Genomic DNA, 65,872 nt, shown 5'->3' on the forward strand with positions numbered 1-65,872 from the left:
ATGTGAGCCCCCGCTCTATGTGAGCCCCTGCTCTGTGTGAGCCCCTGCCCTATGTGAGCCCCTGCTCTATGTGAGCCCCTGCTCTATGTGAGCCCCTGCTCTGTGTGAGCCCCTGCTCTATGTGAGCCCCCGCTCTATGTGAGCCCCTGCTCTGTGTGAGCCCCTGCCCTGTGTGAGCCCCTGCTCTATGTGAGCCCCTGCTCTATGTGAGCCCCCGCTCTATGTGAGCCCCTGCTCTGTGTGAGCCCCTGCCCTGTGTGAGCCCCTGCTCTATGTGAGCCCCTGCCCTGTGTGAGCCCCTGCTCTATGTGAGCCCCTGCCCTGTGTGAGCCCCTGCTCTATGTGAGCCCCTGCCCTATGTGAGCCCCTGCTCTGTGTGAGCCCCTGCCCTGTGTGAGCCCCTGCTCTGTGTGAGCCCCTGCCCTATGTGAGCCCCTGCTCTATGTGAGCCCCTGCCCTGTGTGAGCCCCTGCCCTCTGTGAGCCCCTCCCCTGTGTGAGCCCCTGCTCTGTGTGAGCCCCTGCCCTGTGTGAGCCCCTGCCCTATGTGAGCCCCTGCTCTATGTGAGCCCCTGCCCTGTGTGAGCCCCTGCCCTCTGTGAGCCCCTCCCCTGTGTGAGCCCCTGCTCTATGTGAGCCCCTGCTCTATGTGAGCCCCCGCTCTATGTGAGCCCCTGCTCTGTGTGAGCCCCTGCCCTGTGTGAGCCCCTGCTCTATGTGAGCCCCTGCCCTGTGTGAGCCCCTGCTCTATGTGAGCCCCTGCCCTGTGTGAGCCCCTGCTCTATGTGAGCCCCTGCCCTATGTGAGCCCCTGCTCTGTGTGAGCCCCTGCCCTGTGTGAGCCCCTGCTCTGTGTGAGCCCCTGCCCTATGTGAGCCCCTGCTCTATGTGAGCCCCTGCCCTGTGTGAGCCCCTGCCCTCTGTGAGCCCCTCCCCTGTGTGAGCCCCTGCTCTGTGTGAGCCCCTGCCCTGTGTGAGCCCCTGCCCTATGTGAGCCCCTGCTCTATGTGAGCCCCTGCCCTGTGTGAGCCCCTGCCCTCTGTGAGCCCCTCCCCTGTGTGAGCCCCTGCTCTGTGTGAGCCCCTGCTCTGTGTGAGCCCCTGCCCTGTGTGAGCCCCTGCTCTATGTGAGCCCCTGCTCTGTGTGAGCCCCTGCCCTATGTGAGCCCCTGCTCTATGTGAGCCCCTGCCCTATGTGAGCCCCTGCCCTATGTGAGCCCCTGCCCTGTGTGAGCCCCTGCCCTATGTGAGCCCCTGCCCTGTGTGAGCCCCTGCCCTATGTGAGCCCCTGCTCTATGTGAGCCCCTGCTCTGTGTGAGCCCCTGCTCTGTGTGAGCCCCTGCTCTGTGTGAGCCCCTGCCCTATGTGAGCCCCTGCTCTATGTGAGCCCCTCCCCTGTGTGAGCCCCTGCTCTGTGTGAGCCCCTGCCCTATGTGAGCCCCTGCCCTGTGTGAGCCCCTGCTCTGTGTGAGCCCCTGCCCTATGTGAGCCCCTGCTCTGTGTGAGCCCCTGCCCTGTGTGAGCCCCTGCTCTATGTGAGCGCCCGCTCTATGTGAGCCCCTGCTCTGTGTGAGCCCCTGCTCTATGTGAGCCCCTGCTCTGTGTGAGCCCCTCCCCTGTGTGAGCCCCTGCTCTATGTGAGCCCCCGCTCTATGTGAGCCCCTGCTCTGTGTGAGCCCCTGCTCTATGTGAGCCCCTACTCTATGTGAGCCCCTGCCCTGTGTGAGCCCCTGCTCTATGTGAGCCCCTGCTCTATGTGAGCCCCTGCTCTGTGTGAGCCCCTGCTCTATGTGAGCCCCTCCCCTGTGTGAGCCCCTGCTCTATGTGAGCCCCTGCTCTGTGTGAGCCCCTGCTCTATGTGAGCCCCTGCTCTGTGTGAGCCACTGCTCTATGTGAGCCCCTGCTCTGTGTGAGCCCCTGCTCTATGTGAGCCCCCGCTCTATGTGAGCCCCTGCTCTGTGTGAGCCCCTGCCCTGTGTGAGCCCCTGCTCTATGTGAGCCCCTGCTCTATGTGAGCCCCTGCCCTGTGTGAGCCCCTGCTCTATGTGAGCCCCCGCTCTATGTGAGCCCCTGCTCTGTGTGAGCCCCTGCCCTGTGTGAGCCCCTGCTCTATGTGAGCCCCTGCCCTGTGTGAGCCCCTGCTCTATGTGAGCCCCTGCCCTGTGTGAGCCCCTGCCCAATGTGAGCCCCTGCTCTATGTGAGCCCCTGCCCTGTGTGAGCCCCTGCTCTATGTGAGCCCCTGCCCTATGTGAGCCCCTGCTCTATGTGAGCCCCTGCCCTGTGTGAGCCCCTGCTCTATGTGAGCCCCTGCCCTGTGTGAGCCCCTGCCCTATGTGAGCCCCTGCCCTGTGTGAGCCCCTGCTCTGTGTGAGCCCCTGCCCTATGTGAGCCCCTGCTCTATGTGAGCCCCCGCTCTATGTGAGCCCCTGCTCTGTGTGAGCCCCTGCTCTGTGTGAGCCCCTGCCCTATGTGAGCCCCCGCTCTATGTGAGCCCCTGCTCTGTGTGAGCCCCTGCTCTATGTGAGCCCCCGCTCTATGTGAGCCCCTGCTCTGTGTGAGCCCCTGCTCTGTGTGAGCCCCTGCCCTATGTGAGCCCCCGCTCTATGTGAGCCCCTGCTCTGTGTGAGCCCCTGCTCTATGTGAGCCCCCGCTCTATGTGAGCCCCTGCTCTGTGTGAGCCCCTGCTCTGTGTGAGCCCCTGCCCTATGTGAGCCCCTGCTCTGTGTGAGTCCCTGCTCTGTGTGAGTCCCTGCTCTGTGTGAGCCCCTGCTCTATGTGAGCCCCTGCTCTATGTGAGCCCCTGCTCTATGTGAGCCCCTGCCCTGTGTGAGCCCCTGCTCTATGTGAGCCCCTGCTCTATGTGAGCCCCTGCCCTGTGTGAGCCCCTGCTCTATGTGAGCCCCTGCCCTATGTGAGCCCCTGCCCTATGTGAGCCCCTGCCCTGTGTGAGCCCCTGCCCTATGTGAGCCCCTGCTCTATGTGAGCCCCTGCCCTGTGTGAGCCCCTGCCCTCTGTGAGCCCCTCCCCTGTGTGAGCCCCTGCTCTGTGTGAGCCCCTGCCCTGTGTGAGCCCCTGCCCTATGTGAGCCCCTGCTCTATGTGAGCCCCTGCCCTGTGTGAGCCCCTGCCCTCTGTGAGCCCCTCCCCTGTGTGAGCCCCTGCTCTGTGTGAGCCCCTGCTCTGTGTGAGCCCCTGCCCTGTGTGAGCCCCTGCTCTATGTGAGCCCCTGCTCTGTGTGAGCCCCTGCCCTATGTGAGCCCCTGCTCTATGTGAGCCCCTGCCCTATGTGAGCCCCTGCCCTATGTGAGCCCCTGCCCTGTGTGAGCCCCTGCCCTATGTGAGCCCCTGCCCTGTGTGAGCCCCTGCCCTATGTGAGCCCCTGCTCTATGTGAGCCCCTGCCCTATGTGAGCCCCTGCCCTGTGTGAGCCCCTGCCCTATGTGAGCCCCTGCTCTTTGTGAGCCCCTGCTCTGTGTGAGCCCCTGCTCTGTGTGAGCCCCTGCCCTGTGTGAGCCCCTGCCCTGTGTGATCTCCTGCTCTATGTGAGCCCCTCCCCTGTGTGAGCCCCTGCTCTATGTGAGCCCCTGCTCTGTGTGAGCCCCTGCTCTATGTGAGCCCCCGCTCTATGTGAGCCCCTCCCCTGTGTGAGCCCCTGCTCTGTGTGAGCCCCTGCTCTTTGTGAGCCCCTGCCCTGTGTGAGCCCCTGCCCTGTGTGAGCCCCTGCTCTATGTGAGCCCCTGCCCTGTGTGAGCCCCTGCTCTATGTGAGCCCCTGCCCTGTGTGAGCCCCTGCCCTATGTGAGCCCCTCCCCTGTGTGAGCCCCTGCTCTGTGTGAGCCCCTGCTCTATGTGAGCCCCTGCCCTGTGTGAGCCCCTGCTCTATGTGAGCCCCTGCCCTGTGTGAGCCCCTGCTCTATGTGAGCCCCTGCTCTATGTGAGCCCCTGCTCTTTGTGAGCCCCTGCCCTGTGTGAGCCCCTGCTCTATGTGAGCCCCTGCCCTGTGTGAGCCCCTGCCCTGTGTGAGCCCCTGCTCTATGTGAGCCCCTGCCCTGTGTGAGCCCCTGCTCTGTGTGAGCCCCTGCTCTATGTGAGCCCCTGCTCTATGTGAGCCCCTGCTCTTTGTGAGCCCCTGCCCTGTGTGAGCCCCTGCTCTATGTGAGCCCCTGCCCTGTGTGAGCCCCTGCCCTATATGAGCCCCTCCCCTGTGTGAGCCCCTGCTCTGTGTGAGCCCCTGCTCTGTGTGAGCCCCTGCTCTATGTGAGCCCCTGCTCTGTGTGAGCCCCTGCTCTATGTGAGCCCCTGCTCTGTGTGAGCCCCTGCTCTATGTGAGCCCCTCCCCTGTGTGAGCCCCTGCTCTATGTGAGCCCCTCCTCTGTGTGAGCCCCTGCTCTATGTGAGCCCCTGCCCTATGTGAGCCCCTGCCCTGTGTGAGCCCCTGCCCTGTGTGAGCCCCTGCTCTGTGTGAGCCCCTGCTCTGTGTGAGCCCCTGCCCTATGTGAGCCCCTGCTCTATGTGAGCCCCTGCTCTATGTGAGCCCCTGCTCTGTGTGAGCCCCTGCTCTATGTGAGCCCCCGCTCTATGTGAGCCCCTGCTCTGTGTGAGCCCCTGCCCTATGTGAGCCCCTGCTCTATGTGAGCCCCTGCCCTATGTGAGCCCCTGCCCTGTGTGAGCCCCTGCCCTGTGTGAGCCCCTGCTCTGTGTGAGCCCCTGCTCTGTGTGAGCCCCTGCCCTATGTGAGCCCCTGCTCTATGTGAGCCCCTGCTCTATGTGAGCCCCTGCTCTGTGTGAGCCCCTGCTCTATGTGAGCCCCCGCTCTATGTGAGCCCCTGCTCTGTGTGAGCCCCTGCCCTATATGAGCCCCTGCTCTGTGTGAGCCCCTGCTCTGTGTGAGCCCCTGCTCTATGTGAGCCCCCGCTCTATGTGAGCCCCTGCTCTGTGTGAGCCCCTGCCCTGTGTGAGCCCCTGCTCTATGTGAGCCCCTGCTCTGTGTGAGCCCCTGCTCTATGTGAGCCCCCGCTCTATGTGAGCCCCTGCTCTGTGTGAGCCCCTGCCCTGTGTGAGCCCCTGCCCTATGTGAGCCAATGCTCTATGTGAGCCCCTGCCCTGTGTGAGCCCCTGCCCTGTGTGAGCCCCTGCCCTGTGTGAGCCCCTGCTCTATGTGAGCCCCTGCTCTGTGTGAGCCCCTGCCCTATGTGAGCCCCTGCCCTATGTGAGCCCCTGCTCTATGTGAGCCCCTGCTCTGTGTGAGCCCCTGCCCTATGTGAGCCCCTGCTCTGTGTGAGCCCCTGCTCTATGTGAGCCCCTGCTCTGTGTGAGCCCCTGCTCTGTGTGAGCCCCTGCTCTATGTGAGCCCCTGCCCTGTGTGAGCCCCTGCCCTGTGTGAGCCCCTGCCCTATGTGAGCCCCTGCCCTGTGTGAGCCCCTGCCCTGTGTGAGCCCCTGCTCTGTGTGAGCCCCTGCCCTATGTGAGCCCCTGCTCTATGTGAGCCCCTGCCCTGTGTGAGCCCCTGCTCTGTGTGAGCCCCTGCCCTGTGTGAGCCCCTGCTCTGTGTGAGCCCCTGCCCTATGTGAGCCCCTGCTCTATGTGAGCCCCTGCCCTGTGTGAGCCCCTGCCCTGTGTGAGCCCCTGCTCTGTGTGAGCCCCTGCCCTATGTGAGCCCCTGCTCTATGTGAGCCCCTGCCCTGTGTGAGCCCCTGCCCTGTGTGAGCCCCTGCCCTATGTGAGCCCCTGCCCTGTGTGAGCTCCTGCTCTGTGTGAGCTCCTGCTCTGTGTGAGCCCCTGCCCTGTGTGAGCTCCTGCTCTGTGTGAGCCCCTGCACTATGTGAGCCCCTGCTCTGTGTGAGCCCCTGCTCTATGTGAGCCCCTCCCCTGTGTGAGCCCCCGCTCTATGTGAGCCCCTGCTCTGTGTGAGCCCCTGCCCTGTGTGAGCCCCTGCTCTATGTGAGCCCCTGCTCTGTGTGAGCCCCTGCTCTATGTGAGCCCCCGCTCTATGTGAGCCCCTGCTCTGTGTGAGCCCCTGCCCTGTGTGAGCCCCTGCTCTGTGTGAGCCCCTCCCCTGTGTGAGCCCCTGCTCTATGTGAGCCCCTGCTCTATGTGAGCCCCTGCTCTGTGTGAGCCCCTGTCCTGTGTGAGCCCCTGCTCTGTGTGAGCCCCTCCCCTGTGTGAGCCCCTGCTCTATGTGAGCTCCTGCTCTATGTGAGCCCCTCCCCTGTGTGAGCCCCTGCTCTGTGTGAGCTCCTGCTCTATGTGAGCCCCTCCCCTGTGTGAGCCCCTGCTCTATGTGAGCCCCTGCTCTGTGTGAGCCCCTGCTCTATGTGAGCCCCCGCTCTATGTGAGCCCCTGCTCTTTGTGAGCCCCTGCCCTGTGTGAGCCCCTGCCCTGTGTGAGCCCCTGCCCTATGTGAGCCCCTCCCCTGTGTGAGCCCCTGCTCTGTGTGAGCCCCTGCTCTATGTGAGCCCCTCCCCTGTGTGAGCCCCTGCTCTATGTGAGCCCCTGCTCTGTGTGAGCCCCTCCCCTGTGTGAGCCCCTGCTCTATGTGAGCCCCTGCCCTGTGTGAGCCCCTGCTCTGTGTGAGCCCCTGCTCTGTGTGAGCCCCTGCTCTGTGTGAGCCCCTGCCCTGTGTGAGCCCCTGCTCTATGTGAGCCCCTGCTCTATGTGAGCCCCTGCTCTGTGTGAGCCCCTGCCCTATGTGAGCCCCTGCTCTATGTGAGCCCCTGCCCTGTGTGAGCCCCTTCTCTATGTGAGCCCCTGCCCTGTGTGAGCCCCTGCCCTATGTGAGCCCCTACTCTATGTGAGCCCCTGCTCTATGTGAGCCCCTGCCCTGTGTGAGCCCCTGCTCTATGTGAGCCCCTGCCCTATGTGAGCCCCTGCTCTATGTGAGCCCCTGCCCTGTGTGAGCCCCTGCCCTGTGTGAGCCCCTGCCCTATGTGAGCCCCTGCCCTGTGTGAGCCCCTGCCCTGTGTGAGCCCCTGCTCTGTGTGAGCCCCTGCCCTATGTGAGCCCCTGCTCTATGTGAGCCCCTGCCCTGTGTGAGCCCCTGCTCTGTGTGAGCCCCTGCCCTGTGTGAGCCCCTGCTCTGTGTGAGCCCCTGCCCTATGTGAGCCCCTGCTCTATGTGAGCCCCTGCCCTGTGTGAGCCCCTGCCCTGTGTGAGCCCCTGCTCTGTGTGAGCCCCTGCCCTATGTGAGCCCCTGCTCTATGTGAGCCCCTGCCCTGTGTGAGCCCCTGCCCTGTGTGAGCCCCTGCCCTATGTGAGCCCCTGCCCTGTGTGAGCTCCTGCTCTGTGTGAGCTCCTGCTCTGTGTGAGCCCCTGCCCTGTGTGAGCTCCTGCTCTGTGTGAGCCCCTGCCCTGTGTGAGCCCCTGCTCTATGTGAGCCCCTGCCCTGTGTGAGCCCCTGCTCTGTGTGAGCTCCTGCTCTATGTGAGCCCCTGCCCTGTGTGAGCCCCTCCCCTGTGTGAGCCCCTGCTCTATGTGAGCCCCTGCTCTGTGTGAGCCCCTGCTCTATGTGAGCCCCCGCTCTATGTGAGCCCCTGCTCTGTGTGAGCCCCTGCCCTGTGTGAGCCCCTGCTCTTTGTGAGCCCCTGCCCTGTGTGAGCCCCTGCCCTGTGTGAGCCCCTGCCCTATGTGAGCCCCTCCCCTGTGTGAGCCCCTGCCCTATGTGAGCCCCTGCCCTGTGTGAGCCCCTGCCCTGTGTGAGCCCCTGCTCTATGTGAGCTCCTGCTCTATGTGAGCCCCTCCCCTGTGTGAGCCCCTGCTCTATGTGAGCCCCTGCTCTGTGTGAGCCCCTGCTCTATGTGAGCCCCTGCTCTGTGTGAGCCCCTGCTCTATGTGAGCCCCCGCTCTATGTGAGCCCCTGCTCTGTGTGAGCCCCTGCCCTGTGTGAGCCCCTGCTCTTTGTGAGCCCCTGCCCTGTGTGAGCCCCTGCCCTGTGTGAGCCCCTGCCCTATGTGAGCCCCTGCTCTTTGTGAGCCCCTGCTCTGTGTGAGCCCCTGCTCTATGTGAGCCCCCGGTCTATGTGAGCCCCTGCTCTTTGTGAGCCCCTGCTCTATGTGAGCCCCTGCTCTGTGTGAGCCCCTGCTCTGTGTGAGCCCCTGCTCTATGTGAGCCCCTGCTCTATGTGAGCCCCTCCCCTGTGTGAGCCCCTGCTCTATGTGAGCCCCTGCTCTGTGTGAGCCCCTGCTCTATGTGAGCCCCCGCTCTATGTGAGCCCCTGCTCTGTGTGAGCCCCTGCCCTGTGTGAGCTCCTGCTCTGTGTGAGCCCCTGCCCTGTGTGAGCCCCTGCTCTATGTGAGCTCCTGCTCTATGTGAGCCCCTGCTCTTTGTGAGCCCCTGCCCTGTGTGAGCCCCTGCTCTGTGTGAGACCCTGCCCTGTGTGAGCCCCTGCTCTATGTGAGCCCCTGCTCTGTGTGAGCCCCTGCTCTATGTGAGCCCCTGCCCTGTGTGAGACCCTGCCCTGTGTGAGCCCCTGCTCTATGTGAGCCCCTGCTCTGTGTGAGCCCCTGCTCTATGTGAGCCCCTGCCCTGTGTGAGCCCCTGCTCTGTGTGAGCCCCTGCTCTGTGTGAGCCCCTGCTCTGTGTGAGCCCCTGCCCTGTGTGAGCCCCTGCTCTATGTGAGCCCCTGCCCTATGTGAGCCCCTGCTCTGTGTGAGCCCCTGCTCTGTGTGAGCCCCTGCCCTGTGTGATCTCCTGCTCTATGTGAGCCCCTCCCCTGTGTGAGCCCCTGCCCTATGTGAGCCCCTGCTCTTTGTGAGCCCCTGCCCTGTGTGAGCCCCTGCCCTATGTGAGCCCCTGCTCTGTGTGAGCCCCTGCCCTGTGTGAGCCCCTGCTCTGTGTGAGCCCCTGCCCTGTGTGATCTCCTGCCCTATGTGAGCCCCTGCCCTGTGTGAGCCCCTGCCCTGTGTGAGCCCCTGCTCTATGTGAGCCCCTGCTCTGTGTGAGCCCCCGCTCTATGTGAGCCCCCGCTCTATGTGAGCCCCTGCTCTGTGTGAGCCCCTGCTCTGTGTGAGCCCCTGCCCTGTGTGAGCCCCTGCTCTATGTGAGCCCCTGCTCTATGTGAGCCCCTGCCCTATGTGAGCCCCTGCTCTTTGTGAGCCCCTGCCCTGTGTGAGCCCCTGCCCTATGTGAGCCCCTCCCCTGTGTGAGCCCCTGCTCTGTGTGAGCCCCTGCTCTTTGTGAGCCCCTGCTCTATGTGAGCCCCTGCCCTGTGTGAGCCCCTGCCCTATGTGAGCCCCTGCTCTTTGTGAGCCCCTGCCCTGTGTGAGCCCCTGCTCTATGTGAGCCCCTGCCCTGTGTGAGCCCCTGCCCTATGTGAGCCCCTCCCCTGTGTGAGCCCCTGCTCTGTGTGAGCCCCTGCTCTATGTGAGCCCCTGCCCTATGTGAGCCCCTGCTCTATGTGAGCCCCTGCTCTGTGTGAGCCCCTGCTCTATGTGAGCCCCTCCCCTGTGTGAGCCCCTGCTCTATGTGAGCCCCTGCTCTGTGTGAGCCCCTGCCCTATGTGAGCCCCTGCTCTCTGTGAGCCCCTGCCCTATGTGAGCCCCTCCCCTGTGTGAGCCCCTGCTCTGTGTGAGCCCCTGCCCTATGTGAGCCCCTCCCCTGTGTGAGCCCCTGCTCTGTGTGAGCCCCTGCTCTATGTGAGCCCCTGCCCTGTGTGAGCCCCTGCTCTATGTGAGCCCCTGCCCTGTGTGAGCCCCTGCTCTGTGTGAGCCCCTGCCCTATGTGAGCCCCTGCCCTGTGTGAGCCCCTGCCCTGTGTGAGCCCCTGCTCTGTGTGAGCCCCTGCCCTATGTGAGCCCCTGCTCTGTGTGAGCCCCTGCCCTATGTGAGCCCCTGCTCTATGTGAGCCCCTGCTCTATGTGAGCCCCTGCTCTGTGTGAGCCCCTGCTCTATGTGAGCCCCTGCTCTATGTGAGCCCCTGCTCTATGTGAGCCCCTGCTCTGTGTGAGCCCCTGCCCTATGTGAGCCCCTGCTCTGTGTGAGCCCCTGCCCTATGTGAGCCCCTGCTCTATGTGAGCCCCTGCTCTATGTGAGCCCCTGCTCTATGTGAGCCCCCGCTCTATGTGAGCCCCTGCTCTATGTGAGCCCCTGCTCTGTGTGAGCCCCTGCTCTATGTGAGCCCCTGCCCTGTGTGAGCCCCTGCCCTGTGTGAGCCCCTGCTCTGTGTGAGCCCCTGCCCTATGTGAGCCCCTGCTCTGTGTGAGCCCCTGCCCTTTGTGAGCTCCTGCTCTATGTGAGCCCCCGCTCTATGTGAGCCCCTGCTCTGTGTGAGCCCCCGCTCTGTGTGAGCCCCTGCCCTGTGTGAGCCCCTGCTCTGTGTGAGCCCCTGCTCTATGTGAGCCCCTCCCCTGTGTGAGCCCCTGCTCTGTGTGAGCCCCTGCTCTATGTGAGCCCCCGCTCTATGTGAGCCCCTGCTCTGTGTGAGCCCCTGCCCTGTGTGAGCCCCTGCTCTATGTGAGCCCCTGCTCTATGTGAGCCCCTGCTCTATGTGAGCCCCCGCTCTATGTGAGCCCCCGCTCTATGTGAGCCCCTGCCCTGTGTGAGCCCCTGCTCTATGTGAGCCCCCGCTCTATGTGAGCCCCCGCTCTATGTGAGCCCCTGCTCTGTGTGAGCCCCTGCTCTATGTGAGCCCCCGCTCTATGTGAGCCCCTGCTCTGTGTGAGCCCCTGCCCTGTGTGAGCCCCTGCTCTATGTGAGCCCCTGCTCTATGTGAGCCCCTGCTCTATGTGAGCCCCTGCTCTATGTGAGCCCCTGCTCTGTGTGAGCCCCTGCTCTATGTGAGCCCCCGCTCTATGTGAGCCCCTGCTCTGTGTGAGCCCCTGCCCTGTGTGAGCCCCTGCTCTATGTGAGCCCCTGCCCTGTGTGAGCCCCTGCTCTGTGTGAGCCCCTGCTCTATGTGAGCCCCCGCTCTATGTGAGCCCCTGCTCTGTGTGAGCCCCTGCCCTGTGTGAGCCCCTGCTCTATGTGAGCCCCTGCTCTATGTGAGCCCCTGCTCTGTGTGAGCCCCTGCTCTATGTGAGCCCCTGCTCTATGTGAGCCCCTGCTCTGTGTGAGCCCCTGCTCTATGTGAGCCCCTGCTCTGTGTGAGCCCCTGCCCTATGTGAGCCCCTGCCCTGTGTGAGCCCCTGCCCTATGTGAGCCCCTCCCCTGTGTGAGCCCCTGCCCTATGTGAGCCCCTCCCCTGTGTGAGCCCCTGCTCTATGTGAGCCCCTGCTCTGTGTGAGCCCCTGCTCTATGTGAGCCCCTGCCCTGTGTGAGCCCCTGCTCTATGTGAGCCCCTGCCCTGTGTGAGCCCCTGCCCTATGTGAGCCCCTGCTCTATGTGAGCCCCTGCCCTGTGTGAGCCCCTGCTCTATGTGAGCCCCTGCCCTGTGTGAGCCCCTGCTCTGTGTGAGCCCCTGCCCTGTGTGAGCCCCTGCTCTGTGTGAGCCCCTGCCCTATGTGAGCCCCTGCTCTATGTGAGCCCCTGCCCTGTGTGAGCCCCTGCCCTATGTGAGCCCCTGCCCTGTGTGAGCCCCTGCTCTGTGTGAGCCCCTGCCCTATGTGAGCCCCTGCTCTGTGTGAGCCCCTGCCCTGTGTGAGCCCCTGCTCTATGTGAGCCCCCGCTCTATGTGAGCCCCTGCTCTGTGTGAGCCCCTGCTCTATGTGAGCCCCTGCCCTGTGTGAGCCCCTGCCCTATGTGAGCCCCTGCCCTATGTGAGCCCCTGCTCTATGTGAGCCCCTGCCCTATGTGAGCCCCTGCTCTATGTGAGCCCCTGCCCTGTGTGAGCCCCTGCCCTATGTGAGCCCCTGCTCTGTGTGAGCCCCTGCCCTGTGTGAGCCCCTGCTCTATGTGAGCCCCTGCTCTATGTGAGCCCCTGCTCTGTGTGAGCCCCTGCCCTATGTGAGCCCCTGCTCTATGTGAGCCCCTGCTCTATGTGAGCCCCTGCCCTGTGTGAGCCCCTGCCCTATGTGAGCCCCTGCTCTGTGTGAGCCCCTGCTCTGTGTGAGCCCCTGCTCTATGTGAGCCCCTGCCCTGTGTGAATCCCTGCCCTATGTGAGCCCCTGCCCTGTGTGAGCCCCTGCTCTGTGTGAGCCCCTGCCCTGTGTGAGCTCCTGCTCTGTGTGAGCTCCTGCTCTATGTGAGCCCCTCCCCTGTGTGAGCCCCTGCTCTATGTGAGCCCCTGCTCTGTGTGAGCCCCTGCTCTATGTGAGCCCCCGCTCTATGTGAGCCCCTGCTCTGTGTGAGCCCCTGCCCTGTGTGAGCCCCTGCTCTTTGTGAGCCCCTGCCCTGTGTGAGCCCCTGCCCTATGTGAGCCCCTCCCCTGTGTGAGCCCCTGCTCTATGTGAGCCCCTGCCCTGTGTGAGCTCCTGCTCTGTGTGAGCCCCTGCTCTGTGTGAGCCCCTGCTCTATGTGAGCCCCTCCCCTGTGTGAGCCCCTGCTCTATGTGAGCCCCTGCTCTGTGTGAGCCCCTGCTCTATGTGAGCCCCCGCTCTATGTGAGCCCCTGCTCTGTGTGAGCCCCTGCCCTGTGTGAGCCCCTGCTCTATGTGAGCCCCTGCCCTGTGTGAGCCCCTGCTCTATGTGAGCCCCTGCCCTGTGTGAGCCCCTGCCCTATGTGAGCCCCTGCCCTGTGTGAGCCCCTGCTCTGTGTGAGCCCCTGCTCTGTGTGAGCCCCTGCTCTATGTGAGCCCCTGCTCTGTGTGAGCCCCTGCTCTATGTGAGCCCCTGCCCTGTGTGATCTCCTGCTCTATGTGAGCCCCTCCCCTGTGTGAGCCCCTGCTCTATGTGAGCCCCTGCTCTGTGTGAGCCCCTGCTCTATGTGAGCCCCCGCTCTATGTGAGCCCCTGCTCTGTGTGAGCCCCTGCTCTATGTGAGCCCCTGCCCTGTGTGAGCCCCCGCTCTATGTGAGCCCCTCCCCTGTGTGAGCCCCTGCTCTGTGTGAGCCCCTGCTCTGTGTGAGCCCCTGCTCTATGTGAGCCCCTGCTCTATGTGAGCCCCTGCTCTGTGTGAGCCCCTGCTCTATGTGAGCCCCTGCTCTATGTGAGCCCCTGCTCTATGTGAGCCCCTGCTCTGTGTGAGCCCCTGCTCTATGTGAGCCCCTGCCCTGTGTGAGCCCCTGCTCTATGTGAGCCCCTGCCCTGTGTGAGCCCCTGCCCTATGTGAGCCCCTGCTCTGTGTGAGCCCCTGCTCTGTGTGAGCCCCTGCTCTATGTGAGCCCCTGCCCTGTGTGAATCCCTGCCCTATGTGAGCCCCTGCCCTGTGTGAGCCCCTGCTCTGTGTGAGCCCCTGCTCTGTGTGAGCCCCTGCCCTGTGTGAGCTCCTGCTCTGTGTGAGCTCCTGCTCTATGTGAGCCCCTCCCCTGTGTGAGCCCCTGCTCTATGTGAGCCCCTGCTCTGTGTGAGCCCCTCCCCTGTGTGAGCCCCCGCTCTATGTGAGCCCCTGCTCTGTGTGAGCCCCTGCCCTGTGTGAGCCCCTGCCCTGTGTGAGCCCCTGCTCTATGTGAGCCCCTGCTCTATGTGAGCCCCTGCTCTATGTGAGCCCCTGCTCTGTGTGAGCCCCTGCCCTGTGTGAGCCCCTGCCCTGTGTGATCTCCTGCTCTATGTGAGCCCCTCCCCTGTGTGAGCCCCTGCTCTATGTGAGCCCCTGCTCTGTGTGAGCCCCTGCTCTATGTGAGCCCCCGCTCTATGTGAGCCCCTGCTCTGTGTGAGCCCCTGCCCTGTGTGAGCCCCTGCTCTATGTGAGCCCCTGCCCTGTGTGAGCCCCTGCTCTATGTGAGCCCCTGCTCTATGTGAGCCCCTGCTCTGTGTGAGCCCCTGCCCTATGTGAGCCCCTGCCCTGTGTGAGCCCCTGCCCTATGTGAGCCCCTGCTCTTTGTGAGCCCCTGCCCTGTGTGAGCCCCTGCTCTATGTGAGCCCCTGCCCTGTGTGAGCCCCTGCCCTCTGTGAGCCCCTGCTCTATGTGAGCCCCTGCTCTGTGTGAGCCCCTGCTCTGTGTGAGCCCCTGCTCTATGTGAGCCCCTGCTCTATGTGAGCCCCTGCCCTGTGTGAGCCCCTGCTCTATGTGAGCCCCTGCCCTATGTGAGCCCCTGCTCTATGTGAGCCCCTGCCCTGTGTGAGCCCCTGCTCTATGTGAGCCCCTGCCCTGTGTGAGCCCCTGCTCTATGTGAGCCCCTGCCCTATGTGAGCCCCCGCTCTATGTGAGCCCCTGCCCTGTGTGAGCCCCTGCTCTATGTGAGCCCCTGCCCTGTGTGAGCCCCTGCTCTATGTGAGCCCCTGCCCTGTGTGAGCCCCTGCTCTATGTGAGCCCCTGCCCTGTGTGAGCCCCTGCTCTGTGTGAGCCCCTGCTCTATGTGAGCCCCTGCCCTGTGTGAGCCCCTGCGTGAGCCCCTGCTCTATGTGAGCCCCTGCTCTGTGTGAGCCCCTGCCCTTAGTGAGCCCCTCCCCTGTGTGAGCCCCTGCCCTGTGTGAGCCCCTGCTCTATGTGAGCCCCTGCTCTATGTGAGCCCCTGCCCTGTCTGAGCCCCTGCTCTATGTGAGCCCCTGCTCTATGTGAGCCCCTGCCCTGTCTGAGCCCCTGCCCTGTGTGAGCCCCTGCTCTATGTGAGCCCCTGCTCTATGTGAGCCCCTGCTCTGTGTGAGCCCCTGCTCTATGTGAGCCCCTGCTCTGTGTGAGCCCCTGCCCTATGTGAGCCCCTCCCCTGTGTGAGCCCCTGCCCTGTGTGAGCCCCTGCTCTATGTGAGCCCCTGCTCTGTGTGAGCCCCTGCTCTATGTGAGCCCCTGCTCTGTGTGAGCCCCTGCTCTATGTGAGCCCCTCCCCTGTGTGAGCCCCTGCTCTATGTGAGCCCCTGCTCTATGTGAGCCCCTGCTCTGTGTGAGCCCCTGCTCTATGTGAGCCCCTGCTCTATGTGAGCCCCTCCCCTGTGTGAGCCCCTGCTCTATGTGAGCCCCTGCTCTGTGTGAGCCCCTGCTCTATGTGAGCCCCTCCCCTGTGTGAGCCCCTGCTCTGTGTGAGCCCCTGCTCTATGTGAGCCCCTGCTCTGTGTGAGCCCCTGCTCTATGTGAGCCCCTGCTCTATGTGAGCCCCTGCTCTATGTGAGCCCCTCCCCTGTGTGAGCCCCTGCTCTATGTGAGCCCCTGCTCTGTGTGAGCCCCTGCTCTATGTGAGCCCCTGCTCTATGTGAGCCCCTGCTCTGTGTGAGCCCCTGCTCTATGTGAGCCCCTCCCCTGTGTGAGCCCCTGCTCTATGTGAGCCCCTGCTCTGTGTGAGCCCCTGCTCTATGTGAGCCCCCGCTCTATGTGAGCCCCTGCTCTATGTGAGCCCCTGCTCTGTGTGAGCCCCTGCCCTATGTGAGCCCCTGCTCTTTGTGAGCCCCTGCCCTGTGTGAGCCCCTGCCCTATGTGAGCCCCTGCTCTTTGTGAGCCCCTGCCCTGTGTGAGCCCCTGCTCTATGTGAGCCCCTGCCCTGTGTGAGCCCCTGCCCTGTGTGAGCTCCTGCTCTGTGTGAGCCCCTGCTCTGTGTGAGCCCCTCCCCTGTGTGAGCTCCTGCTCTGTGTGAGCTCCTGCTCTGTGTGAGCCCCTGCTCTTTGTGAGCCCCTGCCCTGTGTGAGCCCCTGCTCTATGTGAGCCCCTGCCCTGTGTGAGCCCCTGCCCTATGTGAGCCCCTCCCCTGTGTGAGCCCCTGCCCTGTGTGAGCCCCTGCTCTATGTGAGCCCCTGCTCTATGTGAGCCCCTGCCCTGTGTGAGCCCCTGCTCTGTGTGAGCCCCTGCCCTGTGTGAGCCCCTGCTCTGTGTGAGCCCCTGCTCTATGTGAGCCCCCGCTCTATGTGAGCCCCTGCTCTGTGTGAGCCCCTGCCCTGTGTGAGCCCCTGCTCTATGTGAGCCCCCGCTCTATGTGAGCCCCTGCTCTGTGTGAGCCCCTGCCCTGTGTGAGCCCCTGCTCTATGTGAGCCCCTGCTCTATGTGAGCCCCTGCTCTGTGTGAGCCCCTGCTCTGTGTGAGCCCCTGCCCTATGTGAGCCCCTGCTCTATATGAGCCCCTGCTCTTTGTGAGCCCCTGCCCTGTGTGAGCCCCTGCCCTATGTGAGCCCCTGCTCTTTGTGAGCCCCTGCCCTGTGTGAGCCCCTGCTCTATGTGAGCCCCTGCCCTGTGTGAGCCCCTGCCCTATGTGAGCCCCTGCTCTATGTGAGCCCCTGCTCTATGTGAGCCCCTGCTCTATGTGAGCCCCTGCCCTATGTGAGCCCCTGCTCTGTGTGAGCCCCTGCTCTATGTGAGCCCCTGCTCTGTGTGAGCCCCTGCTCTATGTGAGCCCCTGCTCTATGTGAGCCCCTCCCCTGTGTGAGCCCCTGCTCTATGTGAGCCCCTGCTCTGTGTGAGCCCCTGCTCTGTGTGAGCCCCTGCTCTATGTGAGCCCCTGCCCTGTCTGAGCCCCTGCTCTATGTGAGCCCCTGCCCTATGTGAGCCCCTGCTCTATGTGAGCCCCTGCCCTGTGTGAGCCCCTGCCCTGTGTGAGCCCCTGCCCTATGTGAGCCCCTGCCCTGTGTGAGCCCCTGCTCTGTGTGAGCCCCTGCCCTGTGTGAGCCCCTGCTCTGTGTGAGCCCCCGCTCTATGTGAGCCCCTGCTCTGTGTGAGCTCCTGCTCTGTGTGAGCCCCTGCTCTTTGTGAGCCCCTGCCCTGTGTGAGCCCCTGCTCTATGTGAGCCCCTGCCCTGTGTGAGCCCCTGCCCTATGTGAGCCCCTGCTCTTTGTGAGCCCCTGCCCTGTGTGAGCCCCTGCTCTATGTGAGCCCCTGCCCTGTGTGAGCCCCTGCCCTATGTGAGCCCCTCCCCTGTGTGAGCCCCTGCCCTGTGTGAGCCCCTGCTCTATGTGAGCCCCTGCTCTGTGTGAGCCCCTGCTCTATGTGAGCCCCTGCCCTATGTGAGCCCCTCCCCTGTGTGAGCCCCTGCCCTATGTGAGCCCCTCCCCTGTGTGAGCCCCTGCTCTATGTGAGCCCCTGCTCTATGTGAGCCCCTGCTCTGTGTGAGCCCCTGCTCTATGTGAGCCCCTGCTCTATGTGAGCCCCTGCTCTGTGTGAGCCCCTGCTCTATGTGAGCCCCTGCTCTATGTGAGCCCCTGCCCTATGTGAGCCCCTGCTCTGTGTGAGCCCCTGCTCTATGTGAGCCCCTGCTCTGTGTGAGCCCCTGCTCTATGTGAGCCCCTGCTCTATGTGAGCCCCTGCTCTGTGTGAGCCCCTGCTCTATGTGAGCCCCTCCCCTGTGTGAGCCCCTGCTCTATGTGAGCCCCTGCTCTGTGTGAGCCCCTGCTCTATGTGAGCCCCCGCTCTATGTGAGCCCCTGCTCTGTGTGAGCCCCTGCCCTGTGTGAGCCCCTGCTCTATGTGAGCCCCTGCTCTATGTGAGCCCCTGCTCTGTGTGAGCCCCTGCCCTATGTGAGCCCCTGCTCTTTGTGAGCCCCTGCCCTGTGTGAGCCCCTGCCCTATGTGAGCCCCTGCTCTTTGTGAGCCCCTGCCCTGTGTGAGCCCCTGCTCTATGTGAGCCCCTGCCCTGTGTGAGCCCCTGCCCTATGTGAGCCCCTGCCCTGTGTGAGCCCCTGCTCTGTGTGAGCCCCTGCCCTGTGTGAGCTCCTGCTCTGTGTGAGCCCCTGCCCTGTGTGAGCTCCTGCTCTGTGTGAGCTCCTGCTCTGTGTGAGCCCCTGCTCTGTGTGAGCCCCTGCTCTGTGTGAGCCCCTGCTCTATGTGAGCCCCTGCTCTATGTGAGCCCCTGCCCTGTGTGAGCCCCTGCTCTGTGTGAGCCCCTGCTCTGTGTGAGCCCCTGCTCTGTGTGAGCCCCTGCTCTATGTGAGCCCCTGCTCTATGTGAGCCCCTCCCCTGTGTGAGCCCCTGCTCTATGTGAGCCCCTGCTCTGTGTGAGCCCCTGCCCTGTGTGAGCCCCTGCTCTATGTGAGCCCCTGCCCTGTGTGAGCCCCTGCTCTATGTGAGCCCCTGCTCTGTGTGAGCCCCTGCCCTGTGTGAGCCCCTGCTCTATGTGAGCCCCTGCTCTGTGTGAGCCCCTGCTCTATGTGAGCCCCTGCTCTATGTGAGCCCCTGCCCTGTGTGAGCCCCTGCTCTGTGTGAGCCCCTGCTCTGTGTGAGCCCCTGCTCTATGTGAGCCCCTGCTCTATGTGAGCCCCTCCCCTGTGTGAGCCCCTGCTCTATGTGAGCCCCTGCTCTGTGTGAGCCCCTGCCCTGTGTGAGCCCCTGCTCTATGTGAGCCCCTGCCCTGTGTGAGCCCCTGCCCTATGTGAGCCCCTGCTCTATGTGAGCCCCTGCTCTGTGTGAGCCCCTGCTCTGTGTGAGCCCCTGCTCTATGTGAGCCCCTGCTCTATGTGAGCCCCTGCCCTGTGTGAGCCCCTGCTCTATGTGAGCCCCTGCCCTGTGTGAGCCCCTGCCCTGTGTGAGCCCCTGCCCTATGTGAGCCCCTGCCCTGTGTGAGCCCCTGCTCTGTGTGAGCCCCTGCCCTGTGTGAGCCCCTGCCCTATGTGAGCCCCTGCTCTGTGTGAGCCCCTGCTCTGTGTGAGCCCCTGCTCTATGTGAGCCCCTGCTCTATGTGAGCCCCTCCCCTGTGTGAGCCCCTGCTCTATGTGAGCCCCTGCTCTATGTGAGCCCCTGCTCTGTGTGAGCCCCTGCCCTGTGTGAGCCCCTGCTCTATGTGAGCCCCTGCCCTGTGTGAGCCCCTGCCCTATGTGAGCCCCTGCTCTATGTGAGCCCCTGCTCTGTGTGAGCCCCTGCCCTATGTGAGCCCCTGCTCTATGTGAGCCCCTGCCCTGTGTGAGCCCCTGCTCTATGTGAGCCCCTGCCCTATGTGAGCCCCTGCTCTATGTGAGCCCCTGCTCTGTGTGAGCCCCTGCTCTATGTGAGCCCCTGCTCTGTGTGAGCCCCTGCTCTATGTGAGCCCCTGCTCTATGTGAGCCCCTGCTCTGTGTGAGCCCCTGCTCTATGTGAGCCCCTCCCCTGTGTGAGCCCCTGCTCTATGTGAGCCCCTGCTCTGTGTGAGCCCCTGCTCTATGTGAGCCCCCGCTCTATGTGAGCCCCTGCTCTGTGTGAGCCCCTGCCCTGTGTGAGCCCCTGCTCTATGTGAGCCCCTGCTCTATGTGAGCCCCTGCTCTGTGTGAGCCCCTGCCCTATGTGAGCCCCTGCTCTTTGTGAGCCCCTGCCCTGTGTGAGCCCCTGCCCTATGTGAGCCCCTGCTCTTTGTGAGCCCCTGCCCTGTGTGAGCCCCTGCTCTATGTGAGCCCCTGCCCTGTGTGAGCCCCTGCCCTGTGTGAGCTCCTGCTCTGTGTGAGCCCCTGCTCTTTGTGAGCCCCTGCCCTGTGTGAGCCCCTGCTCTATGTGAGCCCCTGCCCTGTGTGAGCCCCTGCCCTATGTGAGCCCCTGCTCTTTGTGAGCCCCTGCCCTGTGTGAGCCCCTGCTCTATGTGAGCCCCTGCCCTGTGTGAGCCCCTGCCCTCTGTGAGCCCCTCCCCTGTGTGAGCCCCTGCCCTGTGTGAGCCCCTGCTCTATATGAGCCCCTGCTCTGTGTGAGCCCCTGCTCTATGTGAGCCCCTGCCCTATGTGAGCCCCTCCCCTGTGTGAGCCCCTGCCCTATGTGAGCCCCTCCCCTGTGTGAGCCCCTGCTCTATGTGAGCCCCTGCTCTATGTGAGCCCCTGCTCTGTGTGAGCCCCTGCTCTATGTGAGCCCCTGCTCTATGTGAGCCCCTGCTCTGTGTGAGCCCCTGCTCTATGTGAGCCCCTGCTCTATGTGAGCCCCTGCCCTATGTGAGCCCCTGCTCTATGTGAGCCCCTGCTCTGTGTGAGCCCCTGCTCTGTGTGAGCCCCTGCTCTATGTGAGCCCCTGCTCTGTGTGAGCCCCTGCTCTATGTGAGCCCCTGCTCTATGTGAGCCCCTGCTCTGTGTGAGCCCCTGCTCTATGTGAGCCCCTCCCCTGTGTGAGCCCCTGCTCTATGTGAGCCCCTGCTCTGTGTGAGCCCCTGCTCTATGTGAGCCCCCGCTCTATGTGAGCCCCTGCTCTGTGTGAGCCCCTGCCCTGTGTGAGCCCCTGCTCTATGTGAGCCCCTGCTCTATGTGAGCCCCTGCTCTGTGTGAGCCCCTGCCCTATGTGAGCCCCTGCTCTTTGTGAGCCCCTGCCCTGTGTGAGCCCCTGCCCTATGTGAGCCCCTGCTCTTTGTGAGCCCCTGCCCTGTGTGAGCCCCTGCTCTATGTGAGCCCCTGCCCTGTGTGAGCCCCTGCCCTATGTGAGCCCCTGCCCTGTGTGAGCCCCTGCTCTGTGTGAGCCCCTGCCCTGTGTGAGCTCCTGCTCTGTGTGAGCCCCTGCCCTGTGTGAGCTCCTGCTCTGTGTGAGCTCCTGCTCTGTGTGAGCCCCTGCTCTTTGTGAGCCCCTGCCCTGTGTGAGCCCCTGCTCTGTGTGAGCCCCTGCCCTGTGTGAGCTCCTGCTCTGTGTGAGCCCCTGCCCTGTGTGAGCTCCTGCTCTGTGTGAGCTCCTGCTCTGTGTGAGCCCCTGCTCTATGTGAGCCCCTGCTCTGTGTGAGCCCCTGCTCTGTGTGAGCCCCTGCTCTATGTGAGCCCCTGCTCTATGTGAGCCCCTGCCCTGTGTGAGCCCCTGCCCTGTGTGAGCCCCTGCTCTGTGTGAGCCCCTGCTCTGTGTGAGCCCCTGCTCTATGTGAGCCCCTGCTCTATGTGAGCCCCTCCCCTGTGTGAGCCCCTGCTCTATGTGAGCCCCTGCTCTGTGTGAGCCCCTGCCCTGTGTGAGCCCCTGCTCTATGTGAGCCCCTGCTCTATGTGAGCCCCTGCCCTATGTGAGCCCCTGCTCTATGTGAGCCCCTGCCCTGTGTGAGCCCCTGCCCTATGTGAGCCCCTGCTCTATGTGAGCCCCTGCTCTGTGTGAGCCCCTGCTCTGTGTGAGCCCCTGCTCTATGTGAGCCCCTGCTCTATGTGAGCCCCTGCCCTGTGTGAGCCCCTGCTCTATGTGAGCCCCTGCCCTGTGTGAGCCCCTGCCCTGTGTGAGCCCCTGCCCTATGTGAGCCCCTGCCCTGTGTGAGCCCCTGCCCTGTGTGAGCTCCTGCTCTGTGTGAGCTCCTGCTCTGTGTGAGCCCCTGCTCTATGTGAGCCCCTGCTCTGTGTGAGCCCCTGCCCTGTGTGAGCCCCTGCCCTATGTGAGCCCCTGCTCTGTGTGAGCCCCTGCTCTGTGTGAGCCCCTGCTCTATGTGAGCCCCTGCTCTATGTGAGCCCCTCCCCTGTGTGAGCCCCTGCTCTATGTGAGCCCCTGCTCTGTGTGAGCCCCTGCCCTGTGTGAGCCCCTGCTCTATGTGAGCCCCTGCCCTGTGTGAGCCCCTGCCCTATGTGAGCCCCTGCTCTATGTGAGCCCCTGCTCTGTGTGAGCCCCTGCCCTATGTGAGCCCCTGCTCTATGTGAGCCCCTGCCCTGTGTGAGCCCCTGCTCTATGTGAGCCCCTGCCCTGTGTGAGCCCCTGCCCTATGTGAGCCCCTCCCCTGTGTGAGCCCCTGCCCTGTGTGAGCCCCTGCTCTGTGTGAGCCCCTGCTCTGTGTGAGCCCCTGCTCTGTGTGAGCCCCTGCTCTATGTGAGCCCCTGCCCTGTGTGAGCCCCTGCCCTATGTGAGCCCCTCCCCTGTGTGAGCCCCTGCTCTATGTGAGCCCCTGCTCTGTGTGAGCCCCTCCCCTGTGTGAGCCCCTGCTCTATGTGAGCCCCTGCTCTGTGTGAGCCCCTCCCCTGTGTGAGCCCCTGCTCTATGTGAGCCCCTGCTCTATGTGAGCCCCTGCTCTGTGTGAGCCCCTGCTCTGTGTGAGCCCCTGCTCTATGTGAGCCCCTGCTCTGTGTGAGCCCCTGCTCTGTGTGAGCTCCTGCTCTGTGTGAGCCCCTGCTCTGTGTGAGCCCCTGCTCTATGTGAGCCCCTGCCCTTTGTGAGCCCCTGCCCTATGTGAGCCCCTCCCCTGTGTGAGCCCCTGCCCTGTGTGAGCCCCTGCTCTATGTGAGCCCCTGCTCTGTGTGAGCCCCTGCTCTATGTGAGCCCCTCCCCTGTGTGAGCCCCTGCTCTATGTGAGCCCCTGCTCTATGTGAGCCCCTGCCCTGTGTGAGCCCCTGCTCTATGTGAGCCCCTGCCCTGTGTGAGCCCCTGCCCTATGTGAGCCCCTCCCCTGTGTGAGCCCCTGCCCTGTGTGAGCCCCTGCTCTATGTGAGCCCCTGCTCTGTGTGAGCCCCTGCTCTGTGTGAGCCCCTGCTCTATGTGAGCCCCTGCTCTGTGTGAGCCCCTGCTCTATGTGAGCCCCTCCCCTGTGTGAGCCCCTGCTCTATGTGAGCCCCTGCTCTATGTGAGCCCCTGCTCTGTGTGAGCCCCTGCTCTATGTGAGCCCCTGCTCTGTGTGAGCCCCTGCTCTATGTGAGCCCCTCCCCTGTGTGAGCCCCTGCTCTATGTGAGCCCCTCCCCTGTGTGAGCCCCTGCTCTATGTGAGCCCCTGCTCTTTGTGAGCCCCTGCCCTGTGTGAGCCCCTGCTCTATGTGAGCCCCTGCCCTGTGTGAGCCCCTGCCCTATGTGAGCCCCTCCCCTGTGTGAGCCCCTGCCCTGTGTGAGCCCCTGCTCTATGTGAGCCCCTGCTCTATGTGAGCCCCTGCCCTGTCTGAGCCCCTGCTCTATGTGAGCCCCTGCTCTATGTGAGCCCCTGCCCTGTCTGAGCCCCTGCTCTTTGTGAGCCCCTGCCCTGTGAGAGCCCCTGCTCTATGTGAGCCCCTGCCCTATGTGAGCCCCTCCCCTGTGTGAGCCCCTGCCCTGTGTGAGCCCCTGCTCTATGTGAGCCCCTGCTCTGTGTGAGCCCCTGCTCTATGTGAGCCCCTGCTCTGTGTGAGCCCCTGCCCTATGTGAGCCCCTCCCCTGTGTGAGCCCCTGCCCTGTGTGAGCCCCTGCTCTATGTGAGCCCCTGCTCTGTGTGAGCCCCTGCTCTATGTGAGCCCCTGCTCTGTGTGAGCCCCTGCTCTATGTGAGCCCCTCCCCTGTGTGAGCCCCTGCTCTATGTGAGCCCCTGCTCTATGTGAGCCCCTGCTCTGTGTGAGCCCCTGCTCTATGTGAGCCCCTGCTCTATGTGAGCCCCTCCCCTGTGTGAGCCCCTGCTCTATGTGAGCCCCTGCTCTATGTGAGCCCCTGCTCTGTGTGAGCCCCTGCTCTATGTGAGCCCCTGCTCTATGTGAGCCCCTCCCCTGTGTGAGCCCCTGCTCTATGTGAGCCCCTGCTCTGTGTGAGCCCCTGCTCTATGTGAGCCCCTCCCCTGTGTGAGCCCCTGCTCTGTGTGAGCCCCTGCTCTATGTGAGCCCCTGCTCTGTGTGAGCCCCTGCTCTATGTGAGCCCCTGCTCTATGTGAGCCCCTGCTCTGTGTGAGCCCCTGCTCTATGTGAGCCCCTCCCCTGTGTGAGCCCCTGCTCTATGTGAGCCCCTGCTCTGTGTGAGCCCCTGCTCTATGTGAGCCCCCGCTCTATGTGAGCCCCTGCTCTGTGTGAGCCCCTGCCCTGTGTGAGCCCCTGCTCTATGTGAGCCCCTGCTCTATGTGAGCCCCTGCTCTGTGTGAGCCCCTGCCCTATGTGAGCCCCTGCTCTTTGTGAGCCCCTGCCCTGTGTGAGCCCCTGCTCTATGTGAGCCCCTGCCCTGTGTGAGCCCCTGCCCTGTGTGAGCTCCTGCCCTATGTGAGCCCCTGCTCTTTGTGAGCCCCTGCCCTGTGTGAGCCCCTGCCCTATGTGAGCCCCTGCTCTTTGTGAGCCCCTGCCCTGTGTGAGCCCCTGCTCTATGTGAGCCCCTGCCCTGTGTGAGCCCCTGCCCTGTGTGAGCTCCTGCTCTGTGTGAGCCCCTGCCCTATGTGAGCCCCTGCTCTGTGTGAGCCCCTGCTCTATGTGAGCCCCTGCTCTGTGTGAGCCCCTGCTCTATGTGAGCCCCTCCCCTGTGTGAGCCCCTGCTCTGTGTGAGCCCCTGCTCTATGTGAGCCCCTCCCCTGTGTGAGCCCCTGCCCTGTGTGAGCCCCTGCTCTATGTGAGCCCCTGCTCTATGTGAGCCCCTGCTCTGTGTGAGCCCCTGCTCTATGTGAGCCCCTGCTCTATGTGAGCCCCTCCCCTGTGTGAGCCCCTGCTCTATGTGAGCCCCTGCTCTGTGTGAGCCCCTGCTCTATGTGAGCCCCTCCCCTGTGTGAGCCCCTGCTCTGTGTGAGCCCCTGCTCTATGTGAGCCCCTGCTCTGTGTGAGCCCCTGCTCTATGTGAGCCCCTGCTCTATGTGAGCCCCTGCTCTGTGTGAGCCCCTGCTCTATGTGAGCCCCTCCCCTGTGTGAGCCCCTGCTCTATGTGAGCCCCTGCTCTGTGTGAGCCCCTGCTCTATGTGAGCCCCCGCTCTATGTGAGCCCCTGCTCTGTGTGAGCCCCTGCCCTGTGTGAGCCCCTGCTCTATGTGAGCCCCTGCTCTATGTGAGCCCCTGCTCTGTGTGAGCCCCTGCCCTATGTGAGCCCCTGCTCTTTGTGAGCCCCTGCCCTGTGTGAGCCCCTGCCCTATGTGAGCCCCTGCTCTTTGTGAGCCCCTGCCCTGTGTGAGCCCCTGCTCTATGTGAGCCCCTGCCCTGTGTGAGCCCCTGCCCTATGTGAGCCCCTCCCCTGTGTGAGCCCCTGCCCTGTGTGAGCCCCTGCTCTATGTGAGCCCCTGCTCTATGTGAGCCCCTGCCCTGTGTGAGCCCCTGCTCTGTGTGAGCCCCTGCCCTGTGTGAGCCCCTGCTCTGTGTGAGCCCCTGCTCTATGTGAGCCCCCGCTCTATGTGAGCCCCTGCTCTGTGTGAGCCCCTGCCCTGTGTGAGCCCCTGCTCTATGTGAGCCCCCGCTCTATGTGAGCCCCTGCTCTGTGTGAGCCCCTGCCCTGTGTGAGCCCCTGCTCTATGTGAGCCCCTGCTCTATGTGAGCCCCTGCTCTGTGTGAGCCCCTGCCCTATGTGAGCCCCTGCTCTATGTGAGCCCCTGCTCTTTGTGAGCCCCTGCCCTGTGTGAGCCCCTGCCCTATGTGAGCCCCTGCTCTTTGTGAGCCCCTGCCCTATGTGAGCCCCTGCTCTATGTGAGCCCCTGCTCTATGTGAGCCCCTCCCCTGTGTGAGCCCCTGCTCTATGTGAGCCCCTGCTCTGTGTGAGCCCCTGCTCTGTGTGAGCCCCTGCTCTATGTGAGCCCCTGCTCTATGTGAGCCCCTGCCCTGTCTGAGCCCCTGCTCTATGTGAGCCCCTGCCCTATGTGAGCCCCTGCTCTATGTGAGCCCCTGCCCTGTGTGAGCCCCTGCCCTGTGTGAGCCCCTGCCCTATGTGAGCCCCTGCCCTGTGTGAGCCCCTGCTCTGTGTGAGCCCCTGCCCTGTGTGAGCCCCTGCTCTGTGTGAGCCCCCGCTCTATGTGAGCCCCTGCTCTGTGTGAGCTCCTGCTCTATGTGAGCCCCTGCCCTGTGTGAGCCCCTGCCCTGTGTGAGCCCCTGCTCTTTGTGAGCCCCTGCCCTGTGTGAGCCCCTGCTCTATGTGAGCCCCTGCCCTGTGTGAGCCCCTGCCCTATGTGAGCCCCTGCTCTTTGTGAGCCCCTGCCCTGTGTGAGCCCCTGCTCTATGTGAGCCCCTGCCCTGTGTGAGCCCCTGCCCTATGTGAGCCCCTCCCCTGTGTGAGCCCCTGCCCTGTGTGAGCCCCTGCTCTATGTGAGCCCCTGCTCTGTGTGAGCCCCTGCTCTATGTGAGCCCCTGCCCTATGTGAGCCCCTCCCCTGTGTGAGCCCCTGCCCTATGTGAGCCCCTCCCCTGTGTGAGCCCCTGCTCTATGTGAGCCCCTGCTCTATGTGAGCCCCTGCTCTGTGTGAGCCCCTGCTCTATGTGAGCCCCTGCTCTATGTGAGCCCCTGCTCTGTGTGAGCCCCTGCTCTATGTGAGCCCCTGCTCTATGTGAGCCCCTGCCCTATGTGAGCCCCTGCTCTGTGTGAGCCCCTGCTCTATGTGAGCCCCTGCTCTGTGTGAGCCCCTGCTCTATGTGAGCCCCTGCTCTATGTGAGCCCCTGCTCTGTGTGAGCCCCTGCTCTATGTGAGCCCCTCCCCTGTGTGAGCCCCTGCTCTATGTGAGCCCCTGCTCTATGTGAGCCCCTGCTCTGTGTGAGCCCCTGCTCTATGTGAGCCCCTGCTCTGTGTGAGCCCCTGCTCTGTGTGAGCCCCTGCTCTATGTGAGCCCCTGCTCTATGTGAGCCCCTGCCCTATGTGAGCCCCTGCTCTGTGTGAGCCCCTGCTCTATGTGAGCCCCTGCTCTATGTGAGCCCCTGCCCTATGTGAGCCCCTGCTCTGTGTGAGCCCCTGCTCTATGTGAGCCCCTGCTCTGTGTGAGCCCCTGCTCTATGTGAGCCCCTGCTCTATGTGAGCCCCTGCTCTGTGTGAGCCCCTGCTCTTTGTGAGCCCCTGCCCTGTGTGAGCCCCTGCTCTATGTGAGCCCCTGCCCTGTGTGAGCCCCTGCCCTATGTGAGCCCCTGCCCTGTGTGAGCCCCTGCTCTGTGTGAGCCCCTGCCCTGTGTGAGCTCCTGCTCTGTGTGAGCCCCTGCCCTGTGTGAGCTCCTGCTCTGTGTGAGCTCCTGCTCTGTGTGAGCCCCTGCTCTTTGTGAGCCCCTGCCCTGTGTGAGCTCCTGCTCTGTGTGAGCTCCTGCTCTGTGTGAGCCCCCGCTCTATGTGAGCCCCTGCTCTGTGTGAGCCCCTGCCCTGTGTGAGCCCCTGCTCTTTGTGAGCCCCTGCTCTGTGTGAGCCCCTGCTCTGTGTGAGCCCCTGCCCTGTGTGAGCCCCTGCTCTTTGTGAGCCCCTGCTCTGTGTGAGCCCCTGCTCTATGTGAGCCCCTGCTCTATGTGAGCCCCTGCTCTATGTGAGCCCCTGCCCTGTGTGAGCCCCTGCTCTGTGTGAGCCCCTGCTCTGTGTGAGCCCCTGCTCTATGTGAGCCCCTGCTCTATGTGAGCCCCTCCCCTGTGTGAGCCCCTGCTCTATGTGAGCCCCTGCTCTGTGTGAGCCCCTGCCCTGTGTGAGCCCCTGCTCTATGTGAGCCCCTGCCCTGTGTGAGCCCCTGCCCTATGTGAGCCCCTGCTCTATGTGAGCCCCTGCTCTGTGTGAGCCCCTGCTCTGTGTGAGCCCCTGCTCTATGTGAGCCCCTGCTCTATGTGAGCCCCTGCCCTGTGTGAGCCCCTGCTCTATGTGAGCCCCTGCCCTGTGTGAGCCCCTGCCCTGTGTGAGCCCCTGCCCTATGTGAGCCCCTGCCCTGTGTGAGCCCCTGCTCTGTGTGAGCCCCTGCCCTGTGTGAGCCCCTGCCCTATGTGAGCCCCTGCTCTGTGTGAGCCCCTGCTCTGTGTGAGCCCCTGCTCTATGTGAGCCCCTGCTCTATGTGAGCCCCTCCCCTGTGTGAGCCCCTGCTCTATGTGAGCCCCTGCTCTGTGTGAGCCCCTGCCCTGTGTGAGCCCCTGCTCTATGTGAGCCCCTGCCCTGTGTGAGCCCCTGCCCTATGTGAGCCCCTGCTCTATGTGAGCCCCTGCCCTGTGTGAGCCCCTGCCCTATGTGAGCCCCTGCTCTATGTGAGCCCCTGCTCTGTGTGAGCCCCTGCTCTATGTGAGCCCCTGCCCTGTGTGAGCCCCTGCCCTATGTGAGCCCCTGCTCTATGTGAGCCCCTGCCCTGTGTGAGCCCCTGCCCTATGTGAGCCCCTGCTCTATGTGAGCCCCTCCCCTGTGTGAGCCCCTGCTCTATGTGAGCCCCTGCTCTATGTGAGCCCCTGCTCTGTGTGAGCCCCTGCTCTATGTGAGCCCCTGCTCTATGTGAGCCCCTCCCCTGTGTGAGCCCCTGCTCTATGTGAGCCCCTGCTCTGTGTGAGCCCCTGCTCTATGTGAGCCCCTCCCCTGTGTGAGCCCCTGCTCTGTGTGAGCCCCTGCTCTATGTGAGCCCCTGCTCTATGTGAGCCCCTGCTCTGTGTGAGCCCCTGCTCTATGTGAGCCCCTCCCCTGTGTGAGCCCCTGCCCTGTGTGAGCCCCTGCTCTATGTGAGCCCCTGCTCTATGTGAGCCCCTGCTCTGTGTGAGCCCCTGCTCTATGTGAGCCCCCGCTCTATGTGAGCCCCTGCTCTGTGTGAGCCCCTGCCCTGTGTGAGCCCCTGCTCTATGTGAGCCCCTGCTCTATGTGAGCCCCTGCTCTGTGTGAGCCCCTGCCCTATGTGAGCCCCTGCTCTTTGTGAGCCCCTGCCCTGTGTGAGCCCCTGCCCTATGTGAGCCCCTGCTCTTTGTGAGCCCCTGCCCTGTGTGAGCCCCTGCTCTATGTGAGCCCCTGCCCTGTGTGAGCCCCTGCCCTATGTGAGCCCCTGCTCTGTGTGAGCCCCTCCCCTGTGTGAGCTCCTGCTCTGTGTGAGCTCCTGCTCTGTGTGAGCCCCTGCTCTTTGTGAGCCCCTGCCCTGTGTGAGCCCCTGCTCTATGTGAGCCCCTGCCCTGTGTGAGCCCCTGCCCTATGTGAGCCCCTCCCCTGTGTGAGCCCCTGCCCTGTGTGAGCCCCTGCTCTATGTGAGCCCCTGCTCTATGTGAGCCCCTGCCCTGTGTGAGCCCCTGCTCTGTGTGAGCCCCTGCCCTGTGTGAGCCCCTGCTCTGTGTGAGCCCCTGCTCTATGTGAGCCCCCGCTCTATGTGAGCCCCTGCTCTGTGTGAGCCCCTGCCCTGTGTGAGCCCCTGCTCTATGTGAGCCCCCGCTCTATGTGAGCCCCTGCTCTGTGTGAGCCCCTGCCCTGTGTGAGCCCCTGCTCTATGTGAGCCCCTGCTCTATGTGAGCCCCTGCTCTGTGTGAGCCCCTGCCCTATGTGAGCCCCTGCTCTATGTGAGCCCCTGCTCTTTGTGAGCCCCTGCCCTGTGTGAGCCCCTGCTCTATGTGAGCCCCTGCCCTGTGTGAGCCCCTGCCCTATGTGAGCCCCTGCTCTATGTGAGCCCCTGCTCTATGTGAGCCCCTCCCCTGTGTGAGCCCCTGCTCTATGTGAGCCCCTGCTCTGTGTGAGCCCCTGCTCTATGTGAGCCCCTGCTCTATGTGAGCCCCTGCCCTGTCTGAGCCCCTGCTCTATGTGAGCCCCTGCCCTATGTGAGCCCCTGCTCTATGTGAGCCCCTGCCCTGTGTGAGCCCCTGCCCTGTGTGAGCCCCTGCCCTATGTGAGCCCCTGCCCTGTGTGAGCCCCTGCTCTGTGTGAGCCCCTGCCCTGTGTGAGCCCCTGCTCTGTGTGAGCCCCCGCTCTATGTGAGCCCCTGCTCTGTGTGAGCTCCTGCTCTGTGTGAGCCCCTGCTCTTTGTGAGCCCCTGCCCTGTGTGAGCCCCTGCTCTATGTGAGCCCCTGCCCTGTGTGAGCCCCTGCCCTATGTGAGCCCCTGCTCTTTGTGAGCCCCTGCCCTGTGTGAGCCCCTGCTCTATGTGAGCCCCTGCCCTGTGTGAGCCCCTGCCCTGTGTGAGCTCCTGCTCTGTGTGAGCTCCTGCTCTGTGTGAGCCCCTGCTCTTTGTGAGCCCCTGCCCTGTGTGAGCCCCTGCTCTATGTGAGCCCCTGCCCTGTGTGAGCCCCTGCCCTATGTGAGCCCCTGCTCTTTGTGAGCCCCTGCCCTGTGTGAGCCCCTGCCCTATGTGAGCCCCTCCCCTGTGTGAGCCCCTGCCCTGTGTGAGCCCCTGCCCTGTGTGAGCCCCTGCTCTATGTGAGCCCCTGCCCTGTGTGAGCCCCTGCCCTGTGTGAGCTCCTGCTCTGTGTGAGCTCCTGCTCTGTGTGAGCCCCTGCTCTTTGTGAGCCCCTGCCCTGTGTGAGCCCCTGCTCTATGTGAGCCCCTGCCCTGTGTGAGCCCCTGCCCTATGTGAGCCCCTGCTCTTTGTGAGCCCCTGCCCTGTGTGAGCCCCTGCCCTATGTGAGCCCCTGCTCTTTGTGAGCCCCTGCCCTGTGTGAGCCCCTGCCCTATGTGAGCCCCTCCCCTGTGTGAGCCCCTGCTCTGTGTGAGCCCCTGCTCTTTGTGAGCCCCTGCCCTGTGTGAGCCCCTGCTCTTTGTGAGCCCCTGCCCTGTGTGAGCCCCTGCCCTATGTGAGCCCCTCCCCTGTGTGAGCCCCTCCCCTGTGTGAGCCCCTGCCCTATGTGAGCCCCTGCTCTTTGTGAGCCCCTGCCCTATGTGAGCCCCTGCTCTATGTGAGCCCCTGCCCTGTGTGAGCCCCTGCCCTATGTGAGCCCCTCCCCTGTGTGAGCCCCTGCCCTGTGTGAGCCCCTGCTCTATGTGAGCCCCTGCTCTGTGTGAGCCCCTGCTCTATGTGAGCCCCTGCCCTATGTGAGCCCCTCCCCTGTGTGAGCCCCTGCCCTATGTGAGCCCCTCCCCTGTGTGAGCCCCTGCTCTATGTGAGCCCCTGCTCTGTGTGAGCCCCTGCTCTATGTGAGCCCCTGCTCTATGTGAGCCCCTGCTCTGTGTGAGCCCCTGCTCTATGTGAGCCCCTGCTCTATGTGAGCCCCTGCCCTATGTGAGCCCCTGCTCTGTGTGAGCCCCTGCTCTATGTGAGCCCCTGCTCTGTGTGAGCCCCTGCTCTATGTGAGCCCCTGCTCTATGTGAGCCCCTGCTCTGTGTGAGCCCCTGCTCTATGTGAGCCCCTCCCCTGTGTGAGCCCCTGCTCTATGTGAGCCCCTGCTCTGTGTGAGCCCCTGCTCTATGTGAGCCCCCGCTCTATGTGAGCCCCTGCCCTGTGTGAGCCCCTGCTCTATGTGAGCCCCTGCTCTATGTGAGCCCCTGCTCTGTGTGAGCCCCTGCCCTGTGTGAGCCCCTGCTCTATGTGAGCCCCTGCTCTATGTGAGCCCCTGCTCTGTGTGAGCCCCTGCTCTTTGTGAGCCCCTGCCCTGTGTGAGCCCCTGCCCTATGTGAGCCCCTGCTCTTTGTGAGCCCCTGCCCTGTGTGAGCCCCTGCTCTATGTGAGCCCCTGCCCTGTGTGAGCCCCTGCCCTATGTGAGCCCCTGCCCTGTGTGAGCCCCTGCTCTGTGTGAGCCCCTGCCCTGTGTGAGCTCCTGCTCTGTGTGAGCCCCTGCCCTGTGTGAGCTCCTGCTCTGTGTGAGCCCCTGCCCTGTGTGAGCTCCTGCTCTGTGTGAGCCCCTGCCCTGTGTGAGCTCCTGCTCTGTGTGAGCCCCTGCCCTGTGTGAGCTCCTGCTCTGTGTGAGCTCCTGCTCTGTGTGAGCCCCTGCTCTTTGTGAGCCCCTGCCCTGTGTGAGCCCCTGCTCTATGTGAGCCCCTGCTCTGTGTGAGCCCCTGCTCTATGTGAGCCCCTCCCCTGTGTGAGCCCCTGCTCTATGTGAGCCCCTGCTCTGTGTGAGCCCCTGCTCTATGTGAGCCCCTCCCCTGTGTGAGCCCCTGCTCTATGTGAGCCCCTGCTCTGTGTGAGCCCCTGCTCTGTGTGAGCCCCTGCTCTATGTGAGCCCCTGCTCTGTGTGAGCCCCTGCTCTATGTGAGCCCCTCCCCTGTGTGAGCCCCTGCTCTATGTGAGCCCCTGCTCTATGTGAGCCCCTGCTCTATGTGAGCCCCTGCTCTGTGTGAGCCCCTGCTCTATGTGAGCCCCTGCTCTATGTGAGCCCCTGCCCTATGTGAGCCCCTGCTCTGTGTGAGCCCCTGCTCTATGTGAGCCCCTGCTCTATGTGAGCTCCTGCTCTGTGTGAGCCCCTGCTCTATGTGAGCCCCTGCCCTGTGTGAGCCCCTGCCCTATGTGAGCCCCTGCTCTTTGTGAGCCCCTGCCCTGTGTGAGCCCCTGCTCTATGTGAGCCCCTGCCCTGTGTGAGCCCCTGCCCTATGTGAGCCCCTCCCCTGTGTGAGCCCCTGCCCTGTGTGAGCCCCTGCTCTATGTGAGCCCCTGCCCTATGTGAGCCCCTGCCCTGTGTGAGCCCCTGCCCTGTGTGAGCCCCTGCTCTGTGTGAGCCCCTGCCCTGTGTGAGCTCCTGCTCTATGTGAGCTCCTGCTCTATGTGAGCCCCTGCTCTTTGTGAGCCCCTGCCCTGTGTGAGCCCCTGCTCTGTGTGAGACCCTGCCCTGTGTGAGCCCCTGCTCTATGTGAGCCCCTGCTCTGTGTGAGCCCCTGCTCTATGTGAGCCCCTGCCCTGTGTGAGACCCTGCCCTGTGTGAGCCCCTGCTCTATGTGAGCCCCTGCTCTGTGTGAGCCCCTGCTCTATGTGAGCCCCTGCCCTGTGTGAGCCCCTGCTCTGTGTGAGCCCCTGCTCTGTGTGAGCCCCTGCTCTGTGTGAGCCCCTGCCCTGTGTGAGCCCCTGCTCTATGTGAGCCCCTGCCCTATGTGAGCCCCTGCTCTGTGTGAGCCCCTGCTCTGTGTGAGCCCCTGCTCTGTGTGAGCCCCTGCCCTGTGTGATCTCCTGCTCTATGTGAGCCCCTCCCCTGTGTGAGCCCCTGCCCTATGTGAGCCCCTGCTCTTTGTGAGCCCCTGCCCTGTGTGAGCCCCTGCCCTATGTGAGCCCCTGCTCTGTGTGAGCCCCTGCCCTGTGTGAGCCCCTGCTCTGTGTGAGCCCCTGCCCTGTGTGATCTCCTGCCCTATGTGAGCCCCTGCCCTGTGTGAGCCCCTGCCCTGTGTGAGCCCCTGCTCTATGTGAGCCCCTGCTCTGTGTGAGCCCCTGCTCTATGTGAGCCCCCGCTCTATGTGAGCCCCTGCTCTATGTGAGCCCCTGCTCTGTGTGAGCCCCTGCTCTGTGTGAGCCCCTGCTCTGTGTGAGCCCCTGCCCTGTGTGAGCCCCTGCTCTATGTGAGCCCCTGCTCTATGTGAGCCCCTGCCCTATGTGAGCCCCTGCTCTTTGTGAGCCCCTGCCCTGTGTGAGCCCCTGCCCTATGTGAGCCCCTCCCCTGTGTGAGCCCCTGCTCTGTGTGAGCCCCTGCTCTTTGTGAGCCCCTGCTCTATGTGAGCCCCTGCCCTGTGTGAGCCCCTGCCCTATGTGAGCCCCTGCTCTTTGTGAGCCCCTGCCCTGTGTGAGCCCCTGCTCTATGTGAGCCCCTCCCCTGTGTGAGCCCCTGCTCTGTGTGAGCCCCTGCTCTATGTGAGCCCCTGCCCTATGTGAGCCCCTGCTCTATGTGAGCCCCTGCTCTGTGTGAGCCCCTGCTCTATGTGAGCCCCTCCCCTGTGTGAGCCCCTGCTCTATGTGAGCCCCTGCTCTGTGTGAGCCCCTGCCCTATGTGAGCCCCTGCTCTCTGTGAGCCCCTGCCCTATGTGAGCCCCTCCCCTGTGTGAGCCCCTGCTCTGTGTGAGCCCCTGCCCTATGTGAGCCCCTCCCCTGTGTGAGCCCCTGCTCTGTGTGAGCCCCTGCTCTATGTGAGCCCCTGCCCTGTGTGAGCCCCTGCTCTATGTGAGCCCCTGCCCTGTGTGAGCCCCTGCTCTGTGTGAGCCCCTGCCCTATGTGAGCCCCTGCCCTGTGTGAGCCCCTGCCCTGTGTGAGCCCCTGCTCTGTGTGAGCCCCTGCCCTATGTGAGCCCCTGCTCTGTGTGAGCCCCTGCCCTATGTGAGCCCCTGCTCTATGTGAGCCCCTGCTCTGTGTGAGCCCCTGCTCTATGTGAGCCCCTGCTCTATGTGAGCCCCTGCTCTGTGTGAGCCCCTGCCCTATGTGAGCCCCTGCTCTGTGTGAGCCCCTGCCCTATGTGAGCCCCTGCTCTATGTGAGCCCCTGCTCTATGTGAGCCCCCGCTCTATGTGAGCCCCTGCTCTATGTGAGCCCCTGCTCTGTGTGAGCCCCTGCTCTATGTGAGCCCCTGCCCTGTGTGAGCCCCTGCCCTGTGTGAGCCCCTGCCCTGTGTGAGCCCCTGCTCTGTGTGAGCCCCTGCCCTATGTGAGCCCCTGCTCTGTGTGAGCCCCTGCCCTTTGTGAGCTCCTGCTCTATGTGAGCCCCCGCTCTATGTGAGCCCCTGCTCTGTGTGAGCCCCCGCTCTGTGTGAGCCCCTGCCCTGTGTGAGCCCCTGCTCTGTGTGAGCCCCTGCTCTATGTGAGCCCCTCCCCTGTGTGAGCCCCTGCTCTGTGTGAGCCCCTGCTCTATGTGAGCCCCCGCTCTATGTGAGCCCCTGCTCTGTGTGAGCCCCTGCCCTGTGTGAGCCCCTGCTCTATGTGAGCCCCTGCTCTATGTGAGCCCCCGCTCTATGTGAGCCCCCGCTCTATGTGAGCCCCTGCCCTGTGTGAGCCCCTGCTCTATGTGAGCCCCCGCTCTATGTGAGCCCCCGCTCTATGTGAGCCCCTGCTCTGTGTGAGCCCCTGCTCTATGTGAGCCCCCGCTCTATGTGAGCCCCTGCTCTGTGTGAGCCCCTGCCCTGTGTGAGCCCCTGCTCTATGTGAGCCCCTGCTCTATGTGAGCCCCTGCTCTATGTGAGCCCCTGCTCTATGTGAGCCCCTGCTCTGTGTGAGCCCCTGCTCTATGTGAGCCCCCGCTCTATGTGAGCCCCTGCTCTGTGTGAGCCCCTGCCCTGTGTGAGCCCCTGCTCTATGTGAGCCCCTGCCCTGTGTGAGCCCCTGCTCTGTGTGAGCCCCTGCTCTATGTGAGCCCCCGCTCTATGTGAGCCCCTGCTCTGTGTGAGCCCCTGCCCTGTGTGAGCCCCTGCTCTATGTGAGCCCCTGCTCTATGTGAGCCCCTGCTCTGTGTGAGCCCCTGCTCTATGTGAGCCCCTGCTCTATGTGAGCCCCTGCTCTGTGTGAGCCCCTGCTCTATGTGAGCCCCTGCTCTGTGTGAGCCCCTGCCCTATGTGAGCCCCTGCCCTGTGTGAGCCCCTGCCCTATGTGAGCCCCTCCCCTGTGTGAGCCCCTGCCCTATGTGAGCCCCTCCCCTGTGTGAGCCCCTGCTCTATGTGAGCCCCTGCTCTGTGTGAGCCCCTGCTCTATGTGAGCCCCTGCCCTGTGTGAGCCCCTGCTCTATGTGAGCCCCTGCCCTGTGTGAGCCCCTGCCCTATGTGAGCCCCTGCTCTATGTGAGCCCCTGCCCTGTGTGAGCCCCTGCTCTATGTGAGCCCCTGCCCTGTGTGAGCCCCTGCTCTGTGTGAGCCCCTGCCCTGTGTGAGCCCCTGCTCTGTGTGAGCCCCTGCCCTATGTGAGCCCCTGCTCTATGTGAGCCCCTGCCCTGTGTGAGCCCCTGCCCTATGTGAGCCCCTGCCCTGTGTGAGCCCCTGCTCTGTGTGAGCCCCTGCCCTATGTGAGCCCCTGCTCTGTGTGAGCCCCTGCCCTGTGTGAGCCCCTGCTCTATGTGAGCCCCCGCTCTATGTGAGCCCCTGCTCTGTGTGAGCCCCTGCTCTATGTGAGCCCCTGCCCTGTGTGAGCCCCTGCCCTATGTGAGCCCCTGCCCTATGTGAGCCCCTGCTCTATGTGAGCCCCTGCCCTATGTGAGCCCCTGCTCTATGTGAGCCCCTGCCCTGTGTGAGCCCCTGCCCTATGTGAGCCCCTGCTCTGTGTGAGCCCCTGCCCTGTGTGAGCCCCTGCTCTATGTGAGCCCCTGCTCTATGTGAGCCCCTGCTCTGTGTGAGCCCCTGCCCTATGTGAGCCCCTGCTCTATGTGAGCCCCTGCCCTGTGTGAGCCCCTGCTCTATGTGAGCCCCTGCCCTGTGTGAGCCCCTGCCCTATGTGAGCCCCTGCTCTGTGTGAGCCCCTGCTCTGTGTGAGCCCCTGCTCTATGTGAGCCCCTGCCCTGTGTGAATCCCTGCCCTATGTGAGCCCCTGCCCTGTGTGAGCCCCTGCTCTGTGTGAGCCCCTGCCCTGTGTGAGCTCCTGCTCTGTGTGAGCTCCTGCTCTATGTGAGCCCCTCCCCTGTGTGAGCCCCTGCTCTATGTGAGCCCCTGCTCTGTGTGAGCCCCTGCTCTATGTGAGCCCCCGCTCTGTGTGAGCCCCTGCCCTGTGTGAGCCCCTGCTCTTTGTGATCCCCTGCCCTGTGTGAGCCCCTGCCCTATGTGAGCCCCTCCCCTGTGTGAGCCCCTGCTCTATGTGAGCCCCTGCCCTGTGTGAGCTCCTGCTCTGTGTGAGCCCCTGCTCTGTGTGAGCCCCTGCTCTATGTGAGCCCCTCCCCTGTGTGAGCCCCTGCTCTATGTGAGCCCCTGCTCTGTGTGAGCCCCTGCTCTATGTGAGCCCCCGCTCTATGTGAGCCCCTGCTCTGTGTGAGCCCCTGCCCTGTGTGAGCCCCTGCTCTATGTGAGCCCCTGCCCTGTGTGAGCCCCTGCTCTATGTGAGCCCCTGCCCTGTGTGAGCCCCTGCCCTGTGTGAGCCCCTGCCCTATGTGAGCCCCTGCCCTGTGTGAGCCCCTGCTCTGTGTGAGCCCCTGCTCTGTGTGAGCCCCTGCTCTATGTGAGCCCCTGCTCTGTGTGAGCCCCTGCTCTATGTGAGCCCCTGCCCTGTGTGATCTCCTGCTCTATGTGAGCCCCTCCCCTGTGTGAGCCCCTGCTCTATGTGAGCCCCTGCTCTGTGTGAGCCCCTGCTCTATGTGAGCCCCCGCTCTATGTGAGCCCCTGCTCTGTGTGAGCCCCTGCTCTATGTGAGCCCCTGCCCTGTGTGAGCCCCCGCTCTATGTGAGCCCCTCCCCTGTGTGAGCCCCTGCTCTGTGTGAGCCCCTGCTCTGTGTGAGCCCCTGCTCTATGTGAGCCCCTGCTCTATGTGAGCCCCTGCTCTGTGTGAGCCCCTGCTCTATGTGAGCCCCTGCTCTATGTGAGCCCCTGCTCTGTGTGAGCCCCTGCTCTATGTGAGCCCCTGCTCTGTGTGAGCCCCTGCCCTATGTGAGCCCCTGCCCTGTGTGAGCCCCTGCCCTATGTGAGCCCCTCCCCTGTGTGAGCCCCTGCCCTATGTGAGCCCCTCCCCTGTGTGAGCCCCTGCTCTATGTGAGCCCCTGCTCTGTGTGAGCCCCTGCTCTATGTGAGCCCCTGCCCTGTGTGAGCCCCTGCTCTATGTGAGCCCCTGCCCTGTGTGAGCCCCTGCCCTATGTGAGCCCCTGCTCTATGTGAGCCCCTGCCCTGTGTGAGCCCCTGCTCTATGTGAGCCCCTGCCCTGTGTGAGCCCCTGCTCTGTGTGAGCCCCTGCCCTGTGTGAGCCCCTGCTCTGTGTGAGCCCCTGCCCTATGTGAGCCCCTGCTCTATGTGAGCCCCTGCCCTGTGTGAGCCCCTGCCCTATGTGAGCCCCTGCCCTGTGTGAGCCCCTGCTCTGTGTGAGCCCCTGCCCTATGTGAGCCCCTGCTCTGTGTGAGCCCCTGCCCTGTGTGAGCCCCTGCTCTATGTGAGCCCCCGCTCTATGTGAGCCCCTGCTCTGTGTGAGCCCCTGCTCTATGTGAGCCCCTGCCCTGTGTGAGCCCCTGCCCTATGTGAGCCCCTGCCCTATGTGAGCCCCTGCTCTATGTGAGCCCCTGCCCTATGTGAGCCCCTGCTCTATGTGAGCCCCTGCCCTGTGTGAGCCCCTGCCCTATGTGAGCCCCTGCTCTGTGTGAGCCCCTGCCCTGTGTGAGCCCCTGCTCTATGTGAGCCCCTGCTCTATGTGAGCCCCTGCTCTGTGTGAGCCCCTGCCCTATGTGAGCCCCTGCTCTATGTGAGCCCCTGCCCTGTGTGAGCCCCTGCTCTATGTGAGCCCCTGCCCTGTGTGAGCCCCTGCCCTATGTGAGCCCCTGCTCTGTGTGAGCCCCTGCTCTGTGTGAGCCCCTGCTCTATGTGAGCCCCTGCCCTGTGTGAATCCCTGCCCTATGTGAGCCCCTGCCCTGTGTGAGCCCCTGCTCTGTGTGAGCCCCTGCCCTGTGTGAGCTCCTGCTCTGTGTGAGCTCCTGCTCTATGTGAGCCCCTCCCCTGTGTGAGCCCCTGCTCTATGTGAGCCCCTGCTCTGTGTGAGCCCCTGCTCTATGTGAGCCCCCGCTCTGTGTGAGCCCCTGCCCTGTGTGAGCCCCTGCTCTTTGTGATCCCCTGCCCTGTGTGAGCCCCTGCCCTATGTGAGCCCCTCCCCTGTGTGAGCCCCTGCTCTATGTGAGCCCCTGCCCTGTGTGAGCTCCTGCTCTGTGTGAGCCCCTGCTCTGTGTGAGCCCCTGCTCTATGTGAGCCCCTCCCCTGTGTGAGCCCCTGCTCTATGTGAGCCCCTGCTCTGTGTGAGCCCCTGCTCTATGTGAGCCCCCGCTCTATGTGAGCCCCTGCTCTGTGTGAGCCCCTGCCCTGTGTGAGCCCCTGCTCTATGTGAGCCCCTGCCCTGTGTGAGCCCCTGCTCTATGTGAGCCCCTGCCCTGTGTGAGCCCCTGCCCTGTGTGAGCCCCTGCCCTATGTGAGCCCCTGCCCTGTGTGAGCCCCTGCTCTGTGTGAGCCCCTGCTCTGTGTGAGCCCCTGCTCTATGTGAGCCCCTGCTCTGTGTGAGCCCCTGCTCTATGTGAGCCCCTGCCCTGTGTGATCTCCTGCTCTATGTGAGCCCCTCCCCTGTGTGAGCCCCTGCTCTATGTGAGCCCCTGCTCTGTGTGAGCCCCTGCTCTATGTGAGCCCCCGCTCTATGTGAGCCCCTGCTCTGTGTGAGCCCCTGCTCTATGTGAGCCCCTGCCCTGTGTGAGCCCCCGCTCTATGTGAGCCCCTCCCCTGTGTGAGCCCCTGCTCTGTGTGAGCCCCTGCTCTGTGTGAGCCCCTGCTCTATGTGAGCCCCTGCTCTATGTGAGCCCCTGCTCTGTGTGAGCCCCTGCTCTATGTGAGCCCCTGCTCTATGTGAGCCCCTGCTCTATGTGAGCCCCTGCTCTGTGTGAGCCCCTGCTCTATGTGAGCCCCTGCCCTGTGTGAGCCCCTGCTCTATGTGAGCCCCTGCCCTGTGTGAGCCCCTGCCCTATGTGAGCCCCTGCTCTGTGTGAGCCCCTGCTCTGTGTGAGCCCCTGCTCTATGTGAGCCCCTGCCCTGTGTGAATCCCTGCCCTATGTGAGCCCCTGCCCTGTGTGAGCCCCTGCTCTGTGTGAGCCCCTGCTCTGTGTGAGCCCCTGCCCTGTGTGAGCTCCTGCTCTGTGTGAGCTCCTGCTCTATGTGAGCCCCTCCCCTGTGTGAGCCCCTGCTCTATGTGAGCCCCTGCTCTGTGTGAGCCCCTGCTCTATGTGAGCCCCCGCTCTATGTGAGCCCCTGCTCTGTGTGAGCCCCTGCCCTGTGTGAGCCCCTGCTCTTTGTGAGCCCCTGCCCTGTGTGAGCCCCTGCTCTATGTGAGCCCCTCCCCTGTGTGAGCCCCTGCTCTATGTGAGCCCCTGCTCTGTGTGAGCCCCTGCTCTGTGTGAGCCCCTGCTCTATGTGAGCCCCTCCCCTGTGTGAGCTCCTGCTCTGTGTGAGCTCCTGCTCTATGTGAGCCCCTCCCCTGTGTGAGCCCCTGCTCTATGTGAGCCCCTGCTCTGTGTGAGCCCCTGCTCTATGTGAGCCCCCGCTCTATGTGAGCCCCTGCTCTGTGTGAGCCCCTGCCCTGTGTGAGCCCCTGCTCTTTGTGAGCCCCTGCTCTATGTGAGCCCCTGCCCTGTGTGAGCCCCTGCTCTGTGTGAGCCCCTGCTCTATGTGAGCCCCTGCTCTATGTGAGCCCCTCCCCTGTGTGAGCCCCTGCTCTATGTGAGCCCCTGCTCTGTGTGAGCCCCTGCTCTGTGTGAGCCCCTGCTCTATGTGAGCCCCTGCTCTATGTGAGCCCCTCCCCTGTGTGAGCCCCTGCTCTATGTGAGCCCCTGCTCTGTGTGAGCCCCTGCTCTATGTGAGCCCCCGCTCTATGTGAGCCCCTGCTCTGTGTGAGCCCCTGCCCTGTGTGAGCCCCTGCTCTATGTGAGCCCCTGCCCTGTGTGAGCCCCCGCTCTATGTGAGCCCCTGCTCTGTGTGAGCCCCTGCCCTGTGTGAGCCCCTGCTCTATGTGAGCCCCTGCCCTGTGTGAGCCCCTGCCCTATGTGAGCCCCTGCCCTGTGTGAGCCCCTGCTCTGTGTGAGCCCCTGCTCTGTGTGAGCCCCTGCTCTATGTGAGCCCCTGCTCTGTGTGAGCCCCTGCTCTATGTGAGCCCCTGCCCTGTGTGATCTCCTGCTCTATGTGAGCCCCTCCCCTGTGTGAGCCCCTGCTCTATGTGAGCCCCTGCTCTGTGTGAGCCCCTGCTCTATGTGAGCCCCCGCTCTATGTGAGCCCCTGCTCTGTGTGAGCCCCTGCTCTATGTGAGCCCCTGCCCTGTGTGAGCCCCCGCTCTATGTGAGCCCCTCCCCTGTGTGAGCCCCTGCTCTGTGTGAGCCCCTGCTCTGTGTGAGCCCCTGCTCTATGTGAGCCCCTGCTCTATGTGAGCCCCTCCCCTGTGTGAGCCCCTGCTCTATGTGAGCCCCTGCTCTGTGTGAGCCCCTGCTCTATGTGAGCCCCTCCCCTGTCTGAGCCCCTGCTCTATGTGAGCCCCTGCTCTGTGTGAGCCCCTGCTCTGTGTGAGCCCCTGCTCTGTGTGAGCCCCTGCCCTATGTTAGCCCCTGCTCTGTGTGAGCCCCTGCTCTGTGTGAGCCCCTGCTCTATGTGAGCCCCTGCTCTGTGTGAGCCCCTGCTCTATGTGAGCCCCCGCTCTATGTGAGCCCCTGCTCTGTGTGAGCCCCTGCCCTGTGTGAGCCCCTGCTCTATGTGAGCCCCTGCCCTGTGTGAGCCCCTGCTCTATGTGAGCCCCTGCCCTGTGTGAGCCCCTGCCCTATGTGAGCCCCTGCCCTGTGTGAGCCCCTGCTCTGTGTGAGCCCCTGCCCTGTGTGATCTCCTGCTCTATGTGAGCCCCTCCCCTGTGTGAGCCCCTGCTCTATGTGAGCCCCTGCTCTGTGTGAGCCCCTGCTCTATGTGAGCCCCCGCTCTATGTGAGCCCCTGCTCTGTGTGAGCCCCTGCTCTATGTGAGCCCCTGCCCTGTGTGAGCCCCCGCTCTATGTGAGCCCCTCCCCTGTGTGAGCCCCTGCTCTGTGTGAGCCCCTGCTCTGTGTGAGCCCCTGCTCTATGTGAGCCCCTGCTCTATGTGAGCCCCTGCTCTGTGTGAGCCCCTGCTCTATGTGAGCCCCTGCTCTATGTGAGCCCCTGCTCTATGTGAGCCCCTGCTCTGTGTGAGCCCCCGCTCTATGTGAGCCCCTGCTCTGTGTGAGCCCCTGCCCTGTGTGAGCCCCTGCTCTATGTGAGCCCCTGCCCTGTGTGAGCCCCTGCTCTATGTGAGCCCCTGCCCTGTGTGAGCCCCTGCCCTATGTGAGCCCCTGCCCTGTGTGAGCCCCTGCTCTGTGTGAGCCCCTGCCCTGTGTGATCTCCTGCTCTATGTGAGCCCCTCCCCTGTGTGAGCCCCTGCTCTATGTGAGCCCCTGCTCTGTGTGAGCCCCTGCTCTATGTGAGCCCCCGCTCTATGTGAGCCCCTGCTCTGTGTGAGCCCCTGCTCTATGTGAGCCCCTGCCCTGTGTGAGCCCCCGCTCTATGTGAGCCCCTCCCCTGTGTGAGCCCCTGCTCTGTGTGAGCCCCTGCTCTGTGTGAGCCCCTGCTCTATGTGAGCCCCTGCTCTGTGTGAGCCCCTGCTCTATGTGAGCCCCTGCCCTGTGTGAGCCCCTGCTCTATGTGAGCCCCTGCCCTGTGTGAGCCCCTGCCCTATGTGAGCCCCTGCTCTGTGTGAGCCCCTGCTCTATGTGAGCCCCTGCTCTATGTGAGCCCCTGCCCTGTGTGAGCCCCTGCCCTATGTGAGCCCCTGCCCTGTGTGAGCCCCTGCTCTGTGTGAGCCCCTGCTCTGTGTGAGCCCCTGCCCTGTGTGAGCTCCTGCTCTATGTGAGCCCCTGCCCTGTGTGATCTCCTGCTCTATGTGAGCCCCTCCCCTGTGTGAGCCCCTGCTCTATGTGAGCCCCTGCTCTGTGTGAGCCCCTGCTCTATGTGAGCCCCCGCTCTATGTGAGCCCCTGCTCTGTGTGAGCCCCTGCCCTGTGTGAGCCCCTGCTCTGTGTGAGCCCCTGCTCTATGTGAGCCCCTGCCCTGTGTGAGCCCCTGCTCTATGTGAGCCCCTGCTCTATGTGAGCCCCTGCCCTGTGTGAGCCCCTGCCCTATGTGAGCCCCTGCCCTGTGTGAGCCCCTGCTCTGTGTGAGCCCCTGCTCTGTGTGAGCCCCTGCCCTGTGTGAGCTCCTGCTCTATGTGAGCCCCTGCCCTGTGTGATCTCCTGCTCTATGTGAGCCCCTCCCCTGTGTGAGCCCCTGCTCTATGTGAGCCCCTGCTCTGTGTGAGCCCCTGCTCTATGTGAGCCCCCGCTCTATGTGAGCCCCTGCTCTGTGTGAGCCCCTGCCCTGTGTGAGCCCCCGCTCTATGTGAGCCCCTGCTCTATGTGAGCCCCTGCTCTGTGTGAGCCCCTGCTCTATGTGAGCCCCCGCTCTATGTGAGCCCCTGCTCTATGTGAGCCCCTGCCCTGTGTGATCTCCTGCTCTATGTGAGCCCCTCCCCTGTGTGAGCCCCTGCTCTATGTGAGCCCCTGCTCTGTGTGAGCTCCTGCTCTATGTGAGCCCCTCCCCTGTGTGAGCCCCCGCTCTATGTGAGCCCCTGCTCTGTGTGAGCCCCTGCCCTGTGTGAGCCCCTGCTCTGTGTGAGCTCCTGCTCTATGTGAGCCCCTCCCCTGTGTGAGCCCCTGCTCTGTGTGAGCCCCTGCTCTTTGTGAGCCCCTGCCCTGTGTGAGCCCCTGCCCTGTGTGAGCCCCTGCCCTGTGTGAGCCCCTGCCCTATGTGAGCCCCTCCCCTGTGTGAGCCCCTGCTCTATGTGAGCCCCTGCTCTGTGTGAGCCCCTGCTCTGTGTGAGCCCCTGCTCTATGTGAGCCCCTGCTCTATGTGAGCCCCTCCCCTGTGTGAGCCCCTGCTCTATGTGAGCCTCTGCTCTGTGTGAGCCCCTGCTCTATGTGAGCCCCCGCTCTATGTGAGCCCCTGCTCTGTGTGAGCCCCTGCCCTGTGTGAGCCCCTGCTCTATGTGAGCCCCTGCCCTGTGTGAGCCCCTGCCCTGTGTGAGCCCCTGCCCTATGTGAGCCCCTGCCTTGTGTGAGCCCCTGCTCTGTTTGAGCCCCTGCTCTATGTGAGCCCCTGCTCTGTGTGAGCCCCTGCCCTGTTTGAGCTCCTGCTCTATGTGAGCCCCTGCCCTGTGTGATCTCCTGCTCTATGTGAGCCCCTCCCCTGTGTGAGCCCCTGCTCTGTGTGAGCCCCTGCTCTATGTGAGCCCCCGCTCTATGTGAGCCCCTGCTCTGTGTGAGCCCCTGCCCTGTGTGAGCCCCTGCTCTATGTGAGCCCCTGCTCTGTGTGAGCCCCTGCCCTATGTGAGCCCCTGCTCTTTGTGAGCCCCTGCCCTGTGTGAGCCCCTGCCCTATGTGAGCCCCTGCTCTATGTGAGCCCCTGCTCTGTGTGAGCCCCTGCTCTGTGTGAGCCCCTGCTCTATGTGAGCCCCTGCTCTATGTGAGCCCCTGCTCTGTGTGAGCCCCTGCTCTATGTGAGCCCCTCCCCTGTGTGAGCCCCTGCTCTATGTGAGCCCCTGTTCTGTGTGAGCCCCTGCTCTATGTGAGCCCCTCCCCTGTGTGAGCCCCTGCTCTGTGTGAGCCCCTGCTCTGTGTGAGCCCCTGCTCTATGTGAGCCCCTGCTCTGTGTGAGCCCCTGCTCTATGTGAGCCCCTCCCCTGTGTGAGCCCCTGCTCTATGTGAGCCCCTGCTCTGTGTGAGCCCCTGCTCTGTGTGAGCCCCTGCTCTGTGTGAGCCCCTGCTCTGTGTGAGCCCCTCCCCTGTGTGAGCCCCTGCTCTGTGTGAGCCCCTGCTCTATGTGAGCCCCTCCCCTGTGTGAGCCCCTCCCCTGTGTGAGCCCCTGCTCTATGTGAGCCCCTGTTCTGTGTGAGCCCCTGCTCTATGTGAGCCCCTCCCCTGTGTGAGCCCCTGCTCTGTGTGAGCCCCTGCTCTGTGTGAGCCCCTGCTCTATGTGAGCCCCTGCTCTGTGTGAGCCCCTGCTCTATGTGAGCCCCTCCCCTGTGTGAGCCCCTGCTCTATGTGAGCCCCTGCTCTGTGTGAGCCCCTGCTCTGTGTGAGCCCCTGCTCTGTGTGAGCCCCTCCCCTGTGTGAGCCCCTGCTCTGTGTGAGCCCCTGCTCTATGTGAGCCCCTCCCCTGTGTGAGCCCCTGCTCTGTGTGAGCCCCTGCTCTATGTGAGCCCCTGCTCTGTGTGAGCCCCTGCTCTATGTGAGCCCCTGCTCTATGTGAGCCCCTGCTCTGTGTGAGCCCCTGCTCTGTGTGAGCCCCTGCTCTATGTGAGCCCCTGCTCTATGTGAGCCCCTGCTCTGTGTGAGCCCCTGCTCTGTGTGAGCCCCTCCCCTGTGTGAGCCCCTGCTCTATGTGAGCCCCTGCTCTGTGTGAGCCCCTGCTCTGTGTGAGCCCCTGCCCTATGTGAGCCCCTGCTCTGTGTGAGCCCCTGCTCTATGTGAGCCCCTGCTCTATGTGAGCCCCTGCTCTGTGTGATCTCCTGCTCTATGTGAGCCCCTCCCCTGTGTGAGCCCCTGCTCTATGTGAGCCCCTGCTCTGTGTGAGCCCCTGCTCTATGTGAGCCCCCGCTCTATGTGAGCCCCTGCTCTGTGTGAGCCCCTGCCCTGTGTGAGCCCCTGCTCTATGTGAGCCCCTGCTCTATGTGAGCCCCTGCTCTGTGTGAGCCCCTGCCCTATGTGAGCCCCTGCTCTATGTGAGCCCCTGCTCTTTGTGAGCCCCTGCCCTGTGTGAGCCCCTGCCCTATGTGAGCCCCTGCTCTTTGTGAGCCCCTGCCCTGTGTGAGCCCCTGCTCTATGTGAGCCCCTCCCCTGTGTGAGCCCCTGCTCTGTGTGAGCCCCTGCTCTATGTGAGCCCCTGCTCTGTGTGAGCCCCTGCTCTGTGTGAGCCCCTGCCCTGTGTGAGCCCCTGCTCTATGTGAGCCCCTGCCCTGTGTGAGCCCCTGCCCTATGTGAGCCCCTGCTCTATGTGAGCCCCTGCTCTGTGTGAGCCCCTGCTCTGTGTGAGCCCCTGCTCTATGTGAGCCCCTGCTCTATGTGAGCCCCTGCCCTGTGTGAGCCCCTGCTCTATGTGAGCCCCTGCCCTATGTGAGCCCCTGCTCTATGTGAGCCCCTGCCCTGTGTGAGCCCCTGCTCTATGTGAGCCCCTGCCCTGTGTGAGCCCCTGCCCTATGTGAGCCCCTGCTCTATGTGAGCCCCTGCCCTGTGTGAGCCCCTGCCCTATGTGAGCCCCTGCCCTGTGTGAGCCCCTGCTCTGTGTGAGCCCCTGCCCTGTGTGAGCCCCTGCCCTGTGTGAGCTCCTGCTCTGTGTGAGCCCCTGCTCTTTGTGAGCCCCTGCCCTGTGTGAGCCCCTGCTCTATGTGAGCCCCTGCCCTATGTGAGCCCCTGCTCTTTGTGAGCCCCTGCCCTGTGTGAGCCCCTGCTCTATGTGAGCCCCTGCCCTGTGTGAGCCCCTGCCCTATGTGAGCCCCTCCCCTGTGTGAGCCCCTGCCCTGTGTGAGCCCCTGCTCTATGTGAGCCCCTGCTCTGTGTGAGCCCCTGCTCTATGTGAGCCCCTCCCCTGTGTGAGCCCCTGCCCTGTGTGAGCCCCTGCTCTATGTGAGCCCCTGCTCTGTGTGAGCCCCTGCTCTATGTGAGTCCCTGCTCTGTGTGAGCCCCTGCTCTATGTGAGCCCCTCCCCTGTGTGAGCCCCTGCTCTATGTGAGCCCCTGCTCTATGTGAGCCCCTGCCCTATGTGAGCCCCTCCCCTGTGTGAGCCCCTGCCCTGTGTGAGCCCCTGCTCTATGTGAGCCCCTGCCCTGTGTGAGCCCCTGCCCTGTGTGAGCCCCTGCTCTGTGTGAGCCCCTGCCCTGTGTGAGCCCCTGCTCTGTGTGAGCCCCTGCTCTATGTGAGCCCCCGCTCTATGTGAGCCCCTGCTCTGTGTGAGCCCCTGCCCTGTGTGAGCCCCTGCTCTATGTGAGCCCCCGCTCTATGTGAGCCCCTGCTCTGTGTGAGCCCCTGCCCTGTGTGAGCCCCTGCTCTATGTGAGCCCCTGCTCTATGTGAGCCCCTGCTCTATGTGAGCCCCTGCTCTATGTGAGCCCCTGCCCTATGTGAGCCCCTGCTCTATGTGAGCCCCTGCTCTTTGTGAGCCCCTGCCCTGTGTGAGCCCCTGCCCTATGTGAGCCCCTGCTCTTTGTGAGCCCCTGCCCTGTGTGAGCCCCTGCTCTATGTGAGCCCCTGCCCTGTGTGAGCCCCTGCCCTATGTGAGCCCCTGCTCTATGTGAGCCCCTGCTCTGTGTGAGCCCCTGCTCTATGTGAGCCCCTGCTCTATGTGAGCCCCTGCTCTGTGTGAGCCCCTGCTCTGTGTGAGCCCCTGCTCTGTGTGAGCCCCTGCTCTATGTGAGCCCCTGCTCTATGTGAGCCCCTGCCCTGTGTGAGCCCCTGCTCTATGTGAGCCCCTGCCCTATGTGAGCCCCTGCTCTATGTGAGCCCCTGCCCTGTGTGAGCCCCTGCCCTGTGTGAGCCCCTGCCCTATGTGAGCCCCTGCCCTGTGTGAGCCCCTGCTCTGTGTGAGCCCCTGCCCTGTGTGAGCCCCTGCTCTGTGTGAGCCCCTGCCCTGTGTGAGCTCCTGCTCTGTGTGAGCCCCTGCCCTGTGTGAGCTCCTGCTCTGTGTGAGCTCCTGCTCTGTGTGAGCCCCTGCTCTTTGTGAGCCCCTGCCCTGTGTGAGCCCCTGCTCTATGTGAGCCCCTGCCCTGTGTGAGCCCCTGCCCTATGTGAGCCCTTGCTCTTTTTGAGCCCCTGCCCTGTGTGAGCCCCTGCTCTATGTGAGCCCCTGCCCTGTGTGAGCCCCTGCTCTGTGTGAGCCCCTGCTCTATGTGAGCCCCTGCCCTGTGTGAGCCCCTGCCCTGTGTGAGCCCCTGCCCTGTGTGAGCCCCTGCCCTGTGTGAGCCCCTGCTCTGTGTGAGCCCCTGCTCTATGTGAGCCCCTGCTCTATGTGAGCCCCTCCCCTGTGTGAGCCCCTGCTCTATGTGAGCCCCTGCTCTGTGTGAGCCCCTGCTCTGTGTGAGCCCCTGCTCTGTGTGAGCCCCTGCTCTATGTGAGCCCCTGCCCTGTGTGAATCCCTGCCCTATGTGAGCCCCTGCCCTGTGTGAGCCCCTGCTCTGTGTGAGCCCCTGCTCTGTGTGAGCCCCTGCCCTGTGTGAGCTCCTGCTCTGTGTGAGCTCCTGCTCTATGTGAGCCCCTCCCCTGTGTGAGCCCCTGCTCTATGTGAGCCCCTGCTCTGTGTGAGCCCCTGCTCTATGTGAGCCCCCGCTCTATGTGAGCCCCTGCTCTGTGTGAGCCCCTGCCCTGTGTGAGCCCCTGCTCTTTGTGAGCCCCTGCCCTGTGTGAGCCCCTGCTCTATGTGAGCCCCTCCCCTGTGTGAGCCCCTGCTCTATGTGAGCCCCTGCTCTGTGTGAGCCCCTGCTCTGTGTGAGCCCCTGCTCTATGTGAGCCCCTCCCCTGTGTGAGCTCCTGCTCTGTGTGAGCTCCTGCTCTATGTGAGCCCCTCCCCTGTGTGAGCCCCTGCTCTATGTGAGCCCCTGCTCTGTGTGAGCCCCTGCTCTATGTGAGCCCCCGCTCTATGTGAGCCCCTGCTCTGTGTGAGCCCCTGCCCTGTGTGAGCCCCTGCTCTTTGTGAGCCCCTGCTCTATGTGAGCCCCTGCCCTGTGTGAGCCCCTGCTCTGTGTGAGCCCCTGCTCTATGTGAGCCCCTGCTCTATGTGAGCCCCTCCCCTGTGTGAGCCCCTGCTCTATGTGAGCCCCTGCTCTGTGTGAGCCCCTGCTCTGTGTGAGCCCCTGCTCTATGTGAGCCCCTGCTCTATGTGAGCCCCTCCCCTGTGTGAGCCCCTGCTCTATGTGAGCCCCTGCTCTGTGTGAGCCCCTGCTCTATGTGAGCCCCCGCTCTATGTGAGCCCCTGCTCTGTGTGAGCCCCTGCCCTGTGTGAGCCCCTGCTCTATGTGAGCCCCTGCCCTGTGTGAGCCCCCGCTCTATGTGAGCCCCTGCTCTGTGTGAGCCCCTGCCCTGTTTGAGCCCCTGCTCTATGTGAGCCCCTGCCCTGTGTGAGCCCCTGCCCTATGTGAGCCCCTGCCCTGTGTGAGCCCCTGCTCTGTGTGAGCCCCTGCTCTGTGTGAGCCCCTGCTCTATGTGAGCCCCTGCTCTGTGTGAGCCCCTGCTCTATGTGAGCCCCTGCCCTGTGTGATCTCCTGCTCTATGTGAGCCCCTCCCCTGTGTGAGCCCCTGCTCTATGTGAGCCCCTGCTCTGTGTGAGCCCCTGCTCTATGTGAGCCCCCGCTCTATGTGAGCCCCTGCTCTGTGTGAGCCCCTGCTCTATGTGAGCCCCTGCCCTGTGTGAGCCCCCGCTCTATGTGAGCCCCTCCCCTGTGTGAGCCCCTGCTCTGTGTGAGCCCCTGCTCTGTGTGAGCCCCTGCTCTATGTGAGCCCCTGCTCTATGTGAGCCCCTCCCCTGTGTGAGCCCCTGCTCTATGTGAGCCCCTGCTCTGTGTGAGCCCCTGCTCTATGTGAGCCCCTCCCCTGTCTGAGCCCCTGCTCTATGTGAGCCCCTGCTCTGTGTGAGCCCCTGCTCTGTGTGAGCCCCTGCTCTGTGTGAGCCCCTGCCCTATGTTAGCCCCTGCTCTGTGTGAGCCCCTGCTCTGTGTGAGCCCCTGCTCTATGTGAGCCCCTGCTCTGTGTGAGCCCCTGCTCTGTGTGAGCCCCTGCTCTATGTGAGCCCCCGCTCTATGTGAGCCCCTGCTCTGTGTGAGCCCCTGCCCTGTGTGAGCCCCTGCTCTATGTGAGCCCCTGCCCTGTGTGAGCCCCTGCTCTATGTGAGCCCCTGCCCTGTGTGAGCCCCTGCCCTATGTGAGCCCCTGCCCTGTGTGAGCCCCTGCTCTGTGTGAGCCCCTGCCCTGTGTGATCTCCTGCTCTATGTGAGCCCCTCCCCTGTGTGAGCCCCTGCTCTATGTGAGCCCCTGCTCTGTGTGAGCCCCTGCTCTATGTGAGCCCCCGCTCTATGTGAGCCCCTGCTCTGTGTGAGCCCCTGCTCTATGTGAGCCCCTGCCCTGTGTGAGCCCCCGCTCTATGTGAGCCCCTCCCCTGTGTGAGCCCCTGCTCTGTGTGAGCCCCTGCTCTGTGTGAGCCCCTGCTCTATGTGAGCCCCTGCTCTATGTGAGCCCCTGCTCTGTGTGAGCCCCTGCTCTATGTGAGCCCCTGCTCTATGTGAGCCCCTGCTCTATGTGAGCCCCTGCTCTGTGTGAGCCCCTGCTCTATGTGAGCCCCTGCCCTGTGTGAGCCCCTGCTCTATGTGAGCCCCTGCCCTGTGTGAGCCCCTGCCCTATGTGAGCCCCTGCTCTGTGTGAGCCCCTGCTCTATGTGAGCCCCTGCTCTATGTGAGCCCCTGCCCTGTGTGAGCCCCTGCCCTATGTGAGCCCCTGCCCTGTGTGAGCCCCTGCTCTGTGTGAGCCCCTGCTCTGTGTGAGCCCCTGCCCTGTGTGAGCTCCTGCTCTATGTGAGCCCCTGCCCTGTGTGATCTCCTGCTCTATGTGAGCCCCTCCCCTGTGTGAGCCCCTGCTCTATGTGAGCCCCTGCTCTGTGTGAGCCCCTGCTCTATGTGAGCCCCCGCTCTATGTGAGCCCCTGCTCTGTGTGAGCCCCTGCCCTGTGTGAGCCCCTGCTCTGTGTGAGCTCCTGCTCTATGTGAGCCCCTCCCCTGTGTGAGCCCCCGCTCTATGTGAGCCCCTGCTCTGTGTGAGCCCCTGCCCTGTGTGAGCCCCTGCTCTGTGTGAGCTCCTGCTCTATGTGAGCCCCTCCCCTGTGTGAGCCCCTGCTCTGTGTGAGCCCCTGCTCTTTGTGAGCCCCTGCCCTGTGTGAGCCCCTGCCCTGTGTGAGCCCCTGCCCTGTGTGAGCCCCTGCCCTATGTGAGCCCCTCCCCTGTGTGAGCCCCTGCTCTATGTGAGCCCCTGCTCTGTGTGAGCCCCTGCTCTGTGTGAGCCCCTGCTCTATGTGAGCCCCTGCTCTATGTGAGCCCCTCCCCTGTGTGAGCCCCTGCTCTATGTGAGCCTCTGCTCTGTGTGAGCCCCTGCTCTATGTGAGCCCCCGCTCTATGTGAGCCCCTGCTCTGTGTGAGCCCCTGCCCTGTGTGAGCCCCTGCTCTATGTGAGCCCCTGCCCTGTGTGAGCCCCTGCCCTGTGTGAGCCCCTGCCCTATGTGAGCCCCTGCCTTGTGTGAGCCCCTGCTCTGTTTGAGCCCCTGCTCTATGTGAGCCCCTGCTCTGTGTGAGCCCCTGCCCTGTTTGAGCTCCTGCTCTATGTGAGCCCCTGCCCTGTGTGATCTCCTGCTCTATGTGAGCCCCTCCCCTGTGTGAGCCCCTGCTCTGTGTGAGCCCCTGCTCTATGTGAGCCCCCGCTCTATGTGAGCCCCTGCTCTGTGTGAGCCCCTGCCCTGTGTGAGCCCCTGCTCTATGTGAGCCCCTGCTCTGTGTGAGCCCCTGCCCTATGTGAGCCCCTGCTCTTTGTGAGCCCCTGCCCTGTGTGAGCCCCTGCCCTATGTGAGCCCCTGCTCTATGTGAGCCCCTGCTCTGTGTGAGCCCCTGCTCTGTGTGAGCCCCTGCTCTATGTGAGCCCCTGCTCTATGTGAGCCCCTGCTCTGTGTGAGCCCCTGCTCTATGTGAGCCCCTCCCCTGTGTGAGCCCCTGCTCTATGTGAGCCCCTGTTCTGTGTGAGCCCCTGCTCTATGTGAGCCCCTCCCCTGTGTGAGCCCCTGCTCTGTGTGAGCCCCTGCTCTGTGTGAGCCCCTGCTCTATGTGAGCCCCTGCTCTGTGTGAGCCCCTGCTCTATGTGAGCCCCTCCCCTGTGTGAGCCCCTGCTCTATGTGAGCCCCTGCTCTGTGTGAGCCCCTGCTCTGTGTGAGCCCCTGCTCTGTGTGAGCCCCTCCCCTGTGTGAGCCCCTGCTCTGTGTGAGCCCCTGCTCTATGTGAGCCCCTCCCCTGTGTGAGCCCCTCCCCTGTGTGAGCCCCTGCTCTATGTGAGCCCCTGTTCTGTGTGAGCCCCTGCTCTATGTGAGCCCCTCCCCTGTGTGAGCCCCTGCTCTGTGTGAGCCCCTGCTCTGTGTGAGCCCCTGCTCTATGTGAGCCCCTGCTCTGTGTGAGCCCCTGCTCTATGTGAGCCCCTCCCCTGTGTGAGCCCCTGCTCTATGTGAGCCCCTGCTCTGTGTGAGCCCCTGCTCTGTGTGAGCCCCTGCTCTGTGTGAGCCCCTCCCCTGTGTGAGCCCCTGCTCTGTGTGAGCCCCTGCTCTATGTGAGCCCCTCCCCTGTGTGAGCCCCTGCTCTGTGTGAGCCCCTGCTCTATGTGAGCCCCTGCTCTGTGTGAGCCCCTGCTCTATGTGAGCCCCTGCTCTATGTGAGCCCCTGCTCTGTGTGAGCCCCTGCTCTGTGTGAGCCCCTGCTCTATGTGAGCCCCTGCTCTATGTGAGCCCCTGCTCTATGTGAGCCCCTGCTCTGTGTGAGCCCCTGCTCTGTGTGAGCCCCTCCCCTGTGTGAGCCCCTGCTCTATGTGAGCCCCTGCTCTGTGTGAGCCCCTGCTCTGTGTGAGCCCCTGCCCTATGTGAGCCCCTGCTCTGTGTGAGCCCCTGCTCTATGTGAGCCCCTGCTCTATGTGAGCCCCTGCCCTGTGTGATCTCCTGCTCTATGTGAGCCCCTCCCCTGTGTGAGCCCCTGCTCTATGTGAGCCCCTGCTCTGTGTGAGCCCCTGCTCTATGTGAGCCCCCGCTCTATGTGAGCCCCTGCTCTGTGTGAGCCCCTGCCCTGTGTGAGCCCCTGCTCTATGTGAGCCCCTGCTCTATGTGAGCCCCTGCTCTGTGTGAGCCCCTGCCCTATGTGAGCCCCTGCTCTATGTGAGCCCCTGCTCTTTGTGAGCCCCTGCCCTGTGTGAGCCCCTGCCCTATGTGAGCCCCTGCTCTTTGTGAGCCCCTGCCCTGTGTGAGCCCCTGCTCTATGTGAGCCCCTCCCCTGTGTGAGCCCCTGCTCTGTGTGAGCCCCTGCTCTATGTGAGCCCCTGCTCTGTGTGAGCCCCTGCTCTGTGTGAGCCCCTGCCCTGTGTGAGCCCCTGCTCTATGTGAGCCCCTGCCCTGTGTGAGCCCCTGCCCTATGTGAGCCCCTGCTCTATGTGAGCCCCTGCTCTGTGTGAGCCCCTGCTCTGTGTGAGCCCCTGCTCTATGTGAGCCCCTGCTCTATGTGAGCCCCTGCCCTGTGTGAGCCCCTGCTCTATGTGAGCCCCTGCCCTATGTGAGCCCCTGCTCTATGTGAGCCCCTGCCCTGTGTGAGCCCCTGCTCTATGTGAGCCCCTGCCCTGTGTGAGCCCCTGCCCTATGTGAGCCCCTGCTCTATGTGAGCCCCTGCCCTGTGTGAGCCCCTGCCCTATGTGAGCCCCTGCCCTGTGTGAGCCCCTGCTCTGTGTGAGCCCCTGCCCTGTGTGAGCCCCTGCCCTGTGTGAGCTCCTGCTCTGTGTGAGCCCCTGCTCTTTGTGAGCCCCTGCCCTGTGTGAGCCCCTGCTCTATGTGAGCCCCTGCCCTATGTGAGCCCCTGCTCTTTGTGAGCCCCTGCCCTGTGTGAGCCCCTGCTCTATGTGAGCCCCTGCCCTGTGTGAGCCCCTGCCCTATGTGAGCCCCTCCCCTGTGTGAGCCCCTGCCCTGTGTGAGCCCCTGCTCTATGTGAGCCCCTGCTCTGTGTGAGCCCCTGCTCTATGTGAGCCCCTCCCCTGTGTGAGCCCCTGCCCTGTGTGAGCCCCTGCTCTATGTGAGCCCCTGCTCTGTGTGAGCCCCTGCTCTATGTGAGTCCCTGCTCTGTGTGAGCCCCTGCTCTATGTGAGCCCCTCCCCTGTGTGAGCCCCTGCTCTATGTGAGCCCCTGCTCTATGTGAGCCCCTGCTCTGTGTGAGCCCCTGCTCTATGTGAGCCCCTCCCCTGTGTGAGCCCCTGCCCTGTGTGAGCCCCTGCCCTGTGTGAGCCCCTGCTCTTTGTGAGCCCCTGCCCTGTGTGAGCTCCTGCTCTATGTGAGCCCCTCCCCTGTGTGAGCCCCTGCTCTGTGTGAGCCCCTGCTCTATGTGAGCCCCTGCTCTATGTGAGCCCCTGCTCTATGTGAGCCCCTGCCCTATGTGAGCCCCTGCCTTGTGTGAGCCCCTGCTCTGTTTGAGCCCCTGCTCTATGTGAGCCCCTGCTCTGTGTGAGCCCCTGCCCTGTTTGAGCTCCTGCTCTATGTGAGCCCCTGCCCTGTGTGATCTCCTGCTCTATGTGAGCCCCTCCCCTGTGTGAGCCCCTGCTCTGTGTGAGCCCCTGCTCTATGTGAGCCCCCGCTCTATGTGAGCCCCTGCTCTGTGTGAGCCCCTGCCCTGTGTGAGCCCCTGCTCTATGTGAGCCCCTGCTCTGTGTGAGCCCCTGCCCTATGTGAGCCCCTGCTCTTTGTGAGCCCCTGCCCTGTGTGAGCCCCTGCCCTATGTGAGCCCCTGCTCTATGTGAGCCCCTGCTCTGTGTGAGCCCCTGCTCTGTGTGAGCCCCTGCTCTATGTGAGCCCCTGCTCTATGTGAGCCCCTGCTCTGTGTGAGCCCCTGCTCTATGTGAGCCCCTCCCCTGTGTGAGCCCCTGCTCTATGTGAGCCCCTGTTCTGTGTGAGCCCCTGCTCTATGTGAGCCCCTCCCCTGTGTGAGCCCCTGCTCTGTGTGAGCCCCTGCTCTGTGTGAGCCCCTGCTCTATGTGAGCCCCTGCTCTGTGTGAGCCCCTGCTCTATGTGAGCCCCTCCCCTGTGTGAGCCCCTGCTCTATGTGAGCCCCTGCTCTGTGTGAGCCCCTGCTCTGTGTGAGCCCCTGCTCTGTGTGAGCCCCTCCCCTGTGTGAGCCCCTGCTCTGTGTGAGCCCCTGCTCTATGTGAGCCCCTCCCCTGTGTGAGCCCCTCCCCTGTGTGAGCCCCTGCTCTATGTGAGCCCCTGTTCTGTGTGAGCCCCTGCTCTATGTGAGCCCCTCCCCTGTGTGAGCCCCTGCTCTGTGTGAGCCCCTGCTCTGTGTGAGCCCCTGCTCTGTGTGAGCCCCTGCTCTGTGTGAGCCCCTGCTCTGTGTGAGCCCCTGCTCTGTGTGAGCCCCTGCTCTATGTGAGCCCCTCCCCTGTGTGAGCCCCTGCTCTATGTGAGCCCCTGCTCTGTGTGAGCCCCTGCTCTGTGTGAGCCCCTGCTCTGTGTGAGCCCCTCCCCTGTGTGAGCCCCTGCTCTGTGTGAGCCCCTGCTCTATGTGAGCCCCTCCCCTGTGTGAGCCCCTGCTCTGTGTGAGCCCCTGCTCTATGTGAGCCCCTGCTCTGTGTGAGCCCCTGCTCTATGTGAGCCCCTGCTCTATGTGAGCCCCTGCTCTGTGTGAGCCCCTGCTCTGTGTGAGCCCCTGCTCTATGTGAGCCCCTGCTCTATGTGAGCCCCTGCTCTATGTGAGCCCCTGCTCTGTGTGAGCCCCTGCTCTGTGTGAGCCCCTCCCCTGTGTGAGCCCCTGCTCTATGTGAGCCCCTGCTCTGTGTGAGCCCCTGCTCTGTGTGAGCCCCTGCCCTATGTGAGCCCCTGCTCTGTGTGAGCCCCTGCTCTATGTGAGCCCCTGCTCTATGTGAGCCCCTGCCCTGTGTGATCTCCTGCTCTATGTGAGCCCCTCCCCTGTGTGAGCCCCTGCTCTATGTGAGCCCCTGCTCTGTGTGAGCCCCTGCTCTATGTGAGCCCCCGCTCTATGTGAGCCCCTGCTCTGTGTGAGCCCCTGCCCTGTGTGAGCCCCTGCTCTATGTGAGCCCCTGCTCTATGTGAGCCCCTGCTCTGTGTGAGCCCCTGCCCTATGTGAGCCCCTGCTCTATGTGAGCCCCTGCTCTTTGTGAGCCCCTGCCCTGTGTGAGCCCCTGCCCTATGTGAGCCCCTGCTCTTTGTGAGCCCCTGCCCTGTGTGAGCCCCTGCTCTATGTGAGCCCCTCCCCTGTGTGAGCCCCTGCTCTGTGTGAGCCCCTGCTCTATGTGAGCCCCTGCTCTGTGTGAGCCCCTGCTCTGTGTGAGCCCCTGCCCTGTGTGAGCCCCTGCTCTATGTGAGCCCCTGCCCTGTGTGAGCCCCTGCCCTATGTGAGCCCCTGCTCTATGTGAGCCCCTGCTCTGTGTGAGCCCCTGCTCTGTGTGAGCCCCTGCTCTATGTGAGCCCCTGCTCTATGTGAGCCCCTGCCCTGTGTGAGCCCCTGCTCTATGTGAGCCCCTGCCCTATGTGAGCCCCTGCTCTATGTGAGCCCCTGCCCTGTGTGAGCCCCTGCTCTATGTGAGCCCCTGCCCTGTGTGAGCCCCTGCCCTATGTGAGCCCCTGCTCTATGTGAGCCCCTGCCCTGTGTGAGCCCCTGCCCTATGTGAGCCCCTGCCCTGTGTGAGCCCCTGCTCTGTGTGAGCCCCTGCCCTGTGTGAGCCCCTGCCCTGTGTGAGCTCCTGCTCTGTGTGAGCCCCTGCTCTTTGTGAGCCCCTGCCCTGTGTGAGCCCCTGCTCTATGTGAGCCCCTGCCCTATGTGAGCCCCTGCTCTTTGTGAGCCCCTGCCCTGTGTGAGCCCCTGCTCTATGTGAGCCCCTGCCCTGTGTGAGCCCCTGCCCTATGTGAGCCCCTCCCCTGTGTGAGCCCCTGCCCTGTGTGAGCCCCTGCTCTATGTGAGCCCCTGCTCTGTGTGAGCCCCTGCTCTATGTGAGCCCCTCCCCTGTGTGAGCCCCTGCCCTGTGTGAGCCCCTGCTCTATGTGAGCCCCTGCTCTGTGTGAGCCCCTGCTCTATGTGAGTCCCTGCTCTGTGTGAGCCCCTGCTCTATGTGAGCCCCTCCCCTGTGTGAGCCCCTGCTCTATGTGAGCCCCTGCTCTATGTGAGCCCCTGCTCTGTGTGAGCCCCTGCTCTATGTGAGCCCCTCCCCTGTGTGAGCCCCTGCCCTGTGTGAGCCCCTGCCCTGTGTGAGCCCCTGCTCTTTGTGAGCCCCTGCCCTGTGTGAGCCCCTGCTCTATGTGAGCCCCTGCCCTGTGTGAGCCCCTGCCCTATGTGAGCCCCTGCTCTTTCTGAGCCCCTGCCCTGTGTGAGCCCCTGCCCTGTGTGAGCCCCTGCTCTGTGTGAGCTCCTGCTCTATGTGAGCCCCTCCCCTGTGTGAGCCCCCGCTCTATGTGAGCCCCTGCTCTGTGTGAGCCCCTGCCCTGTGTGAGCCCCTGCTCTGTGTGAGCTCCTGCTCTATGTGAGCCCCTCCCCTGTGTGAGCCCCTGCTCTATATGAGCCCCTGCTCTGTGTGAGCCCCTGCTCTATGTGAGCCCCCGCTCTATGTGAGCCCCTGCTCTGTGTGAGCCCCTGCCCTGTGTGAGCCCCTGCTCTTTGTGAGCCCCTGCCCTGTGTGAGCCCCTGCCCTGTGTGAGCCCCTGCCCTGTGTGAGCCCCTGCCCTATGTGAGCCCCTCCCCTGTGTGAGCCCCTGCTCTATGTGAGCCCCTGCTCTGTGTGAGCCCCTGCTCTGTGTGAGCCCCTGCTCTATGTTAGCCTCTGCTCTGTGTGAGCCCCTGCTCTATGTGAGCCCCCGCTCTATGTGAGCCCCTGCTCTGTGTGAGCCCCTGCCCTGTGTGAGCCCCTGCTCTATGTGAGCCCCTGCCCTGTGTGAGCCCCTGCTCTATGTGAGCCCCTGCTCTGTGTGAGCCCCTGCTCTGTGTGAGCCCCTGCCCTGTGTGAGCTCCTGCTCTATGTGAGCCCCTGCCCTGTGTGATCTCCTGCTCTATGTGAGCCCCTCCCCTGTGTGAGCCCCTGCTCTATGTGAGCCCCTGCTCTGTGTGAGCCCCTGCTCTATGTGAGCCCCCGCTCTATGTGAGCCCCTGCTCTGTGTGAGCCCCTGCCCTGTGTGAGCCCCTGCTCTGTGTGAGCCCCTGCCCTATGTGAGCCCCTGCTCTTTGTGAGCCCCTGCCCTGTGTGAGCCCCTGCCCTATGTGAGCCCCTCCCCTGTGTGAGCCCCTGCTCTGTGTGAGCCCCTGCCCTGTGTGAGCCCCTGCTCTATGTGAGCCCCTGCCCTGTGTGAGCCCCTGCCCTATGTGAGCCCCTGCTCTTTGTGAGCCCCTGCCCTGTGTGAGCCCCTGCTCTATGTGAGCCCCTGCCCTGTGTGAGCCCCTGCCCTATGTGAGCCCCTGCTCTATGTGAGCCCCTGCTCTGTGTGAGCCCCTGCTCTGTGTGAGCCCCTGCTCTATGTGAGCCCCTGCTCTGTGTGAGCCCCTGCTCTATGTGAGCCCCTGCTCTGTGTGAGCCCCTGCTCTATGTGAGCCCCTCCCCTGTGTGAGCCCCTGCTCTATGTGAGCCCCTGTTCTGTGTGAGCCCCTGCTCTATGTGAGCCCCTCCCCTGTGTGAGCCCCTGCTCTGTGTGAGCCCCTGCTCTATGTGAGCCCCTGCTCTGTGTGAGCCCCTGCTCTATGTGAGCCCCTCCCCTGTGTGAGTCCCTGCTCTATGTGAGCCCCTGCTCTGTGTGAGCCCCTGCTCTGTGTGAGCCCCTGCTCTATGTGAGCCCCTCCCCTGTGTGAGCCCCTGCTCTGTGTGAGCCCCTGCTCTATGTGAGCCCCTCCCCTGTGTGAGCCCCTGCTCTGTGTGAGCCCCTGCTCTGTGTGAGCCCCTGCTCTATGTGAGCCCCTGCTCTATGTGAGCCCCTGCTCTGTGTGAGCCCCTGCTCTGTGTGAGCCCCTCCCCTGTGTGAGCCCCTGCTCTATGTGAGCCCCTGCTCTGTGTGAGCCCCTGCTCTATGTGAGCCCCTGCTCTGTGTGAGCCCCTGCTCTGTGTGAGCCCCTGCTCTATGTGAGCCCCTGCTCTATGTGAGCCCCTGCTCTATGTGAGCCCCTGCTCTATGTGAGCCCCTGCTCTATGTGAGCCCCTGCCCTGTGTGATCTCCTGCTCTATGTGAGCCCCTCCCCTGTGTGAGCCCCTGCTCTATGTGAGCCCCTGCTCTGTGTGAGCCCCTGCTCTATGTGAGCCCCCGCTCTATGTGAGCCCCTGCTCTGTGTGAGCCCCTGCCCTGTGTGAGCCCCTGCTCTATGTGAGCCCCTGCCCTGTGTGAGCCCCTGCTCTATGTGAGCCCCTGCTCTATGTGAGCCCCTGCTCTGTGTGAGCCCCTGCCCTGTGTGAGCCCCTGCCCTATGTGAGCCCCTGCTCTTTGTGAGCCCCTGCCCTGTGTGAGCCCCTGCTCTATGTGAGCCCCTGCCCTGTGTGAGCCCCTGCCCTCTGTGAGCCCCTGCTCTATGTGAGCCCCTGCTCTGTGTGAGCCCCTGCTCTGTGTGAGCCCCTGCTCTATGTGAGCCCCTGCTCTATGTGAGCCCCTGCCCTGTGTGAGCCCCTGCTCTATGTGAGCCCCTGCCCTATGTGAGCCCCTGCTCTATGTGAGCCCCTGCCCTGTGTGAGCCCCTGCTCTATGTGAGCCCCTGCCCTGTGTGAGCCCCTGCTCTATGTGAGCCCCTGCCCTATGTGAGCCCCTGCTCTATGTGAGCCCCTGCCCTGTGTGAGCCCCTGCCCTATGTGAGCCCCTGCTCTATGTGAGCCCCTGCCCTGTGTGAGCCCCTGCCCTATGTGAGCCCCTGCCCTGTGTGAGCCCCTGCTCTGTGTGAGCCCCTGCCCTGTGTGAGCCCCTGCTCTGTGTGAGCCCCTGCCCTGTGTGAGCTCCTGCTCTGTGTGAGCCCCTGCCCTGTGTGAGCTCCTGCTCTGTGTGAGCTCCTGCCCTGTGTGAGCCCCTGCTCTTTGTGAGCCCCTGCCCTGTGTGAGCCCCTGCTCTATGTGAGCCCCTGCCCTGTGTGAGCCCCTGCCCTATGTGAGCCCCTGCTCTTTGTGAGCCCCTGCCCTGTGTGAGCCCCTGCTCTATGTGAGCCCCTGCCCTGTGTGAGCCCCTGCCCTATGTGAGCCCCTCCCCTGTGTGAGCCCCTGCCCTGTGTGAGCCCCTGCTCTATGTGAGCCCCTGCTCTGTGTGAGCCCCTGCTCTATGTGAGCCCCTGCTCTGTGTGAGCCCCTGCCCTTAGTGAGCCCCTCCCCTGTGTGAGCCCCTGCCCTGTGTGAGCCCCTGCTCTATGTGAGCCCCTGCTCTATGTGAGCCCCTGCCCTGTCTGAGCCCCTGCTCTATGTGAGCCCCTGCTCTATGTGAGCCCCTGCCCTGTCTGAGCCCCTGCTCTTTGTGAGCCCCTGCCCTGTGTGAGCCCCTGCTCTATGTGAGCCCCTGCCCTGTGTGAGCCCCTGCCCTATGTGAGCCCCTCCCCTGTGTGAGCCCCTGCCCTGTGTGAGCCCCTGCTCTATGTGAGCCCCTGCTCTGTGTGAGCCCCTGCTCTATGTGAGCCCCTGCTCTGTGTGAGCCCCTGCCCTATGTGAGCCCCTCCCCTGTGTGAGCCCCTGCCCTGTGTGAGCCCCTGCTCTATGTGAGCCCCTGCTCTGTGTGAGCCCCTGCTCTATGTGAGCCCCTGCTCTGTGTGAGCCCCTGCTCTATGTGAGCCCCTCCCCTGTGTGAGCCCCTGCTCTATGTGAGCCCCTGCTCTATGTGAGCCCCTGCTCTGTGTGAGCCCCTGCTCTATGTGAGCCCCTGCTCTATGTGAGCCCCTCCCCTGTGTGAGCCCCTGCTCTATGTGAGCCCCTGCTCTGTGTGAGCCCCTGCTCTATGTGAGCCCCTCCCCTGTGTGAGCCCCTGCTCTGTGTGAGCCCCTGCTCTATGTGAGCCCCTGCTCTGTGTGAGCCCCTGCTCTATGTGAGCCCCTGCTCTATGTGAGCCCCTGCTCTATGTGAGCCCCTCCCCTGTGTGAGCCCCTGCTCTATGTGAGCCCCCGCTCTATGTGAGCCCCTGCTCTGTGTGAGCCCCTGCCCTGTGTGAGCCCCTGCTCTATGTGAGCCCCTGCTCTATGTGAGCCCCTGCTCTGTGTGAGCCCCTGCCCTATGTGAGCCCCTGCTCTTTGTGAGCCCCTGCTCTATGTGAGCCCCTGCTCTATGTGAGCCCCTGCTCTATGTGAGCCCCTGCCCTATGTGAGCCCCTGCTCTTTGTGAGCCCCTGCCCTGTGTGAGCCCCTGCTCTATGTGAGCCCCTGCTCTATGTGAGCCCCTGCCCTATGTGAGCCCCTGCTCTTTGTGAGCCCCTGCCCTGTGTGAGCCCCTGCCCTATGTGAGCCCCTGCTCTTTGTGAGCCCCTGCCCTGTGTGAGCCCCTGCTCTATGTGAGCCCCTGCCCTGTGTGAGCCCCTGCCCTGTGTGAGCTCCTGCTCTGTGTGAGCCCCTGCCCTGTGTGAGCTCCTGCTCTGTGTGAGCCCCTGCTCTTTGTGAGCCCCTGCCCTGTGTGAGCCCCTGCTCTATGTGAGCCCCTGCCCTGTGTGAGCCCCTGCCCTATGTGAGCCCCTCCCCTGTGTGAGCCCCTGCCCTGTGTGAGCCCCTGCTCTATGTGAGCCCCTGCTCTATGTGAGCCCCTGCCCTGTGTGAGCCCCTGCTCTGTGTGAGCCCCTGCCCTGTGTGAGCCCCTGCTCTGTGTGAGCCCCTGCTCTATGTGAGCCCCCGCTCTATGTGAGCCCCTGCTCTGTGTGAGCCCCTGCCCTGTGTGAGCCCCTGCTCTATGTGAGCCCCCGCTCTATGTGAGCCCCTGCTCTGTGTGAGCCCCTGCCCTGTGTGAGCCCCTGCTCTATGTGAGCCCCTGCTCTATGTGAGCCCCTGCTCTGTGTGAGCCCCTGCTCTGTGTGAGCCCCTGCCCTATGTGAGCCCCTGCTCTATGTGAGCCCCTGCTCTTTGTGAGCCCCTGCCCTGTGTGAGCCCCTGCCCTATGTGAGCCCCTGCTCTTTGTGAGCCCCTGCCCTGTGTGAGCCCCTGCTCTATGTGAGCCCCTGCCCTGTGTGAGCCCCTGCCCTATGTGAGCCCCTGCTCTATGTGAGCCCCTGCTCTATGTGAGCCCCTGCTCTATGTGAGCCCCTGCTCTATGTGAGCCCCTCCCCTGTGTGAGCCCCTGCTCTATGTGAGCCCCTGCTCTGTGTGAGCCCCTGCTCTGTGTGAGCCCCTGCTCTATGTGAGCCCCTGCTCTATGTGAGCCCCTGCCCTGTCTGAGCCCCTGCTCTATGTGAGCCCCTGCCCTATGTGAGCCCCTGCTCTATGTGAGCCCCTGCCCTGTGTGAGCCCCTGCTCTATGTGAGCCCCCGCTCTATGTGAGCCCCTGCTCTGTGTGAGCTCCTGCTCTGTGTGAGCCCCTGCCCTATGTGAGCCCCTGCCCTGTGTGAGCCCCTGCCCTATGTGAGCCCCTGCCCTGTGTGAGCCCCTGCTCTGTGTGAGCCCCTGCCCTGTGTGAGCCCCTGCTCTGTGTGAGCCCCCGCTCTATGTGAGCCCCTGCTCTGTGTGAGCTCCTGCTCTGTGTGAGCCCCTGCTCTTTGTGAGCCCCTGCCCTGTGTGAGCCCCTGCTCTATGTGAGCCCCTGCCCTGTGTGAGCCCCTGCCCTATGTGAGCCCCTGCTCTTTGTGAGCCCCTGCCCTGTGTGAGCCCCTGCTCTATGTGAGCCCCTGCCCTGTGTGAGCCCCTGCCCTATGTGAGCCCCTCCCCTGTGTGAGCCCCTGCCCTGTGTGAGCCCCTGCTCTATGTGAGCCCCTGCTCTGTGTGAGCCCCTGCTCTATGTGAGCCCCTGCCCTATGTGAGCCCCTCCCCTGTGTGAGCCCCTGCCCTATGTGAGCCCCTCCCCTGTGTGAGCCCCTGCTCTATGTGAGCCCCTGCTCTATGTGAGCCCCTGCTCTGTGTGAGCCCCTGCTCTGTGTGAGCCCCTGCCCTATGTGAGCCCCTGCTCTGTGTGAGCCCCTGCTCTATGTGAGCCCCTGCTCTGTGTGAGCCCCTGCTCTATGTGAGCCCCTGCTCTATGTGAGCCCCTGCTCTGTGTGAGCCCCTGCTCTATGTGAGCCCCTCCCCTGTGTGAGCCCCTGCTCTATGTGAGCCCCTGCTCTGTGTGAGCCCCTGCTCTATGTGAGCCCCCGCTCTATGTGAGCCCCTGCTCTGTGTGAGCCCCTGCCCTGTGTGAGCCCCTGCTCTATGTGAGCCCCTGCTCTATGTGAGCCCCTGCTCTGTGTGAGCCCCTGCCCTATGTGAGCCCCTGCTCTTTGTGAGCCCCTGCCCTGTGTGAGCCCCTGCCCTATGTGAGCCCCTGCTCTTTGTGAGCCCCTGCCCTGTGTGAGCCCCTGCTCTATGTGAGCCCCTGCCCTGTGTGAGCCCCTGCCCTATGTGAGCCCCTGCCCTGTGTGAGCCCCTGCTCTGTGTGAGCCCCTGCCCTGTGTGAGCTCCTGCTCTGTGTGAGCCCCTGCCCTGTGTGAGCTCCTGCTCTGTGTGAGCTCCTGCTCTGTGTGAGCCCCTGCTCTTTGTGAGCCCCTGCCCTGTGTGAGCCCCTGCTCTGTGTGAGCCCCTGCCCTGTGTGAGCTCCTGCTCTGTGTGAGCCCCTGCCCTGTGTGAGCTCCTGCTCTGTGTGAGCTCCTGCTCTGTGTGAGCCCCTGCTCTTTGTGAGCCCCTGCCCTGTGTGAGCTCCTGCTCTGTGTGAGCTCCTGCTCTGTGTGAGCCCCCGCTCTATGTGAGCCCCTGCTCTGTGTGAGCCCCTGCTCTGTGTGAGCCCCTGCTCTATGTGAGCCCCTGCTCTATGTGAGCCCCTGCCCTGTGTGAGCCCCTGCTCTGTGTGAGCCCCTGCTCTGTGTGAGCCCCTGCTCTATGTGAGCCCCTGCTCTATGTGAGCCCCTCCCCTGTGTGAGCCCCTGCTCTATGTGAGCCCCTGCTCTGTGTGAGCCCCTGCCCTGTGTGAGCCCCTGCTCTATGTGAGCCCCTGCCCTGTGTGAGCCCCTGCTCTATGTGAGCCCCTGCTCTGTGTGAGCCCCTGCCCTGTGTGAGCCCCTGCTCTATGTGAGCCCCTGCTCTGTGTGAGCCCCTGCTCTATGTGAGCCCCTGCTCTATGTGAGCCCCTGCTCTGTGTGAGCCCCTGCCCTGTGTGAGCCCCTGCTCTGTGTGAGCCCCTGCTCTGTGTGAGCCCCTGCTCTATGTGAGCCCCTGCTCTATGTGAGCCCCTCCCCTGTGTGAGCCCCTGCTCTATGTGAGCCCCTGCTCTGTGTGAGCCCCTGCCCTGTGTGAGCCCCTGCTCTATGTGAGCCCCTGCCCTGTGTGAGCCCCTGCCCTATGTGAGCCCCTGCTCTATGTGAGCCCCTGCTCTGTGTGAGCCCCTGCTCTGTGTGAGCCCCTGCTCTATGTGAGCCCCTGCTCTATGTGAGCCCCTGCCCTGTGTGAGCCCCTGCTCTATGTGAGCCCCTGCCCTGTGTGAGCCCCTGCCCTGTGTGAGCCCCTGCCCTATGTGAGCCCCTGCCCTGTGTGAGCCCCTGCTCTGTGTGAGCCCCTGCCCTGTGTGAGCCCCTGCCCTATGTGAGCCCCTGCTCTGTGTGAGCCCCTGCTCTGTGTGAGCCCCTGCTCTATGTGAGCCCCTGCTCTATGTGAGCCCCTGCTCTATGTGAGCCCCTGCTCTGTGTGAGCCCCTGCCCTATGTGAGCCCCTGCTCTATGTGAGCCCCTGCCCTGTGTGAGCCCCTGCTCTATGTGAGCCCCTGCCCTATGTGAGCCCCTGCTCTATGTGAGCCCCTGCTCTGTGTGAGCCCCTGCTCTATGTGAGCCCCTGCTCTGTGTGAGCCCCTGCTCTATGTGAGCCCCTGCTCTATGTGAGCCCCTGCTCTGTGTGAGCCCCTGCTCTATGTGAGCCCCTCCCCTGTGTGAGCCCCTGCTCTATGTGAGCCCCTGCTCTGTGTGAGCCCCTGCTCTATGTGAGCCCCCGCTCTATGTGAGCCCCTGCTCTGTGTGAGCCCCTGCCCTGTGTGAGCCCCTGCTCTATGTGAGCCCCTGCTCTATGTGAGCCCCTGCTCTGTGTGAGCCCCTGCCCTATGTGAGCCCCTGCTCTTTGTGAGCCCCTGCCCTGTGTGAGCCCCTGCCCTATGTGAGCCCCTGCTCTTTGTGAGCCCCTGCCCTGTGTGAGCCCCTGCTCTATGTGAGCCCCTGCCCTGTGTGAGCCCCTGCCCTGTGTGAGCTCCTGCTCTGTGTGAGCCCCTGCTCTTTGTGAGCCCCTGCCCTGTGTGAGCCCCTGCTCTATGTGAGCCCCTGCCCTGTGTGAGCCCCTGCCCTATGTGAGCCCCTGCTCTTTGTGAGCCCCTGCCCTGTGTGAGCCCCTGCTCTATGTGAGCCCCTGCCCTGTGTGAGCCCCTGCCCTATGTGAGCCCCTCCCCTGTGTGAGCCCCTGCCCTGTGTGAGCCCCTGCTCTATGTGAGCCCCTGCTCTGTGTGAGCCCCTGCTCTATGTGAGCCCCTGCCCTATGTGAGCCCCTCCCCTGTGTGAGCCCCTGCCCTATGTGAGCCCCTCCCCTGTGTGAGCCCCTGCTCTATGTGAGCCCCTGCTCTGTGTGAGCCCCTGCTCTATGTGAGCCCCTGCTCTATGTGAGCCCCTGCTCTGTGTGAGCCCCTGCTCTATGTGAGCCCCTGCTCTATGTGAGCCCCTGCCCTATGTGAGCCCCTGCTCTGTGTGAGCCCCTGCTCTATGTGAGCCCCTGCTCTGTGTGAGCCCCTGCTCTATGTGAGCCCCTGCTCTATGTGAGCCCCTGCTCTGTGTGAGCCCCTGCTCTATGTGAGCCCCTCCCCTGTGTGAGCCCCTGCTCTATGTGAGCCCCTGCTCTGTGTGAGCCCCTGCTCTATGTGAGCCCCCGCTCTATGTGAGCCCCTGCTCTGTGTGAGCCCCTGCCCTGTGTGAGCCCCTGCTCTATGTGAGCCCCTGCTCTATGTGAGCCCCTGCTCTGTGTGAGCCCCTGCCCTATGTGAGCCCCTGCTCTTTGTGAGCCCCTGCCCTGTGTGAGCCCCTGCCCTATGTGAGCCCCTGCTCTTTGTGAGCCCCTGCCCTGTGTGAGCCCCTGCTCTATGTGAGCCCCTGCCCTGTGTGAGCCCCTGCCCTATGTGAGCCCCTGCCCTGTGTGAGCCCCTGCTCTGTGTGAGCCCCTGCCCTGTGTGAGCTCCTGCTCTGTGTGAGCCCCTGCCCTGTGTGAGCTCCTGCTCTGTGTGAGCTCCTGCTCTGTGTGAGCCCCTGCTCTTTGTGAGCCCCTGCCCTGTGTGAGCCCCTGCTCTGTGTGAGCCCCTGCCCTGTGTGAGCTCCTGCTCTGTGTGAGCCCCTGCCCTGTGTGAGCTCCTGCTCTGTGTGAGCTCCTGCTCTGTGTGAGCCCCTGCTCTATGTGAGCCCCTGCTCTGTGTGAGCCCCTGCCCTGTGTGAGCCCCTGCTCTATGTGAGCCCCTGCTCTATGTGAGCCCCTGCTCTGTGTGAGCCCCTGCCCTATGTGAGCCCCTGCTCTTTGTGAGCCCCTGCCCTGTGTGAGCCCCTGCTCTGTGTGAGCCCCTGCTCTGTGTGAGCCCCTGCTCTATGTGAGCCCCTGCTCTATGTGAGCCCCTCCCCTGTGTGAGCCCCTGCTCTATGTGAGCCCCTGCTCTGTGTGAGCCCCTGCCCTGTGTGAGCCCCTGCTCTATGTGAGCCCCTGCCCTGTGTGAGCCCCTGCCCTATGTGAGCCCCTGCTCTATGTGAGCCCCTGCTCTGTGTGAGCCCCTGCTCTGTGTGAGCCCCTGCTCTATGTGAGCCCCTGCTCTATGTGAGCCCCTGCCCTGTGTGAGCCCCTGCTCTATGTGAGCCCCTGCCCTGTGTGAGCCCCTGCCCTGTGTGAGCCCCTGCCCTATGTGAGCCCCTGCCCTGTGTGAGCCCCTGCTCTGTGTGAGCCCCTGCCCTGTGTGAGCCCCTGCCCTATGTGAGCCCCTGCTCTGTGTGAGCCCCTGCTCTGTGTGAGCCCCTGCTCTATGTGAGCCCCTGCTCTATGTGAGCCCCTGCTCTATGTGAGCCCCTGCTCTGTGTGAGCCCCTGCCCTATGTGAGCCCCTGCTCTAT

This window comes from Odontesthes bonariensis, chromosome 15, assembly GCF_027942865.1.
Source record: "Odontesthes bonariensis isolate fOdoBon6 chromosome 15, fOdoBon6.hap1, whole genome shotgun sequence".
In the NCBI taxonomy this organism is placed as follows: Eukaryota; Metazoa; Chordata; class Actinopteri; order Atheriniformes; family Atherinopsidae; genus Odontesthes; species Odontesthes bonariensis.